General features: G+C 41.1%; 2 protein-coding genes and 1 pseudogene across 7 annotated transcripts; 2 read left to right on the forward strand and 1 right to left on the reverse strand.

The window, feature by feature from the left end:
- Positions 1-26,685: 26,685 nt before the first annotated feature.
- On the forward strand, positions 26,686-45,898 carry PRDX4 (peroxiredoxin 4). Of its 3 annotated transcripts, XM_036912820.2 has the most exons (8): positions 26,686-27,068; positions 30,163-30,305; positions 33,105-33,221; positions 35,190-35,312; positions 39,079-39,209; positions 40,233-40,267; positions 44,929-44,975; positions 45,787-45,898. In XM_036912820.2, exons 1-8 carry the CDS (start codon positions 26,799-26,801, stop codon positions 45,788-45,790), a joined length of 870 nt encoding a protein of 289 aa, XP_036768715.1. In that variant the 5' UTR covers positions 26,686-26,798; the 3' UTR covers positions 45,791-45,898. The 3 variants fall into 3 exon arrangements, with proteins under 3 accessions (XP_036768715.1, XP_036768714.1, XP_036768716.1); XM_036912819.2 differs by lacking the exon at positions 44,929-44,975 and having other exon boundaries at positions 26,687-27,068; XM_036912821.2 differs by lacking the exon at positions 44,929-44,975 and having other exon boundaries at positions 26,692-27,048; positions 30,188-30,305.
- On the forward strand, positions 41,911-44,091 carry LOC130681742 (Y-box-binding protein 1-like; annotated as a pseudogene).
- A 7,467-nt stretch (positions 45,899-53,365) lies between the features above and the next one.
- Positions 53,366-70,684, reverse strand: ACOT9 (acyl-CoA thioesterase 9). Of its 4 annotated transcripts, none has more exons than XM_036912817.2 (16): positions 70,521-70,684; positions 66,168-66,265; positions 65,146-65,172; positions 64,480-64,525; positions 62,385-62,555; positions 62,113-62,150; positions 60,358-60,441; positions 59,866-59,969; positions 56,901-56,974; positions 56,076-56,143; positions 55,454-55,565; positions 55,134-55,224; positions 54,867-54,952; positions 54,414-54,501; positions 54,111-54,261; positions 53,366-53,658 (listed from the first exon to the last, which is right to left on the reverse strand). In XM_036912817.2, exons 1-16 carry the CDS (start codon positions 70,538-70,540, stop codon positions 53,570-53,572), a joined length of 1,347 nt encoding a protein of 448 aa, XP_036768712.2. In that variant the 5' UTR covers positions 70,541-70,684; the 3' UTR covers positions 53,366-53,569. The 4 variants fall into 4 exon arrangements, with proteins under 4 accessions (XP_036768712.2, XP_036768711.2, XP_036768709.2 ...); XM_036912816.2 differs by having other exon boundaries at positions 65,137-65,172; XM_036912814.2 differs by lacking the exon at positions 70,521-70,684 and adding an exon at positions 66,378-66,486.
- Between the last annotated feature and the right edge of the window lie 1,405 nt (positions 70,685-72,089).

Consider the following 72,089-nt stretch of genomic DNA (forward strand, 5'->3'; position numbering starts at 1 on the left):
AACACAAAAGTGGGAAACTGGTATTTGCTAAACAGAATGACTGCATACACTGTTCAGCCCAGACTGACTAGACACCAGAAGCTGGTGTGAAATCAACAGCAAACAAATACCAAGTCTTTTTAGGGGGGCTTGGACAATACAAAAGAGGCTCCCAGAGAATACCCACTAGTCTAAATACCCCCACTTTACAGTTGGAGCATATATTTGGACTAGAGATTATCCAGTATTCCAAGAACAATCATAAAACTTCAAGCTAGGAGAGAACACAGAGCAGTCCATATGTGGGAGGGTCTGCGTGCACTCTTGACACCCCACACAGTGGTGGGATGAAGAGGTCCCGGCTTCCCCAACATTTAAAAGTGGGTAAGGAAAGGCACCCATAGTACCTACAATTAGGACACCGCAAGGGAAGGTGCTGTGGGGCAGACATGTCTGTGAAGCCTGCCTTGAACAGGATGTTGAAAGCAACATGTCCTCATATATAAGCATTTTGGCAGAGGTTCCAAAGGCCAAAACAATAAATCTCTAGAACTTTATATTCTAAAGTGAGGTAATGTACCGTCTTGCCAAAACCCTGAGAAAAACTGGGCCAGCTGGCATTAGTCCATTTCTTCTTTTTTTAAGAATTCAGGCTGTCCTTCAATGGCTTCTGTGGCCTGGAGATGACACGGGGAAGAAATGGTCTACAAATGTCATGTGAAGTAGTCCACTGCTGAGTAGATTTTACCATAAAAGTGGCCCCAATGTGTGATGACATGTGGTCAATGAATCCAAATAAAATCATAGGCCAACTACAAGTCCTCACATAAATTACGCCCATCTGCTGTGCATGTACACAAGGTTGTCAGTGACATAGTCAGAAAAGGGATTTACTGCAGTCTATGCCTAGTGGTAACCTTGAAAGGAGGGTACAAAGCCAGGTCTGGCCCTTCTGTGTATGGGACCCAGAGATGCCCACTCTATTTGACCGTGTAGCTGGCACTACGGCACATTTCCAGGCTTCCTTGGCCTCATGTGCTGGAATAGGGTCAGTTTTGGGGCCAAGCCCCAAACTGTAGATGGATTACCATGCCTAGAGCTTAGTCTATCCAGGCGGCCAGCATGCTAAACTAGACAGAACATATCTGATAGCTTGTTGACTGCAATGAATTTCATTCTCAAAGTGATTCACGTCCATGACCTAGGGCACAAACAGGAGGTGTGCATCTGTGCAATTGGCTGACAGTGTTTGCTACCACAGAGACTGAGACTTGATTCCACACTGTCATGCCATGAACTCCTGCCTGGGAGTCAGTCAGATGAACTAGGTGCATGTTGGAGGTTGTTTTCCAAGGTAACAGCCTGCAGATGATGCAGGCAAGCTCTACCATCTGAGCTATACTCAGGAGTAAGTAGTTTTCTTTGGGACTGTACAGCTTCCACGGCCCATCACAGTCCATCTGCCTTTAATTTAGTGGATATGTTCATGTAGCAGACTCGGGCATCCTCAGGCATCCAGGTGTACAAAAGCTGCCAGAAAACAGGGTGCTGGCACCAGCTGTGCATCTAAATCGCTCACATTTGGAGAGCGACTGGACACTTTTTCTGGAATCACTGAGACACTATTAATGCTTGGTTCGCTTCTTCTCTGGATGTACCACTTTCACTTAACAGTGGAGATTTCTTGGGCAAACTTTGTTGGGGTTCTCATTTGAGGCTCATTTTATGACAGGAATGTTTGGGCATATCAGCTTCTGCTGCTGCTTTGTCACTCTCTCAATGCCCATCAGCACCCGCTAACAAGCCAGTAAGAGTCTCAAATGTGGCATAACAGGTAGCCACGTCAGTCAAGCACTAGAAACAAATCCCAAAGGGTGCCACTGCCTAATGGCCACATCATTTTGCCACAGGTCCCAGTCCACATGAATGTCAGTCTCTGACACTCCTCTCAAAACTTACTGCGTAAGTGATCTGCCTGAGTAGAGAGGTGGTCTGTACAGCTTGAGCATTTCTACAGCACATTGGTCAAAACGGCCACCCTTTGAGTAATGTTTTACAACAGGCTGCACAAGATCCCTGTTTGGGGTATGAAGTTCACCCACTACTGATCAGCTGGTAGGGCGCTCTGCCAGATTTGGTTTTCTGGAGATGTTTAGGCCATCAGTTTTTCTTGAATGAGCTCAGGAAATGTTATATGGGCAGCAACCCACATGGTTCACCAGAACTGTATCAGGTGGCTGGCTGCTGATTCTTCTCAGAGTTAAACATCTAACACTGGTTACACAGACACTGAACTGTCTATGTAACAAAGACAATAGATTGCCCTTAGCCCTTGCATCAGAATAATGTCATCATTTAATGGTGGTAGGACTCTGCTGGTGAGAATTCAGTCTTTTGTAGGCCTCAGCCAATCAGCTGGTGAGAAATCATGGAATGCCTCAGGGCACCTTGCGGCAGACTGAAGAACATATATTACATTCTGAGTTCCATAAAGGCAAATAGCCTCTGATCATCCGGTTGCAATGTGATCTGAAAAAAAGCATTAAAATGGCCAGCTCTGCATACCATGCCAGTCACTCAGCACAACAGACTCTGTGGCCATCATCATAACTGGAATTACCGGGCGAGGAGGACTCCTGCCAAATTGAGCCTGTGGCAATCCACACTGTGGCAGGAGGTATCACTGGCTTTCCCCACTGGTCACACAGGGTTATTGTAGGGTGATGCAGTCTCTTTAAGCACTAGTTCTTCCTGATCAGTGTAGGGACTTCCTTTCACCACCTTCCCGCCACAGCTTTACTGATACCTCATGGCTGAGCTGGGAAGCCTAAGGGCTCCCAGTTGTCCACTCCCCCCACTACCACTATTCTAATCAAGGCATTTCCCCCATCAGGACCATCCCTTATAATCAAGAGAAGAATTACATCTATTTAACGGAAATCTTTCCATAATACATTCAGCAACAGCAGTTACAATATCTTGCATGTGCGTAGGTCCGTAAGGGCCTGCCCACAAACTCACATCAGTCCATAGCCTGATCTGAGAATTATTTCCTCAAGAAAATTTTGACAATGCCCATGGGAGCTTGAAGGCACTACAGTGACTTGTGCCCCTGGCTGCATAAGGACTGAAACAATTTAAAAGCATGAGTGCAGTCAAGTCCCAACACACTCTAGCCAGCAGATAAGGCCTCTAGTTCCAGTTAGAGAAGCACTAGGGTCTCAGTTCCTATCCTAGACCTGTTTCCTCTTAAGAGAGAAAAGGTCTAGGTAGAAAGTTGGTGCTGAATTTGTTAATCAGTCTGAACAAGGCAAATCTAGCAAGGTTTTCTATGTCCTCTTGGTCCTCTTCCTGTCAATACCCAGGTACTCATGGTCAGACTGACTTGGAACATGGGGTTGGTTGTTAGGTGACCAGGTGATCTCTGTTCCTTTCCCTCCAGCACAACTGGCATGGCTCCCTCATCTACTATTTGAGGAGGAAGCCTCTATAATCTCACTGAGTTTTTGCCCAAACAGTATGTCTCTGCAGAACTGACCGCCCCTCAACAAGAAGGGTGTCATTTTACTTGTAATCATAGCCATCAGTCATACAGAAGCTGTTTCAATTTCCCAGTGCCACAGATGAGAGGCCAATAATCAAGGGATGTTTTTCTCAGATTTATGGAGTCCTCCACCCTTTATGTCCAACTCAAACCACCTACACAATTCAGCAGGGGTCTCACAGACAAACATGAAGGATCACATGCCTCCAAGTCATGAAAGAATTTAGTCACATGATCTGCAACTGCATGCCAGTGTTTTGGACACTGCGATGTTGTCTAGTCTGAAGATCTATTTTGAGTGGTGAAGGGTATGCGTAAAGTCCCACATCTCAAAAGACCATGGAATAGATGAGAATTTGCCTCGTGACAACCATGGAAGGGAGACAGGAAGGTGAATGGGATGTGACAAGGTGATCTGCCACATTCAGACGCCCTGTGCTTCAGGTTCTTCCCCGTATGACCTATAGGGATATGTACAGACTCACAGGGCAGAAACGCAGAGCCAGTGCCCTACACACATGGATGACACCAGGGAGTTTCTCCATCTGAAACACCCACAAGTCATAAGATTACTACATTCTTGGAGGAAGCTTGGACTGTCCTTCACCCACCATGTTTCTCTGTAATACTCAGACTTGCTTGACTGGAGACCCCCAATGAATTATGACATGAAGGAATGTGTTATGGAATGAATGTTTGTGCCCCAAGCCAAGATTCATCTGTTGAAGCCCTAGCCCCCACTATGATGGTATATGGAAAGAAGGTCTTTAAAAGGTAATTAGGTTCACATGAAGTCATGAAGGCAGGGCTCTCATGATGCAATTTGTGCCCTTATAGAAGGAGTGACACTAGAGTTCACTCTCCATCGTATATGAACACATCAAGAAGGTGGCTGTCTGCAAGCCAGGAAGAGGGCCCTACCAGGAATCAAATCTACCAGGATCTTGATTCTGGACTTCCCAGCTTCTGGAACTGTGGGAAATAAATGTTTGCTGTTGAAGCCACCCAGTCTATGGCATTTTGTTACAGCAACCCGAGCTAAGACAGATGGGATGGAGGACGTTAGTGCAGCAGCTTCAGTCAGCTTCACTCGTGACTCTGGATTTAGAGGCACAAAGGTACATTTTGTACGTCTGACTTGCATAGGAAATAAATTGGAGCTGGAGCTGCCCCTACCAGAAGGTACAACCAGAGGGCTGACTTGTGAGCACCTGCACTTCCACCTCCTGCAGAAGAGAGGTTTTTTCCTCCATGGTTAACATGGGGGCCCTGAGAGAGGAAGTGTGGTAGGGTTTTTCTCCACCCTCATGAGAGGGGGATAGCATGTAGCAAAGAGCTTCTGATAGCTTTCCGTATGTCCTATTGAGTTTTTGAAACACGAGGTTTAGTGTCTGTGATACACAAATCAAGTCAAGAACCTGGGACTGGAGCAGCCACTGCCAAAGGTATCGTAAAAGGGTGGTTTAGGAGTGAGCTGCACTTCTACCACATGCAGAAGAAAGGACCGTGTTTTTTAATGGCCGTGTGTGATATCATGACTGTGAGTGGCATAAAACTGTACTAAGAGGAAAGCACCAGAGGAATATGTAGGAAGAAGAGAGGGAGCCAAATAGAAGGGCTGGTCACAAAAGGCCTAGAAGCTGAGGTTGAGTCAAATGGCCAGTTAAGGAAACGCACATTTCTGTAAGCCTGCATTGAATGGAACCTTAATACGCAGCCTCTCAGGTAAGACATTGGCAGAGGCTCCAAAGGCTAATAAATGCCAAATATTCCTATAATATAAAGGGAGGTGCTAGACCACCTGTTATGGACTGAATTGTGTCCCCAAAATTCATATGTTAAGCCCTAACTGCCACTGTAATTGTGTTTGGAGATAGGGACTTAAGGAGGTTAAGGGCCTTAAGATTAAATGAGGTCCTAAGATTAGGGCCCTAATCCAACAGAACTGGGGCCTTTATAAGAATAGGAAGAGACACCAAAGCGCTCTCTCTTTCTCTCTGCATAGATGCACACAGACGAAGCCACATGAGAAAGCAGCAGTCTGCAAGCCAGGAAGAGCACCCTTAGCAGAGAGCAATCCTGACAATGCCTTGATCTTGCACTTCCAGCTTCCAGAACTGTGAAAAATAAATTTCTGCTGTTTAAGCCACCCTGGTATTTTGTTACAGAGGCCTAATACCATCTTGCAATGAAATGGGCCTATATGGGTTCTGCTGACACTAGCCCATCACCCACCACAGAGTATAAAGAACTGAGACAGAGGAAAGGAAAAAAGAATCCTTAGAGCTATCAGTGTGGCAGGCATTTTCCCCACACACATGAGGTACGGAAAAGGACTGTTTTCCCCTTGCCACAAACTACTAGCAAAGGGCTTCAGAAAGGTTGACTGAGGCTCCTGAAGACTAAGGGACAGAGGAACTAGTGTCTGACTCGCCCAAGTAAAACCAGGAGGCTTGAGCTAGTGGTGCCCCTGGATAAGGGACAGTAACAGTACAGCCTGGAAGTACACAGTAATTCCACCATTTACAGAGCTATGATCTCCAGGAATTATATCTGGATTCTAGGGTGAACAGTAGCCTGAAAAATTACTTAAATACCAAGACAAACACATGAAGAGGCAAAATGACCCTAACAGATGGAGAAAACACAAAATCCCTATGGACTGAGGGGGAGTCTTGTACCAGTCAGAGAAAAGGAATTGCATTTAGCAGCAGCACGAAATCTGAAGTCCTTAAGGAAAAGGAAAATGACTCTAAAAGATTCACTTGGGATTTCCTCACTATCTCAGAGACCCAGACCCACATTACAACTTAGTCAACGAGGCAAGGGTAGGCTCTTCTCCCCAAGCCCTTCTCTCTCTGGGAACCACATCAGGAGGATGAGAATAAGCAATTGTTCACCTTGGGAAGAGTTGAAAACCTTTGGTACTTTACCCTTTTCCATGAGGTCTGCTCTTTTCCCCAGGTGTAGGCAGTCTGTCACAGCATGCTTTCCTGTTGCTCTTAGCTGTATTTGCTATATTTTCAGGATTAGTTGTATTTGCTATATTTTCATAATATATGTGGTTTGGGGAGGAGGTTTCTCTCTCACCTCTCACACCGCCATCTTTCAGAAATTGAAGTTTTGAATCTTGTCCTGGAACCAGCATCTTACAGGGTGGGAGGGGCAGAGGGCTGTTTGGCTATATAAGAGTAACCAGAAAAGCTATGGGACCATCCTGGGCTTTCCTCCCAGATGTGGGAAGAACAGGTCCCCAACAGTTTTCATAGGAAAAGGAAAAAGAATAAATTTACTTTCTTTTGACCTCAGTGACATCAGCTCAACAGGAACTCAAATGAAAAAACTGATCAAATCCCAATATGACTATGTTCCAAAGTTCCTTAAAAACCCAGAAGTTATACTGAGGACTATAGGGGAACCATCTGTGTGTCCACTATTTGATACAAGGTGGGAGATAATGACACATTCTGACTTGTCAGCTCTCCACAAATATAACAGATATAGTTTTCTAGTGTTTTTTTAAGGGCCTATTAAATAACAAAAGAAAAGACTTTAAATCCTGACATGTCACATTACAACAGCAAAACAGAATAAAAATGCAGAAACTGGCACTGGCCAAGAAGAAGGGCTTCCCTCACCAGCAGGCCCAAATTGACTAGCTCCCTGAAGCTGTGATGAAATCAACAGCCAACAGATACCAAGTCTTTACAAGTAAGAGATGTGTACGTCACATGAGTGGGGGGTCTACATGCACAGACAACTCATAGAATGATGGGATGAAAGGCTTACCCCAACATTTGAAATACACAAGTAGATAAAGAAAGATACCCATGGTGCCTACAATTAAGGATGTGGTGAGGGAAGATGTTACGTATCAGAAAGGTCCCTGAAAGTTTGTCTTGAACAGTATACTGAAAATACCTTGGTCTTGTATAAGTGTTTTGGCAGAGACTCCAAAAGTCAAAACAATAAATGCCTAAGACCCCATATTCTAAAGTGAGATACTGCATAATCTTGCTAAAAATTAAAGCAAAACTGGGTCAACAACATTAACCCATTGCGACTCTCAGAGAGATGAAAATTTGAGGTAGAAGTAGGAAAACATTGGAGGGAGTTAGTGTGGTAGCCATTTTCTTCCTCTTCCTGAGTTGGGCCAACCTCATAATTAAACATTCTATTTAAATGGGAAATATCTGTTGGGGAAATGGCACGTTAAGAGTCCAAACTGAGAAAAAAAAAAGTCCAAACTGACTGCCCTAGGTGTATATTCCACTGAGAATTGAGCATTGGTTTTCCATTGCTCTTTCTTTTTTTTTTTAAGAGTTTAAACAATCTTTCAATGGTATCTGCCTTCCTGGGAGAACAATGGGGAGTGAATAGCTTATTGAATGTCCCAAAACATACCCAGCAATGGGGAACTTCAAGGGACAGTCGACAGACCATTCACCAGTCAAAATGTAACAAGATGCATTGCAGGAGATGTCTTCCAGTGAAAGCACCACAGACTAAATCTTCATCCACTGAGCAGAATTCTCTTTTCCATGCAGAATCCACTTTCTCTGGGTCCGGACATCCTTTGGGTTTTTTGCATCCCACTACAAACCATCTACCCTTCCTTAGCAGATTTTTCCATCATGTCCAGTCATCCTTGAAAATTTGGCTCTATTCACAAAAGTAAACTTGAAATGGATTAAAGACCTAAATGTAAGATATGAAACCATAAAACCCTTAGAAGAAAACGTAGGTAAGAATCTCATGAACATCAACATGAGAAATTTCTTTACGGATACATCTCCAAGGGCAAGGGAAACAAAAGCAAAAATAAACAAGTGGGATTGCAACAAACTAAAAAGCATCTGCATAACAAAGGAAACCGTCAACAAAACAAAAAAGCAGTCTACCATACGGGAGACTATATTTGCAAATGATAATCCAATAAGGGGCTAATATCCAAACTAAAGAATTCATACAACTGTTTCTTGGGGAACAACCATGCTGTTGGCATTCTCATTTTTGACCCATCCCATGATGATAGGGAAGTCAAGGCTTAACAACCCCTGATCTTGCTTTATCACTTTCTCAATGTCCACCAGCATGTCCATTATCACCTACTAACAAGCCAGCAAGAGTCCCTCAAACGCGGAATATTGGGTAGTAGCTTTAGGCAAGAACCACGAACAAACCCCAAGGGGGCTATTGCCTAATGGCCAAGTATTTCTGCCAAAGATCCCACTCTGCATAAATGTCAGTCATTAATGCTTTCTTTCAAAACATGTTGAACAGGTGATTGTCCATAGTAGAACAGTGATCTGTACAGCTTTTGGATATTTTGTAAGGCAGGCTGTTGGTAAACTCAATGCCTTTCCAATAATTTTATGTAATGGTCTGGGTAGGATCCCTATTTGATGTAGGAAGCTCATCTAATACTGAACAAGCTTATCATATTCTCTGCCAAGTTTGGTTTTCTGAGGGTTAAGGATATCAGTTTTAGCGAACATATGGTTATCTGGGCATGAGCCCACATGGTTCACTAAAACTTATCTGGGTTTCTGAACACTGATTTTGTCACAGTTAATCTTCTGGCCTGGTTACTTAGATATTGGACAGTCTATCTAACATAGACAATACACTGTCCTTAGCCATTCCAATTACAATAATGTCATTACACAATAGTACCACAAATTCTCTGGTGAAAATTCTCTTTCATAGATCTCAGCCTATCAACTGGTGAAATATCACGGAAAGCTTTAGGTTGCCTTGTGGCAACATGGAGACATTACAATCTAAGCCCAACGAAGGCAAATTGGTTCTTACAACATGGATTCAGGCAACTGAAGAAAGCATTATCGTGTCCACCAGTGTGTAAGAAGCCACACATTAGATGCAATGACCTCCACAACCTGGAAGTAGAGGGAAGATAAGTAACATTGCTGCACTGAGCTAGCACTCCAGCAGTGAGGCATGAAGTACCACAGGGTTTTTTCATTGGCTACAGAGTTATTTTATAATATGGTATAGTTTCTTAAGCATCTCTATGTCCATTAATTCCTTGATCCATGTAGGGACCTCCTTTCACTCCCTTGCCCCATATTCCCATATTCTACATTGTTTACTGATAACTTGTGACTGTGCTGAGGAAGTCTGGTGGGCTCCCAGTTGCCCACTCACCCCACTACCACCATTCTATTATGGTATTTCCCCATTGTGAACATCCCTGACTGATAATCAAGCGAACTACACACTCTTAACACAACTCTTCCCACAATAGATTCAGCAGTAAAACTGACAACATTATACTTGTTTACTGGCTCAAAACTGCCCACACTGAAACACACATCAGTCCATAGTCCAATCTGAGAGTTATATCTATATTTAAGGTAATTTTTTTTACCATATACATGGGGGCTTCTAGGAACCACAGTGACTTTTGCCCCAGTGTCCATAATAGCTGAAAGGTTAGACAACTTTGAGTGCCATAAAGTCTCCACACACCTTGAGCAGTGGACAAATCCTCTTGTTCAATTAAAGAAAGATGGCTCTCAACCTCTACCATAGTCCTCTTTGCTCCTAAAAGAAGAAAGGTCTGGGTAGAAAAGAGGTATCAAGTACACTAAACAGTAGTTGAAATTGCACAAATCTCAGCAAAGGATCTAGGTCTCCTGGGTCCTCTTCCAGTCATCAGCAAGCTGGTTGTGGCCAGAATAGCTTGGAATATAGAGTCAGTCATTAGCCAGCTGGGTGATCTCTACTCCTTCCCCCCCATCACAACAAGCAGAGCTCCCTCTTCTACTGGCTAAGGAGTCAAACCTATAGTCTTATTTGGCATGTACCCAACTCTCTCCTTTAATATTCCTTCTTTCCTGGTCTGATAGGAGCAGACCTCACCTCACCTCTGCATAATTGGCCACCTCTAGTCAAGAGGGAGTATTTTATCTGAGGTCATGGCCACCAGTCAGAGGAAAGAAGATTCAATTTGCTGGTGACACAGATTATGTGGGCAACAACTAATAAATGCTTTCCTTAGATTTATGGGGTTCTCTCCTTCAAAGCATCTATGCAAATCAGCAGAGGTCTCAGGGACAAAGGTCAAGGATCACATGCCTCCTTGTCACCAAAGAGAAGCATGGTCTGTAACAGCAATCTGACATTGTAGACACTACAGAGGTTTCTATTCTACAGCTTTAACTAGGGAAGCAGGGCAGCAGAAATTAGCACATCTAAAAAAACTGTGGAGTGGAAGAGAAAATGCCCCATGACAACCTTTCAAGGGAGATAGGAAGGTGCGTGGGACATGCCTCAGAGGAATTCCTCTAAGGCCTCTCACTCTCTTGCATTCCAGGATTATCTCCAGACATTTTGCCATAATTAAATGAGCTGTGCTTGAAGCCTGCTCCAGCATGGCCCATAAGGATATGTGCAAGGCCACGAAGGCAAATGCAGAGCCAATGCCCTGCACATGGATAACACTGGGGGTAGGAACCCCTAAGTCATAAGATCACCCCATTCTTGAAGGAAACTGACTCCATCCATCACCCAAAATGTGTTTCTCTGGAGAACTCTGACTTTCATAAGTAGAGGCCCATGATGGATTAGGAGATGAGGGACAGAATGGCTTACACAAAAGCAACCACTTCAGTAATCTTTGCTCACTTATGAATGCCTCATAATAAGCCTTCACTCCTCAGTTTCACTGGAGTTAGAGGGACACGGGACTACTGCCTGACTCAGGTAGGAAGAGAAGCTTGAGCAGGAGTTGCGCTTGGCAGGAGGTAGAAAGGAGAACTGACAGGTGAGTGAACTAGAGTCCTACCTCCCGCAGATGAAAGGTGTGTGTGTTCTCCAGGGAGGGCATGTGAGCCCTGAGAAAAAGTGTGGTGAGTTTTTGCTCCATCTTAAGCAAATGACACCCACCTTCTTTCAAGGGCTCAACCTTCACATCCTCAGGAAAGCCTTCCCTGACCACTTCCTCATCTACCCCAACACCACACTAGGCAAAATCCTGTGTTCCATGCTAGAAGCCTTTAAGGCAGCCTGTATTTATTCTTTGGAAAATACAGATCATGTATACTTCACATTTACATAGTCACATAAGCATTCCCTAAATTCCTGATAGTGCAACTAAAATTTTAGTTCTTGGAAGGCAGATATATGTCTCTTTAGTTAATTTAGCCTCCAAACAACAGTGCCTAAGACATAACAGGCACTTGAAAGTATTCCTGAAATTAAGCAGTTAACATAACATGCATTTTCAATGTCTTAATTTCTATGATTAGGAATAAGACACAGCATGGAAACATAGAAATATATTACAAAAATAGAGTGTAATAATGACAAAATTTTGGACTCTGAGCAGGACATAAGGGAAACCACTGTAAACACTGGGGTTCATGGACTCACACCCCCTAAATGACTGTCTACATGTGGATGAACCAAACACCAATCCCCCCACCTGGAAGAAGGTTTCATACCACATGGAAGTAGAGCCCCCTTGAGCACCTGGGCAGGTAAACTTCCTTTCTGAGGGGATCTCTGATCTTCAGCAGTACACAGGCTCCACCACAAGGAAAGACCATCAAGCATTTGACTACAGACCAGGCAGAATGTTGCAAATATGTAAAGAACACAATGGATATTTTGCAAAAATGAAGGTTGTAGTGAGTGAAGGTACTGTGGTTGGACACATTCCTGAAAGCCTGTATTGAACAAGATGTCGAACACACACCCTCTCAGGTAAGACATTGGCAGAGGCTCCAAAGGCCAAGACAAAGGAAAAAAAATCCTCCCATGATCTAAAGTGAATGTTAGGCCACCTTGCAAAGAAATGCATCCAAATGAATTAGCCCATCATCCAATCCAAATATAAAAAATTGTTCACCTGGAAAGAGAAAAGAATTTTTGGAAGGAGTTGTCAGCATGCTGGGAATTTTCTCGTCCTGCATAAGGGAGGAACAAGGTCGTTTCCCACTTGCCACAAAGCCACTGACAAAGCACTTCAGAAAGACTGACCCATATCATCAAGGTGGAGAGACACAGGACGAGCTGGTAGGATCAAAGGCTCTGGGGCCAGAAGACCCTCACTCGGAGGCCAGCTCTGACACTTTCTAGCACAGTACCCCTCCCCAAGCTGAATTTCCTGATCTCTAAATGATGGTGGGTAAGTCATAGTACATATTTTCTGGGTCTCTCCCAGGTCCTGGGGTTCACATTACCCCTTCCAGTGTCAAGCCCTTTCATATTGTTGTTTTCTGGATATCTCAAATGCTCATTCCTAATCCTTCACTCTGCCCTGTACCCAGGGGATTTCTGTACCTAGTCACAACCACAGAGTCGTCAGGACCTCAAAATTACCCTCTTAGGAGACTGTTCTCTGACAACTCCCTCACCCACTCTGATCCCATTGTAGAATAAATCCTGTGTTCTTGCTATGGGCCCTCGCAACAGTCTGCATTTTTCTTTCAGAAAAAAAGTACTTTACAGTTTCATTATTATACAATACTCTTATAAGTTACTGATAATGCCCTAAAATTAACTCTTTAAAAGCACAAACAAACCCCTTTGGTTAGTGCTGCCTCCCAAATAATAGTGTCTGGTATATAATAAGCATTCAAAAGGATTCTGGAAATGACATAGTTAACATAAGGTCAAGTGTTGGTAGAGTGATTCGTATGAATGCGACCAGGACAGAGCATTAAAAGGTAAAGATGCAATATAGAGGACTAACGTGCCTATGACCAGATTTGCCCACCATGGAACAGGGAATGGAAAAAGACATTTGGCAGTGGGTTGACTTCCAGGCATTCACAGAATCACATGCCCTGTCTATCTCCATAAGGGTAAGGCCTGCCCCACTAGCTATATACCAACTCTCATGACCTTGTTCTTTTAAGAATATCATAGAAAAACACATATGCCTGGTCAATGAGGAACACTGAAGATTTCCATAAATGGGATCTCTCATTCTTGCTGTTTTCCTGCAAATATAAATGAAGATCATTTTTGGAACTGCCTGGTTCCATCCTTCCAACTCACCCAAACTTGACTACATGTACAACTGATGGGCCATCAAAACTTATCCATAATCAACTAGAGGCTAGCTTCAGGGTTCAAATGGCCCAACAACACACAGGTCTAGAACAAACATTTGTGAATCCCAGCTTAATGAGCCTTACCTCACATTCCTTGCTTTGAACGCCTACATTTTTTTTACTGAATCTAATATGTTATTCCTATGATTACTAAGATCTAAAATGCTGAGTCTCAGAAGCTATATTAAGATTTTATATTTTTTATTTATTTCAGCTTCAATACATAGAGAGGGTATTGAAGTACCTCCCATATAAAGGTGAAGCAACTGAGGCAGAGAGAGACTTAACACCTCTCCCAAGGACACCAGGACAATAAGCAGAACATAAGACATCCAACCCTAAAATACATGCTCTTAAGCAAATGAAGAGGTTTCCCACCAGATCGAAGTGTCATCCCATGCCCTGAGCAGATAAACCTTCTTTTCCAGGCTTACTCTAAGAATATAGCAGTACAGTGGCACTACCACTTTACTTAAAATAAGTACAAAAGGAAATATACTCATAGCGCCTACAATTAATGAGGTAGCAAGTGAAGGAAGGAGCTGTGATACAGACATGCTTCTAAAAGTCTGTATTGAACAGGATGTTGAAAGCAAGGTGTCCTTTATTGTAAGAGATATTGCACAGACTCCAAAGGACAAAACATTAAGTGCCCAGTGCAGCCATATTCTAAAGTGAGGTGCTAGGTCACCTTGCAAACAGATAATCAAAACTGGTTCTGCTGGCATTATTCCATGACCAAGCCCAAAGATATAAAATGGCTTAGTTGGAATACAGAATTTTCTATGAGAGTTGTCAATGGGTTTGGCAATACTATACTCAGAAAAGATATCTACTGAGCCCTTGACCAATGGTACACTTGAAAGGATAATAGAATACCAGCTCTGAATTTCCTGGCCATGGGACCAGAGATCCTGTCTACCTGACGGTGCACTTGGCACCCTGCACATTTCCAGGATTCCATGGCCTCATGCAATGGAATCTCTAGGTCTTATTTTGGGCCACATCCCAAATTGCAGACAAATTACTGTGCCTTGTTGCACAGACTCTCCAGCTGGCGCCGGTCCTAACCTGGGCAGGACATGTCTGATGAGCTTGTTGATTCCACTGCCTTTCCCTCAATGGGCCCTTATCCGTGGGTATTTATATAACACACAAACAGATGGTATGCATCTTTAGCATTCTGTTGATAATGTTCATTCCAACAAAGGCTAAAAATTGATCACACAGTCTTTTGGCTGCCAGCCACCAACCTACACTGCCAGGACATTAGCAGCTGCACATGAGTCAATAAAAATGTAGCAAGATGCATTTTGGGACTTATTCTCCAGAACAAGCACCACACTCCAAACTCCACTAACTGAGCAGAATTCCCATTGAAGGCACAACTGTAAAGGTTTTCTTTGCTGTTGTGCAGCTACACTGGTCAACATCCCCCACTGAGCTTTAATTTAGTTGATAACTCCACAAACTAGACCCAGGCATCCACAGAAACTTGGTGTACCAAAGCCACCAAGAAGCCCAAGTTGATGTCCCAGTTCCTGCATCTAAGATAGCCATACCTGGAAAGGACTATATATGTTTCCCTGTAGTTATGAGACACCATTAATTCCCAGTTAACTTCTTTCCTTGATATTCCATTCTCATATAAACATGGAGGCACATTGGGCAATAACCACTTCATGGAATGCTCATCTTACCAATCCCTTGATAGGGATGTAGAAAAACCTCTGCTCTTGCCTTGTTGCTCTCTCACTGTCCATCATTACCCACTAACAAGCCACCAATTATCTCTTAAATGGAGTATACCCAGTGGTGGTGTCAGGCAAACACCAAAAACAAAAAGTACAAATGGCAACATCACCTTGACATATTCAGAGAGATTGAGTGCCAATGTTGGATGTTACATTAAGGACTAATTTCAGGAATACTTTCAAGTGCTCTACTGGCACTGATAGACTAGAAGCCATTATTCCACAGATGTATGAATGTAAACAATCAAGTACTAGGAAGAGAAAACAAAATCCCGAAGTGTGTTGTTTGCTTATTCAGGTGGCTACTCCTTAATATATGACAGGTTAATCTTCTAGGAGCAATTACTAAGAAGTTGAACCAGCTCTTGAAGGCAGACCATCCATGGATCTTGTCCCTTCCAATCAAAATAATGTCTTCCACAAGTAGTGACTCTACAGCATCTTACTACGCTGATGGACAGTGACTGTAATGGGGATGGTAGGGGGGACTTGGTGAAGGGGGGAGCCTAGTAAACATAATGTTCTGCATGTAATTGTAGATTAATGATAGCAAATAAATAAATAGATAGATAGATAGATAGATAAATCATGAATAATAATGTCTTCCATGGGGCACCTCTGGTAAGATTACAGTCTTCTCTCAGTCTTGACCTGTCCATGGGTTAGAAATTGTAGCTTTCATCACATTGCCACATTAACATAGAATGTAACCTGACCCATGAAGGCAAATAACCTCTAATCACATGGATTTGATGGGGTTTGAAAAAAAGCATTAACATGTCCACCACTGCACATGGGACCCTTCAGTATGCACAATGGACTCCTAGAATGTTATGATATCTAGATGTACAGGGGCAAGGAGGGCTGCTGCCACACTGACCTTATGGCAACCTACAGTCAGGCATCACTCCCTGCATCTGACACAGCCATGGTTAGAAAGTGACTTTTGGTTGTACCTCCCCAACACCATTAGTGCCTAATTTACTTCTTTCCTAACTCCACCACTTTCACATAAAGTCGATACTTCTTAGGCAACATGCGCTTTGTTGGTATTCTCATTCGGGACCCGTCTCATGTTATGGGAAAAGTCAGGGGGTAGCAACACCTGCTCTCACTTTTTTACTCTCTCAATGTCTAGGAGCACCCACAATAGGCCAGCAATAGTCTTTCCAATGGGGTATATAGGGTGGCGGTTTCAGGCAAGGGCCATGAAGAAATCCCAAAGGGTGCCCTTGCCCAGTGGCCACATCTTTTTGCCACAGGTTCTACTTGGCATAAATACCAGGCACAGACACTTTTCCCTCCAAAGTGCTTCACAGGTACTTGCCTGAATGGAATCACACTCTGTTGGAGAGTTTCAAAGACAGGCTGTTGGTCAATTTAGATACACTTAAAGATGTGTTCTGTGACGGCCTGAGCAGAATCCCTGTGTGAGAATGAAGCATATCCAGAACTGAACAAGTTCATCAGGAGCCGTGCAAAATGTGGTTTGCTGGAGATTTTTAGGACATTTGTTTTTACTGAACAGACTCATGGATTGTTTTAGACATCAGCCCATATGCTTTCCAAGAACTACACTTGAGAGGCTGGCCACTGATTCTTCCAAAGTTAATCTTCAGGTTCTCATTACTCAGACATTGGACTGCCTACCTAAGACAGATGGTATGTTGTCCTTAGCCTTTCCAGTCACAATAATGTCACCCAAGTCATGCTATCAAGACAGCCTGGCTGAGGTTTCAATCTTGTCTGTGTCCTCACCTGGTAAAAAAAATCAAGGGAGATTTTAGGTCATCCTGGGGCAACACATTGAAAATAGGTTGTAATCTGAGCCCAGTGAAGGAAAATAGGCTCTGATCCCATGGATGGGCTGGGATCCGAAGAAAGCATTAGCATGTCCACCACCACACACCAGGCTCCTCGGTCTGCACACAGGGCTCTGTGGCTGTCATGATTCCTGGAGGTGTGGGTGCAAGGAGGGCCCCTCCTCACTGGGGTTACTGTATTGGCACACTGAGGCATCGAGTACTTTTTTTGGCTTTGTTCTACAGACAACACAGGGCTATTTTAGGGTGGTATGGTAGCTTTAAGCACGCCTGCCTCCACAATTCCACCTCACAAAGGAGCATCCTATCCTGCTTTACTGATACATCATGGCTGGGCTGGGGAAGCCTGGGGGGCTCCCAGTTGTCCACTCCTCCCATGACCACTGTTCTAATCACGCCATTTTCCCGCTGAGAACATTCCCATAATCGAGAGAATTACATACTTAATTCTTCCCACAATACACTCACCTGTACCAGTTACAACACCTTTCATGTGTATTGGCCAGAAAAGACCAACCTATAAATTCAGATAAGTCCATTCTTCAGCCTGTGGACTGAGAATTATTTCCAAATCCAGTTAGTGCAGACTTGACCATGACATCAAGGGCTTCTACACCGCACAGTGACTTGTTTCCCAGTGGCCAAAATTACTAGAAATTATTGGCATCCAAGTTACAGTCAATTCCCCAAACCCTTTAACCAGTGGATAAAGCAATTCTAGATGGAGGGCCTTTGGCCTCTACCCTAGACACCTTTTTTTGTGGAAAGAGATAAGGTCTGAGTGGAAAAGAGATGTTGAAAGCATTGGATCAACATTCCTCCAAATAGCACCAATCTCAGCAAGGTTTTCTAGCCGATCCTCCACCCATCATAAGCAAGGATATTGGAACATGGGGTCAGTAATTGGATGACCAGGTGATCTCTCTACTCCTTGTCATCCAACATAATTGGCAGGGTTCCCTCATCTACTAGCCAAGGAGGCAAGCACATATAGTCAGTCTCACTGATAACATATAAACATTCACAATTCAAACATGTAACACATGCACATACTAATGGCATACAGTTACACAGTTCATACAATTAATTGGCTCAAAGGTCTTTCAGTCACAAAATCACTTTTAACTTTTTATCTTTTCAGTACAAGCTCTCTTCACCACATTCAGAAATACAAATCATGGATATTTTACACAGACACCACAACACCACATTCCAAGAGACTATCTTGTCTCCTCAGTTGGAAGCCCAGGAAATAAGGGGTGAGGGGCACAGGGTGTGTATCTGGCACTAGTAAGCATGAGTTTGCACATATATTTGGCCATTCTGTGGGCCTCAACAAATGTACTGTTACCAATAACTAGGCACCAAACAGACGGATGATGCCAATCCTATCTTCCCACCTAAACTTGCAAACTTTTTTCAACAGGTAGTGCAATACTATCTGATCTATCTTACTCCTAAACTGCCCCATATACCATGAAAGAGACTGGACAGTCAGGGGACGCTTGGGCTCCTTCCTCGCCCACCATGCAGACAAGAGTGCACTACCAGAGTCCAGGGAGCCACACCTCTCATAACCTGGCGTGCACTGCTCTACTGATCCGGGGCCTCCTAGATCTCTCCTAACGTTCCGCTGCTGCGCTATTAGATCAGGAGACTGTTGTCTCTCCACTGATTGAACCAGGGTCAACTCTCAGTGTATTCCATGTATATTTCATGGCAGTATGTTTATTTGCATAAGTTCAATAAGAATCTGCTTTCCTTGTAAGAGGACCAATTAAAAACACAGGTTATATTACCAAGGCTTTGACTGGAATGTTATACCTGAGAGACACATGTGTAAACTCAGATATGAACAGACAGCTTTAAGGAACTAAGGTTGACTTTATAAAGCCAACAAAGCCCCTTGGAAGAACTGGCCTGGTACCTTGCTCACAGGGTTCCCAGCAGCCTTACCAGGTGAGTAAGGAAGGTCACTTCCTGGCAGGGGCAGGAACCTCAGGAATGTCTTGGGGACCTCAAGAAGAGAGGAATTTGCCCGAATCTACGGGTACTTCAGGCAAAACCTGATGGCAAGTCTGGCTTGGCTTTCTGGCCTTGAGAGGCCTTTAAAGGTCCAATCTGAAATTCCTTATAAAAAGTTCCAGCAAAGCACGTTCAGAAAAACCTATGTAATCAATTGCTCTTCTTGATGCACTTATGCAAATAATCAAGCCAAGTGTTAATTGTTTTCTTGATCTGGTTACTTCTAATAAAAATGAGGGTGATTTTAGAGAAAAGTATTGTTTCAATAATGCAGCCTTATCTATATTAAATCCTAATACTAGTCATTGGAACATAGACTGGATCCAGAATTCTAGTTTCCCCCAAATATCTGGCTGTGAATTCTCCAGATGTTTTAGTTTTTTCTTATCATTTCAATTAAAGTTTTATTATTTCTAGTCCTCATATTCAGCCATGCATTCTTAATCTTGCCAAGTTGATCCAAAATGAAAATCCAACTCCAGATGTTACTACTTAACCTAATAACAAATTTGTTCTATCTTGCCTAGAAGCAATAAAACAATAGAAATGGAACCCAAGATAAATGCGCCCATCTCCTGAGGCCTCTCAACTCAGCACTGATGAAGACCTAACTGCACCCGTCACTGCGTCCCTTCTCAGCATGAAGCAGCCAGAGCAGTAGTCACCCCCTGTTCGTAGCAGCAGCTAGGGTTTCCATCTGTAGAGGGGGTAATGAGACCGGGACCCTGGGTGTAGTCAGAGTAGGGTGAGGGCCTCTGGGGAAAAGCAGGGCAGAATATTTACAGCCAGAGCAATGTAACAATGGGCAAAGAAGTGCCCATTGAAACTCTGTTAAGCATTATGCAAAGTCAAGGTCACACTAATTCTCTAGGGAAAGATACCAGACTAGGAATATAGACATCTTCAGTGAGATCAGTTAAAGGTCAAAAGGCCAGGAGCAACTTGGCCTGGAATGTTTGAGTGTTCCACAAGGGTATCTCAGCATAACCCATGACTTCACTGTAAAAAGTAGACAGACGAAAGCACAGCCCACCTTGAGGGCAGGGCAGGTGGTACAAGTCCACACCCCTAAGCTTTTTTTTTTTTTATGTTCTCAAAAAATTCTCAATTGCCTATAAAACCCCCAGACAACACACCACCCCGGGCTCTCTTGTCCCCTCCTGGCATGAGCCAGGAGCTCTATTCTCTCACTTTATTTCTAAATAAAAGCCTGTACCTTGCTGTCCTGAAAAAAAAAAAGGAATGAATGATTGACTCATGCTACAACATGGATAAATCTTGAAAATATTGTGCTATGTGAAAGAAGTCATTCACAAAACACCACATATCATATGATTCCATTTATAGCAAATGTCCACAATAGGCAAATCCTTAGAGTCAGATAGTAGATCAGTGGTTTCCAGGTGATGGGGAGTAGGGGGAACTAAGAGTGACTGCTAAAAGGTATGGGGTATCATGTTGATGGAAATGTTCTAGAATAAGATAGTGGCAATGGTTATGTAATAAGGAATATACGAAAAAATCACTGAACTGTACTTCCTAAAATGGCTAAGTTTTGTATGTGAATTGCATTTGGGGGGAAAAAACTGTAACATCAAACAAAAGTGAAGATTTATCAAACTCACAGTTTGTGTAGGTCACAAATTCAGGAACTGCTGGGCAGGGTGGCTCGGGCCCAGGGCACTGCCTGGGGCTGCAGTCGGGAGGTCACGGGAGCTGCAATCATCAGAATTGACTGCAGCTGCAAAATCTGGTTCCAAGGAAGCACAGTCATTAAGCTCGCAAGGTGGTCCCGGCAGTTTTATGAGAGGCCTCCGTTTCTTTCCACCTGGACCCCTCCAGAGGTGGCCTGAGTGTCATCGTGCCTTGGCGGATGACTCTCCTAGAATGAGAGAGGGACAAATGTTGCTACCTCAACGAAATGCCAAAAAGTATAAGAAAGCTTATGTCTCCTGTAAGTTGACAATCACAAGAACTAGTGTCTCACTCCCACAAGTAAAGTCTACAGGGGCTGGAACTGTCCCTGGCAGAAGGGACAATAAAATGACAGCCTTAGATGTAAACTGAACTGTCAGCACACAGAAAAATATGTGTTTCCAGGGAACAAAAGGTGGACTCCACAAACGACAGTGGCTTGAGATCGACATAAAAGAAAAAGCAGCAAAGTGGGCCACCCAGGGGAGCAGAAGGACCCCAATAAAAGGGTGGGTCACGTAAGGCCTAGGGAGTCTAAGTGGCTAGTCAGAGGAAAGACACCGGATGTGGCAGCACTCTGTGCTCCCTCAAGGAAACTGCAGATGTTCCATGACAGTGTCAGACAGGGACGTCCCCCAGTATCACAGAGCACCAGGCCACACTGCAAATTTGCCAACCACACGAAGGTGTGTCCTTCTCCGACAATCCTTGCATTGACTGGGCCCCCACTTTAGATGAGAAACAGTGTGTGGTCAAATTTACATTTAGACATTTATGTGACGGTGACTAATGTCTGTGAGTGCCATTGGAATTTTAGCTCGATAAGAGCAGGGACATGTTTGTTTTGTTACTGCTGCCTTCCAAGGACAGTATTTGGCATACAGCAAGTGCTCACAAAGTATTCCTGATTCCTACCTCATACCATATACAAAAATTAACTCAAAAAGCATCAAATACAAAAATGTAAAAGCTGTAAACTACAAAACTCTTAGAAGGAAACAGGTGTATATCTTAATGATCTTGGATTAGGCAATGGCATCTTAAACATGACATCAAAAGCACAAGCAAACAAAAAATATACATAGGACTTCATCAAAATTAAAACCTTTTGTTTCAAAGGACACTAACAAGAAAGTGGAAAGACAACCCACAGAATGGGAGAAAATATTTGCAAATCATATACCTGATAAGGGCATAGTAGCCAGAATATACAAAGAACCATTATATCTCAACACAGAAAGAAAAACAACCCAATTATAAAATGGACAGGAGACTTGAATAGACATTTCTCCTAAGATGATATGCAAATAACCAATAAGCACATGAAAAGATGCTCAATATCACTATTCATTTGGTAAATGCCAATCAAAACCACATTAAGATGACTATAATGAAAAAAAGGGACACTAACAAGTGTTAAAGATGATGTGGAGAAACTGGACACCTCATACCTTGCTGGTGTGAATGTAAAATGGAATGTAAAAGCAGATTCACAGGTCCTCAAAAAGTTAAACAGAATTCCCATATAGCCCAGCAATTTCAGTCTTAGATATATACCCAAGAAAATTGAAATTATATGTTCACATAAAGACTTGTACATAAATATTCACAGCATCATCATTCATAATAGTTTAAAAGTAGAAACAACCTAAATATCCATCAATTTATGAATGGATAAATAAAATTGGTATACCCAATGATGGAATATTATGCATCCATTAAAAGGAATGGAGTAACAATACAAGCTATTACATGGATGACCCTTGAAACTATTAAGCTTAATTTTAAAAAGCTTAAAAAGACAAATATTGTAATGATTATACTTACTTGAGGTACCTAGATTAGTCAAATTCAGAAATGAAAAGTAGAATGGTGGTTTCCAAGGGCTGGGGAAGAGGAGAATGGGCATTATTGTCTAATGGGTAAAGTTTCAGTTTGGGAAGATGAAAAATTCTGGAGAAGGAAGGTGGTGATGGTTGCACAACAATGGGAAAGTATTTAATGCCAGCGAATTATACACTTAAGAATGGTTAAAACGGTAAATATGCATATTTTACCACAATAAAACACAGATGAACCTTGAAAACATTATGCTTAAGTGAAAGAAGCCAGACACAAAAGGACACATTGTAAGGTTCTATTCATATGAAATGTATAAAACAGGCAAATCGAGAGAAAGTAGATCAGTTATCTACCCCTGGGGCTTTGGAAAGGGAGCAATTAACCACTAACAGGCATGAGGTTTCTTTTTGGAGGTGATGGAAATATTCTGGAATTAGATAGCGGTGAGCACAAAGCCCAACACTGTGACTATACTAACAACCACTGAATTACACATTTTAAATGATAAATTATATTTGTGAATTTTATCTCAAAAAAATTTTTGAACAGAAAGTCTTCCCCCAGAATGAATAATGTAAGTGCAAGACAGACAGAAACTATCCTCTTTGTGATCTAGCCTCAGAAGTCACAAAGCGTTCCTCTTGTCACACGCATTGAGTCCCTAAATCTGACCCAACACTCCAAGTTAGGTTTTACACTTAAACCAGGAAACTCATATCATATCAGTTTCACAACATGGGCAAGGTATTAAGGAACCCCATGTGCAGATGAAACTCAAGCTCACAGGTTAAATAAATTTCCCAAGGCCACAAGGCCAAAGGTGTGGCAGATCTCAGATTGGAATCCAGAAATGGCTGACTCCACAACCTGTGCTCTTAACCTCCATCGGTGGTTCTTAACCAGACATAACATTTGTGAAATATAGACACTTGGGACCGCCCCCCACCCACCCAATATCATCATTTCTGGGGCTTGGCCCACACACTCGAATGTTTTTAAGTTCCGCAGGTGTTTCTGAGGTGCACCCTATATATAGAACCACCCCTCTGTGCCTGATGGTTTTGTATTATTAACATGGGCAGCTGACTCAAGCTGGATGGCAAGTGGCTTGGGGGCAGGGCCCCCACCCCAAGCTTCCTGGGGATTGCCACTGTGACATCATAATGTGTGCCTGCAAGAGGCAGCCACTTGGGCCATATCATTGGATAGCTGGATTCAAAGCAACTGACAACCAGAATGTCAGCTGCCAAGGGCTTCCAGTGGAACTGAGGGGTGCACAGTTTGTGCCTGGAAGCCAGCCTACCTGGCCACTCTCTCCAGGGGGCAGAAGGTTTACTGGGACCCACTTGGTGGACAACCCCTGCTACCAACTGGAGTACCTCAGCTCAGCCTAGAGCAGAACTGTCAGTAAGTAACGCTCCCTCCCCCAGTTCCCAAACTTAGGGGCCCAGCTTAGAACGTAAAATTCACTGACTTGGTGGCTGTTTGGCAGGGTCAACATGAATCACCAAAGCCGACTTCGTGGCGTAGGTGTGAGAAGAATCAGTGTGAGTCAGTACCGAATCCCCTGGGCCCCACTCCACTTCTATGTGGAACTACAGGCGGCCAGGGAAGGAGAAGAATGGGAGCGGGGAGAGCTACCTCGTCAGAGGAGTCCTATCTACGTGCCACCAGAAAGTGAAAAGCCCGAAGACAATGTTATGGGTAAGGACATGCTCTCCCTCCTCGCGAAAGGGAGGTGGCTTCATATTTTTCCTCCTTGGCCCATAGGAAACTAGTTAGGAAACAAAAAGCAGAGCATATGATGGGCAGGACGAGGGTGAGGGATGAATATGGAAAGAGCAGGTTTCCTATCTGCCTCAAAGGACTGTCTGTCACAAGGAGCAAGGGTGTAATATGTAAAAGCAACCCGAATCTAAGACAGGCTGCTGGGAACAGTAGGTGTTATTTACAAAATCGAATGCTTACAATAGGAAACACCGGGCGCCAGGTGCCATGGGAAACAATGATGAATTCAACATCAGTTTTGACCCCAGGGAGCTGATAGTCTGATAGAGGGAAGCCAAGCTGTTAGGATGACTTCTGCGGGATTCAGAAAGATGACAAGAGCTCATAGGAAGATAGAAAAGGATAGGGGACGGGGGCACAAAGGCTGCCGATGGCTCCTGTCGTTCTGGTGTGTGTCGTGTCTCTCCCCCCATTTCTCACCTGCCATCTTAGCAAACCGGTGAGCTATAGGGTAATTCTCAGAAGGTGTAACAACACTGCACTAGGAGAAATGGTTTTGAGAGAAGTTATCAAGTCTTGGTTTTAAAAAATAATACACACCTTGAGACAGTCTTAAGTCACCAAACTGACTTCCCTGCTGGAAGAGTCTTTCCCGCTGGAGGAGAATAAATGGTCTCGAGAGGGTGTTTTCAGGTTAGACCTTTCTCCTCCAAGTCTTCCCAGGACCTAAAGGGGCTACAACTGGGGAGGAGAGTCAGGGCACTGTTTACACAACTAGCTCACTGCAGGGAAAAGGAGAATAAATGTTAAAGGTATAAAACGCAATCCATTCAGAGGCAGAAGGCTTCGTTTCAGTTAGGGCACTGGGATGGTGTGCGGCAGTGAGGCCTTGTGGGAGAGATGGGTGAGGAAGGGTGAGAGGGTCCCAAACAGTACTACGTGGGGAAGACCAGTCACCGGCACTGGTGGGAGGCCATTCTCCAGCGCAGCTCTGTGTAAGAGATGGGCCTGGGAGGACGAGCAAGACCTAAAGCAGTGGTGAGGGCAGACGGAAGCGCAGGCTGGAGGGCAGGAAAGCAGTCACAGCGCAGGCCACAGTGCGGTCTTCCTTGCGAGGAGCCTGGCTTGGAGGGCTGGGACTGCCCCCAGAGCGCAGGCGCAGACACGAGCTCGGGGAAGGGGGCGGGACCACTTGTCAATTAGCGGGGGACGCCGGAGAGGGTGGTGGAGGCCGGGGCTGGGGGCCGTCTGCCTTGTTCTTATCAAACACTTCTGGGGCATATAATGAGCAAGACTGGGGTGAGGGATGAATATGGAAAGCGCAGGTTTCCTATCTGCCTCAAAAGATTGTCACAAGGAGCAAAGATATGATATGTGAAACCAACTCGAAACTGGAACAGGCTGTTGGGAACAATAGGTGTTATTTACAAAATAAAGTGCTTACAATAGCAAACACCTTGTGGCAGGTGCCTCGGGAAACAAAGATGAATTTGAAATCGATTTCAATCTCAGGGAGCCGATTGTCTAATAGAGGAAAGTCAAACTGTTGGATGACTTCTGTGTGATTCAGAAAGACAAGAGCTCATCGGAAAATAGAAGGGTTCCTGGCGAGGGGGAACCACAAATGCTGCCAAACCCTCCTGTAATGTGATGGGGTAATTGTCAAAAGAAGGAACAGCGCTGTACTGGGAAAGTGGATTTTGGGGAACTTTTCAAGTCTTAATTTTTAAAAAGACACTCTTGGTATAGGCTTAAGTCACCATACTGCCTGTCTACCCTTGCCTGCTAGAGGAAAGTAAATGCTAAGACTTTCTTCTCCAAGTTTTCCTAGCACTGTTCATACACATCAGTTCAAGGAAAAAACGAGTGACTGTTAGATGCATAAAATGCAAGCCATTCAAAGGCAGATGGATTAGTTTAGTTTCCCTGGGCGGGGAGGGTAGAGGATGGTGTGCGGCAGTGAGGCTTTGTGGAAGAGATGGGCGTGGGAGAATGTCTAACAGTGCAGAGGGCGGGGGCGCGCGAGGCCAGTCACAGGCGATGACACCCGGCGGCTTTCGCGGACCTGGCGAAGACTCCCAGCACGGGCCTGCCCCGGGACGCAGGCGCAAACGCCAGCTAGGGGCGCACAGGCGGGGCTCACGCCCGCGGGGCGGGAGGATGGGGAGCCGGGGGGCGGGGGAACGGGAGGATGGCGGGGTGGGGGTGTGGAGCAGGTCTCGCGAGGCCGCACACCGGCTCGCGCGGGCCCCGAGCGCGCGGCGTAGCTGCCTGGCAGCCGGGGAAGTGGTGCTCGCGCCAAAGGACGTGTGTCTGCACTCGTATGGTCATGGAGGCGCCACCACCGCTGCTAGCGGCGCTGACTCCGGCCTTTGGCCGGAGCCGAAGGCTGCTGCTGCTGCCGCTGCTGCTGTTCCTGCTGCCGGCCGCACCACTGCGGGCCTGGGAGGCCGAGGAGAGGCCCCGAACCCGCGAAGAGGAGTGCCACTTCTACGCGGGTGGACAAGTGTACCCGGGAGAGGCGTCCCGGGTTTCGGTCGCCGACCACTCCCTGCATCTCAGCAAAGCCAAGAGTAGGTGGTGCCACGCAAAGGTGGGGTTGACCGGTGGCAGAGAGAGGCAGGAGATGGGGCGGGCCGGGAGACACGTGTACGGTGGCTACCCGGGAACCTGGCTTGGGCGGTACCCCCTGGGCTTCCTCGAGTCCCTCCCTGTGCGGGCCGGCTCTCTCCTAAGAAGCAGGAGAATGGAGGGGAGTTCCACTCATCAGATTTTGGAAGTAGTGGTTACCCCAAAGCCGCAGATGAGGGAGAGAGTGGCCCCAGTCCTGGGCTTGCAGACATCGAGGATGTTGTGCAAACTGAAACACTTCCTCAAACACTGCAAAGCGCCCACAGCACATCACGTCTGTTTTCAAGTACTATTTCAGGGAAGAATACATTGATGAGTTGAATAATGATTCACAGAAAGCTTAAACAGAAAAGTAGCCAAAACAAAATGCTCAGGAGAGCAAACGTTTCGTTTTTCTTTTTGTTGTTGTTGAGTCTTATAAAGACGATTAAAAGCCACCTTCCCCAAAATCTGTACAGTTGATGGGTATTCTTGTGTTTCTCAAAAATGAAGAACTTAATACTTCTGGAGGCTTTTGGTAGGCAAAAAGGGGAAAAAGAGGTTGGAATTAATGCATGTGGGTTGATGATAAACCTCGTGGCAAATTTGTGTCCTGCCAAGTTACCTTTTGATTATTTGCATTTCTGTCTAGTGTACACAGCTAATGGCCACTTTCAGGAAGGACACGTCAGATTAGATACTGAGAAAGTTGCAGCCTCCTGCTCTGCCTGTTAGGATGAGCCAAAAAGAAGTTGTCAGGGACTAAGGGATAAAGACTATCTCTCGCTTGCTTTTAAGCAACCTGCACCTCTTACGGATCATTTGACATTCTGTAGGTGTGTATTTGGCTTTGGTGGTTCAGTTACAGCGTTTTCCATGCCCATATTCAGTGGGGAAAAAAAGTAACGCTTCACAGTTCTGAATGCCCAGTGGGGATGTCGTTATGACTTAGTATAGAGTGGGAGTGATAAATGAGAAAAAACTGTTGTGCCTCCTTAAACATTTGCAGTTCTTTCCTACTGAAAGTTAACTCCGTTTGGGTTTTTGTTTTTAAAAAGCCAGTCTTGCACTTTTAAAACCATACTATTTCCAACTCTCGTTGGTTTTACTTGGCCTGGGAAGATGTTTTAAAATATGTCAGCCAGTTGTTTACTGGCATCACACATATTTCCCACAAGAAATGAATCCCATCCAAGTGTGCTCATGGAAGCAAAAAATAGTAGCAATAATAGCTTTCCTTTTACCAGAAAACTTCAAATTTTAGGTATATGCCACATTTCTGTGTCACGTGTAGGCTTATCTAGAATCAAAGATACAAGAACTTTTATTCATAAAATGGAGCCGTGAAGGCCATGATTTCAAATAAAATTTTTAACATGAAAGCCTGTTCATGATTTACTGTTACCTTTATAGAAAGTGGTTTGACATGATCCAAATTTGTATGCTTAAAAAAGACTGGAAGGAAAGACATCAAAATGTTAACAACAGTTAAAATGATGGGGGTTGTGGGAAGAGGGAATCTAAATATTCTTTATACTGCCCTGCATTTGCCAGAATCTGTTAATTATATGATTTATATTTGGTACAATTTTTGTTTGTTTTTTAACAGGTGCGAGAGGTTGCTTTGGAAATTTCGTTTATAGATTTTAGCAAAGTAATTGTATTCTTTGTGTTCTGTAAATTGTTGACAGCTTTTTCTTTGAACTAACACTGCAGTTCTTAAATCAAGACCCAAAATTTCCCAAATCAGAATTTTCAGAACAAAATTTATTTCAGATTTTTTTCAGACTTGATTTTCCCAATATGCTGAAATCATTTAAGTAGGGTCATTGTAACAGATCATTACAATTATAACTTCACATTTGAGTAGCATTTTCAGTAATGTATATAAAGTACATACCGTTCTGCTATCCACTTCTCCCTCCTGGGCTTTACCTAGGTAATTGGATAAGGATATTTATGAAGTAGGCTGCTTGCTCAAGATAAGTAGCCACATGTTTATATATATTAACTTCACAGAGAAATTCATATTATATTTCTCTATTTTCAGAGTGACCAAAAATATTGGCTATTATACAAAATATAAGCCTTAATTTTTAGGAACCTTAGTCAAACCTGGAAGCAAGTATTGAATTCAATACAGGTAATGGTTCTGAAAGTTTAAGTGCTGTCTGAATGTGTTAACAACAGACCAAAGTACATTATCACAGTGGGCTGGCTAGAATTACAGAATGACTGGACAAGAGAGCAGCACAAACTCTTCAATTTCTATCAGGTCACTTGAAACCTGTTCAAGGGGTTCTCTTTCAAAGCTGTCTAGGAAAATAATCCCATGGTTTGGGATTTTGCACTTCTGACCTGATGCATTTGCAAATTTCCTGCTGCAGGTCCTCCATGTGTAAGTGAGAGACTGGACAAATGTTTAAGTTAATACATCTACAGGACTGCCACTAGAGAAAGGAAAATCTAATTATTTGAAATGTAGGAAATTAACGCGGAGGGGCTGCAGTGAAGAATCCAGTAGGAAATTAACGTGGAGGGGCTGCAGTGAAGAAGCAGGGGTTCTGTGATCGTGAATAGAAAGGTCATAGTGCTTGAATAGAAAAAAGTCATTTCACTAACCTCCAACTGAAATTTAGCATTTCCTTGCACTGTGAACGTCAGCAACAAACCACATTAGCTTCAGCAGTCCCTGTTTGCACCTGTCACCAATAGACTCACAGATATCTTCATGTCACGTTATAGTTGTTACAGGTATCCTGAAACATCATTACACTTGTCACTATCTTGGGTAGTTATTAGATCACTGCCAGATCTTGCAGTTTTAAAATGTTAATAAAAGGGCACATGTATTACTATATCACCAATTTATTTTTTAACATTTCGATAATTGCATTTCAATGTAATTGGTTTCCTTTGTAATTCTGTTTTGTTTTACGCATTCAATAGCACTATTTTGAGAAAAAGCCCGTAAGGTTCACCAGACTGCTAATGAGGTCCAAAGGTTCAGAAGCTTTGATTTTTAAGGATTTCCTAAAGCTGTCTTTCTGTCTTTCCTCCAACTTCCTGTGTTACAGAACATCATATACTTTTCTTCCTTAGTTTCCAAGCCAGCACCTTATTGGGAAGGAACAGCTGTGATAAATGGAGAATTTAAGGAGCTCAAGTTAACTGACTATCATGGAAAATACTTGGTTTTTTTCTTCTACCCACTTGATTTGTAAGTAATACATGTACACAGCTGCTAGTAAAACCTCAGTCATTATTCAAGAACATTAAATAGTTATTAGCTCTTGGTTCTTAAAAGACAAGCTGCGGTGCAGAATTTTTTCAAAAAAGTGACATCCATCTTATATTTCAGAAGCACAACCATTGACCCCATATACTTTACACTCAACATGTAATCCTTAGAAAAAAAGCTACAATTACATTCATGAAGCTATTCCCACTAAGGCAAGAAAATGAATCAACATTTAAAAAAACATTTAATAGCAAGACTTATGCCATAAATCTTTTTAATATATTTCCGTTAACTAGAAAATCAGCCCTTTTCTCTGGTTGGTGATACCATTTAACTATAGTCTTACTATTTTTATTCTTTGCTTCATCTTTTGCTTTTGTATAATTTGAACATATTCCTGAAAATATTGCATATGTTGAAGGAATAATGCCTATTAATATAAATTATGGTTATTGGGGGGATTGTCTCTTTAACTCTGACATCACATTTTAAGTAGTCAGAAAGTGACTCAAACTAAATACTGCTTTAGTCACATTAAGGATTTAATTTTATCCTGAGAATTTTTCAAATTCCTTGAAAATAAGAAACCAAAGAGAGGTATCCTTTTATCTTTTCTCTATTTGAATATATTTTTTGGTTACAAAAAGTAAGTAGAACATTTTTTCTTTGCCACTGTATATTAAGGTCCTTTCTCTTTTAGGACTAATCTAGAACTATGTAACTAAAACTCACAAGGAGAATATACTTAAGCTCATCTCTATAGGTTGTCTCTAGGCCAGAGGTCTGCAAATTTTTTCTGTACAGGGCCAGGTAGTAAACATTTTAGGCTTGTAGTGATCTCTATTGCAACTACTCAACTGTGCCAGTGTAGCACAAAACCAGCCACAGACGACACATAAGTGAGATAGGCTGGATTTGGCTTGTGAATTGAAGTTTGCTGGCCCCTACTTCTAATCCAAATAGGAATAATTCTCATAAAAATTAGTATATTGAGACTAAAACAAGTCATGAATCTGCATAATACATAATCTCTTAGATTAGTAAGAACTTGGGAGCATCTCTTTACTTGCTAAATGGGATGCTGCCCAATTCATGAATTGATTAATAAAACCAATTAGATCTTCAAATTAAAAAAAATAAATTAGAACTTCTTTCTTTCTAGTCAACTTGTGCTGTGGCTTGACTAGCTAAAATGTATAACATAATTTCAAATAGAAACCAGAAGTAGAAATTTTAATATATAAAAATTATAAGCCTTCTAAATTCATGTTAATTGTAAAACCAAAAAGTTAATAACATGTATGTTAAAAATATATGCTAAATCTGAATTTTGAAATTAGTCTAACATAACAGATAAATACCCTGTTTCACCAGTATTATTTGAAACTCCATAAGGAGTAAGACATATCTAATTAGAACATGATGTTAGCAATGGTCTTCTGCGGCAAGGAGCTAAGATAGCTTCTTTCTGTTGTTTCCATGTTATGCCAGACTGGACCTAGTTAGAGAAGGAAACATTCTTTAGTTTTCTGCCAGAACTTTTTCTCTGTCTTTACTAAGAAGTTGGGCAAATGTGTCTCTAGGTATCATTTCTTGGGGTAATAAGAAGGCAGGGACTGACCATTCCTACATTTTGGAAAATATTAAAAACACATATAGCCCAGGCTTCCAGGGATGTAATCTAGGTTAGAACTGTCTGCTCTGCATACAGCAGTCCTCCACTTGAACAACTGAAACATTTGAAAAGCCTCTGTTGGGCTGTCTTATATTAGGAACTGGTCCTCTAAGTCTACGTTTTTCTAACTTTCTTGACCATGACACACAGGAAATACATTTTTCATTGCCGCCCAGTTCACTTACATATATGCTAGGGTAACATTCAGTCTGTATGCCCCAGTACAGCCATGCTCATTAAAATACTGAAAAAAAACTTCCATACCAGATGGTAAACAACCACTTTCCAAACCTCTCCCCAAGTTGTCCTTCCCACCTGGTCCCTTTTCAGAAATCTCTACAGCTAAAGCCAACTTTGAGTTAAGGTTGTTAAATATTTTTAATATCACTGCTGAACACACACATATATACACTTGTACATATATATGTTTCATAACTTACCCTTACTATGTATGATGTATTCTCATATTTTCTATTTTACTTTTTTTAAATGTTGGTTGGAACTCAGTAAAGTTGGCTTAAAGAGTCCCTACCACAGAGTGAAAAATACAACACTAAGGTAATAACCTCTAAACATGCTCTTCTGACAGCAGGACTGGGAAACAAGCTAGAAGGGGACCTTATCAAGAAGGGGAGGGGCATTGGGGGACATTTCCTCCTCTCCAAAATAAAGATGCATCTGTCTCATAGGTTTGGTATAGGAATGTAAAAAAAATAGTGAAATGATGTAAAAATTTATATAGATCCTTTGAAAGCTGTAAAGCACTATATAAAGTATTATTAAATAAAAGGTAATAAAATGGAGGAGACACTGCCGTAAGGGATAAGAAAACGTTGGTTAACAACTGATCCACTAGATTATAAAAATAAAATTTATTGAGATGTAATGGAGAACTCTGTAATATACATTTTTAAATGATACTTGATGAAATGACAGTCTTTTAGACTATTCTATCTTAAGATTCATCAATAAAATTGTTCTTTATTGTTTCTTTATTGTTTTTTTATATACTTAAAGGTAGTTTGTAAAAACAGTCATTTGAAACTTCAGGTATATGCATATTTTGAGAATACTAAATTTATCTTTTTTTTTTTTACTTTCAGCACTTTTGTGTGTCCAACTGAAATTATCGCCTTTGGTGATAGAATTGAAGAATTCAGAGCTATAAACACTGAAGTGGTAGCATGCTCTGTTGATTCACAGTTTACTCATTTGGCCTGGTCAGTATCTTACACTTATATTTTGTAGGGAAAAGAATGAATTTACTGTTAAATTATGGGCAGACAACTCAACATGATATAAATACAGTTATTTATCAGACAATTTGGGAATAGGTTTATCTGAGAGCTGCTAGTTCAATGAAGTTATGGTAAAAATGCATAAGGATTTTATAGGACATTTCAAAGTTGGGGAAAAAAGTTCAATGCAAAAGAAGTAATAGCCATTTAAAAAATCACTGATGTGTATAATTTATTATCATAAATGTAATCTTAATCTAGAGGAAAAATCTTTAAAATACCATTTTTCTGTTAAAGAGTTCTCAAGTATTAAGTCAAAATCCAAATACCTTTCATAACTGCTTTTCAAGGAGCAGTAATTTTTAAATTAATTTTTAAAATTTCATTAAACATGAAAAGATATTCTACCTAATTCATTGCAAAGACTTGCAGATTAAAGTGACAAAATATTTTTTGCCTGTCTGGCTACGATTTCAAATATTGAGAAATTTCATGCAGTGATGACAAAGGTGTGAAGGAATGGCAATCACATGCACAGTTGGTTCAGCATTTCTGGAGAGCAGTTAGGCTCTCATTTCAAAATTTGAAATGTGCACGTTGATGTGAGTTTTTAATTGTGTCCACAGTTTTGTGCACAAAATTTTACACAATAAAGATGGCTCAGAATTATTTTGCTTTTAAAACTTAATATTTAACTCATTAAAGTAACAAATTCAAAACAACTTTTTCTCCATTTAAAATTACATACATACATACACATATATGTATACAACTAAAATTTTAATTGGTTCAGAAGCTACATTTTAAGTTTACATTCCCTTAAGTAATTAATTCTCAAGTATTTTAAAAATGCAGTTATATATGTAATATATTTGATTTCCTTTAAGTATCTCAATTTTTAGACAGACCTTCCTGAGTACTTAATTCTTGCAAATGTATTAAAGATGGTGTGTCTTAAACCTTTTGAAAATGTTTCTTTACATTTATAAACTGAATAAAATTTCAAATTACATATTTTAAATTGGAATCATAAAGTGAATTGTTATGACAAATTAAACACTATACATAACTCAATATGCAAACAGGTACTGATGATTTCTTAATATAAAAATCTTAAACTATGGGTTCAATTTGCATCATCACTTTTATAGTAATTTTAAATCTTCATAGGCTTGAAACACAAATCCACTGAGAAGAAATTGCATCATCCCAAATTATTCGGGATTGCCTTCCCAGGAATTTTGGGAAATACATTCTGAGTTGGATAGATGTCATATCACCCAGAGATTTCTACTTGGATGTCAGAACTGGGGCTGCATCTGGAGTAGCATTTCCCTGTTTTTTAGCTGCTGTGTCCTGCCATTCCAGTCCACATCCCCTGGCTTCAAGCTACAGAATACTTAAATCTGAAGACTAGTACATCTGAGATTATAACTTCTTTCACTGCTTCAAGGGGACTTTGCATTTGTCTCTCCAAATATTAAAATACCATCCAGTTGTGTTCTTCATTTTACTCAAGGCCTTGTCTTGTGATCACAATTCTAAGATTATGCTTACGACAGTGCATCTTTTGATCCATCAATTCCACTTCTAGGAATTAATCAGATGAATGTACAAAGTTGAGAATACAAGGATGTTTCCAGCAGTATTTATAAAAGCAAAAAAAAAAGCATGGAAATGGTTAAAATGTCTATCAGTAGAGATTAGTAAAATACAGTATTTCTGTACATTAACAATGTTTATCTCCATATTTAGTGTTTAAAGGATATTAATATATTGTTAAGTGGGGGAAAAGGACAAGAAAATAGAATGTATATTTGCCTGTTTTTGTTAGATAATGTGTGTGTTGTGTGTTTGTTCCTATGTGTGCACATGCAGGGGAGAAGTGCTATTTTGATATATGCCATTTACTTAATTCTGAGGTAAATTTTCTGGGTTTTTTTTTTGCAGGATTAATACCCCTCGAAGACAGGGAGGACTTGGACCCATAAAGTTTCCACTTCTTTCAGACTTGACCCATCAGATCGCAAAGGACTATGGCGTATATCTGGAGGATTCAGGCCACACTCTTAGGTAGTTTTTGGTGGTTTTATGTTATGATAAATCCAAATATATTTGTAATCCTTCTTGAAGGCATTAGAAGATACAAGGTTTGATGAAGAAATATTATTTTCTCTATAAGCAAAAATGTTGTAAATACTGTTTCAAATAACTGGTGAGTGCCCTACTTAAACTATGTGCCATAGACTGTCAGAGCTGGAAGATTATTTAGAAGTGCTTTGGCCAACCCTGTCATTCTGCAGATAAATCAATTCACAGAATTCCATGAATTACCCAAAGTTATATAGTTAGTTACTGGCAGAGCCCACACCTGAACCCAAGTCCCTGAACGCCTTGTCCATTTCTTTCTCCTTTTTTCCAAACGGACTCCAGAAATGGTTTTTCTAAATACAAGTATCATAGTATTTAGCAAACCTGTGTCTTTGGAGTGGGAAAGATTAAGGAAATATCTTACCCAACAGCTTTCACTGTTACTTGAGCTAATAAATGCCAATAGAATTCTTTAAATAAAGGGAAATTTTAGCTTAAAACAGTTGTAATTTTGTTAGTTATATTGTTGATTTACTTTGCAGTGCTAATAGTTTCTTCTTTTAATGTTTTATGTGAAGGTATCAGTATTTTATAATCCTGTATTTTTAAATAACAGCTTTATTGATATATAATTCACATACCATACAACTCACCCATTTAAAGCCTACAATTCAGTAGCTATTAGTATATTCAGGGAGTTGTACAACCATCACCACAATTTTAAAACATTTTCATTACTCCCGTACTGACGGTGCCTGCCGTCGAAGTCGAACAGTCTGAAGGGGAGGCGTGGAGCTGAATATATGTACAACTCACTCTGAGAGGACACCCCACATTCGGGCGCCTGATGAGAGAACAAAAAACACAGACAACACAGATAGACAGACAATGGCTGCAGCCCCGATGTGGCGCAGCACCTTTATTTTTATACTGCCTTTCTCGGACCTCAGCCAAGTGCTATACTCATCTTTCCCTAATCAGGGGGGGCAGGCCAGAAGCAGGGGAGGTGTTTTCACACATCCTCAAGGTCTCCCTATTTTCAGAGTGAGGAGTCTTGGCTCGTCTTCGAGGACAAGATATGTTTTTGCGGGCAGATAACTTCCAAGGACGGCACCGGTTGCTCTCAAGCTGGTGCTTTCCCGTGCTGGGTTCAGACATGGGGGAAGGTGCTTTCCCATTCTGCCTGCAAACACGTGAGGAGACAAAGGCCGTCCCCAACACCATACCCATTGGCAGTTACTACCTCTTTCCTCCAATCCTCCTCCCCTGGCCTGAGGCAACCAGTAATCTGCTTTATGTCTTTATAGTTGCCTATTCTGGACATTTCATATAAATGGAATCCTACAATATGTGCTCTTTTATGACTAGCGTCATATGACTAGCACAGTGTTTTCAAGGTTCATTCATGTTGTATCACGTATCACTACCAACAGGATTTTTTTGTACATGCCACGTCTTTAATGTTTTCTGCCTTCACAAAGTTTATTACAAAGTTAATTGCCGAAGAGTAAATATGCCACTAAAAAGATTGAGGCCATTTTAAAATTTGGAATTATTTGAATATTAACCAAGTAAAATTATCTACCATTAGCTATTTTACATGATTTGAACCAATGGTTTCTTTTTTAAATAATTTTTTTCATCAAAGTAATGCCTACACATAGTTTTTAGAGGTGAGATTGTCTTAAGCCACAGACCCCTGCCTACTCCTAGCCCTCCCTCTTGGAGGGAGCTATTTTCAACTCTTTAGCTACTGCTTTCACTATTTGTCTCCCTATTTCTAAATATTATCTTATACCCTTTCTGGATTTATCAATTTTGATATGATTTATCATGGTAAAGAAGACTTTATCTTTCTTACACGATCCCCAAACTTACCTGCCCAGTATATGTCACAATTTTGGATGAGGTCAATTATATAAATATTGTTCACTGCTAAATTCTTAAGTATGGTGTGCTAGGGATTACATTTTCCTTCTGGTAAACTTCGATTTTCGTATAGTTAAGAAAGTACTCCATTTTTTAAATTCCCTTTTCTGTATACATATCACTGATTCTTCCTAAACTCCCTAGCTGAACTGTAACGCCTCTAAGTACTGCATTTTTCCTCTGTCATTTGTTTTTTTCTGGAAACCTCCATCCTCCTATTTCAGACTGACCACCCTCTGGGCCTGCCACATAGCTGTTGTCCTAGCACTTGACACACCAACATCCTGGGACTTTCTTTCGCCTCTTCTCTGTTAGATGCCCAGTGCTCTGGCTCTCATGCCTCCTGCCATTTTTAGTTAGTTCCTTGCTTTGGTGAAACACATCCTCATAGCTTCCTAATAAAAGGTCAATGGAAGGTAAAATACCTGAGGCCTTCCAAGTCTGAAAATGTTTTTATTCTGCTCTCTTGCTTGATGAATAATTTGGGTAAGTATAGAATTCTAGATTGAAAGATATTTTCCTGCAGACATTTGATAGCATTGTCCTGCTATCTTTAGCTTCTGAGATTGTTATTGAGATGTCTGTTGCCATTTTAATTCCTGATTTTTTAATAAGAATGAACTGTCTCTTCTCTGTGGAAAAGACCACATACATATTACACCAAGTACGGCAAATGTCTGTCTCAAAGTCTACCAAAGACACAGTTCACAATTAATTAAAACAAAACAGGAGCTAGAATTTGCTACCAAAGAAAAGCAGATTTTGTTTTTGTGTGGTAGGTGTTGGTATAATGTATGTTATAGAGGCAAGCTCAAAATTTTAGATCAGGCTCACTTACTTCAGAAAAGACTTGATCACCATTGACAGCAGTTTTCAACTTTAAAAGTAGCTACATGAAAGAACACCCATATGAATAATAATTAACAGTTTTGCCTGAATTTTGCCAAGTTGACTGAGTCCAAGAAGAGTAAACCCTAGTTAGTTCAGACATCAAGTTGTTCATTCAAAATACATATTTTAAGATAAGCAGGAACACTTTAATAATGTTTAATATGATTATGAAACAGTATTTCATTTAATAGATATGTAATTCTGTAAATTTCTATTAAAATGTATCTCATTATTATTTATACTACTTGTATACAGTTAGCCCTAGTATCTGAGATCTTTTTCTAATCCAAAGTAAACATTAGACTTAAATCCATATTGACTTAAATAGACAATAAAGTCTTTTGAAAATTTTTATCTCTAATCTACTTTAACTCTTGCCATGCCACCCCATCTCAATAGGTCATTTAAGTTCAACTATTCATTATTACCCAGGCTGTAAAAGTGAATCACACATACAGTGATTTACAGGGAAAGGTTTCCTTGCTTATATTGGTAAACTAGTCTTTTTCCACCATTGAAAAAGGAAACACAAAGGCATTTTAAACAGCCAATGATAAGAAAGATCACTCCTTCACCCAGAGAAAGGTTTTGTTATGTACTTTCATCATTTCATTGACATTACAGTAAAATCCCAAATACTAGTACACGTGAAGATACAACTGTAAATACTATAGTACATTTCATAGACAAAAACAAAATTTTAAAGCTACCATTTAACAGTGATAATCCCAAGTTATAGAGTAGATAAGTGTGAGTATGGGGTGGGGGTAGCTACGCACATGCGCATGTGTGTACCAGTCAAGTAAGTAGGTAGGGTGTTGTTGGTTCTATGTAACATCTTTCTTTGTGGATGGTACAGGGATTCACATTAACTAATGCTTGTCTTAAGATGAAATGGCCTCACCTCTACCACTCTTGTGTTTTACAGAGGCCTCTTCATTATTGATGACAAAGGAATCCTAAGACAGATTACTCTGAATGACCTTCCTGTGGGGAGATCGGTGGATGAGACCCTGCGTTTGGTGCAAGCATTCCAGTACACCGACAAACATGGAGAAGGTACCCTTTCTTTCTAAACATCATATAGATTTTGGAGTCCTCAGTTTGAGAGATAGCAGCATAATTAGTCTGGTTCCTTACCCTAAAAGTAATGTGGATTGTTCCAAAGTCTTCTGCATGTTTTCAAATTATTAGCCGATCTTTTTGCAGACTAAATTATTATTTAAAGTGCTTTTAACAAAATAGCACTAATATATTCTACTTACTGAGTAAGACGAAAAAGTTATTATTTGCCTACTCCTTTTGGATAAGCTCAAAAAGTTTCTGCTACTGCAATTTTTCAAATTATGTTTCTATAAACTTAAAATATGCCAATCTGGCACTATTTAGTAACATAGGTTTTACTTGAATGTTTATGTTATTTGATTCAGCTTTTTTCCTCAAAGTAAATTAGTTATCCTCAAGGTTATGCAGTGTCACACTAGTCATCTATCAGTTCATCCTTTCACTCCTTTGCAGTACTTAAACAGAAAAGGTCAGATTTTGCTAAAATAGAACATATATGTTTCTTTCAAATGGGTAACTCAATGCCTGGGTCAGAGTGCATTCTAAACTAAGGGGAAATCCTACTACCTGAATAACTGTAAAGTCTCTTTTCACAAACAGCAAACCATGGCATTAGTATAAAATACTGCAGGAAACGAGATAAGCTTTCCAGAAGTGTATGTAAATTCAGGGAAATTTTGCCATGCCCAGACCTCTGAGTTCACCAAGATTCCCAAACTTTCCATCTTTACTAGAGGAACACTTGATTTGGTTTCTTATATTGTAACTAAACATAACTGGCAAAAATGAAAATAGATGAGCTGCCTGCTGATAAGCTCCATGACTAAAATTCTATGCAACAGGCACACTAACAGAAGTCGTGTTCGGTAACCTAGAAATGGTCTCATTAATACAGGCTCTATTTTCATTTTCATTTGGGAAAAGAAAAGCCAAGAGTTGTTTAAGGGAACTGAACTCTGTTTTTAAACTGTCTTTTACTAATTTTTGTTCCCTTTTACTAATTTTTGTTCCCTTCAGTCTGCCCAGCTGGTTGGAAACCTGGTAGTGAAACAGTAAGTCACATTGATTTTTCTGTTGAGGGGATGGCTGGGGCCAATTTAAAATGCCAACCATAGGATAATCTTCCCTTATATCAGAACTGTCTTGATTTTGTAAATGAAGTAAATATTGCTAGGCAGAAATCATAAGAGTACTAGCATTCTTTGGACGAGGGGAAAAGCTGAAATGAGAAAGCAGAATGTGGGACTTAAGGCCATGACTTTTAAAGTCAAGTGTCCACATAAATATTATTTGTTTTAAAAAAACAGAGAGAACCAGTAGAGAATTGGCAGAATAAATGTAGAGGTCTTAGAGATCATATATAGAATTTCCTCCTACATTGTGGGCAAAGAAAACAGTCAAGCAAAACCTTTCTATGTGTAGTAAAAAACTGGAGAAATTCTGGCTTAATTAACATTGGAGCTAATGATTATCCTCCCTTCATTTGAAGGAAGCAAAGATTGAAACAAGGAGGCTGTATAACACTTGATGTAGTGTCTGGCCAGAATATAATATGGAAATTTGCTTGAACCTTTTTAAAATAACATGTTTATCTTCTAACAGTCAGGAGTTTTACACAAACTGTAGTTAGGAAACTGAAAAATACTATGGCTTTGGAAGAATAAATCATTACCTTAGGATCAAAGAAAAATGCAGACTCCTAATAAGACTTTCTTCCTTAGCAAACCAGAAAAAAGTATTATTAGCTATACATATAAATGATAAGAGGTAGAGTTCACTCTGTAACCTCACTCAGACTAGGTAAAGTAACATTGCACTGATTTCTGAACCAGTTTTTGATGGGTTTGCAAAATAGCTTTGCCTTTGTGGGTCAAAGTTAATGTTACAATACAAACTTACCTCTATACAAATCTGATGGATCTCAAAGGGGATTTGAACTTAGGCATTAAAGGTACTTTGAGCACTAGGTGCTTCAATTTACAAATTAGTCATTAGGTTAGTTTACAATTATTGTGACTGTAATTGTAGGACTTGCAGATAGAAATATTAATCAGAAGCTGCAGGAATCACCTGAGAAGCCTTAAAAAGCATTTCTGAATAGGTCTTTGATGTAGGGGGCACTTCCCCCGCTGCACTTATAGCAAAACCAACAGTGACTGATGAACAACATCACCATCAGTCATGGGCGTGTGCTAAGAGATCAGTAAGAGCTTCCAGGAAGTACAAATTAACTACAAAACTACAAAAGATATTATAGGATGAGTATTGTACATTTCAGAAACATGACTATCCACTTCAGTAACTTCCATAGGGCCATAAACCCCTTTGAGAATCTGATGAAAACCACTGGATTCTCCCTCAAGAAAAATGCACATGTGTTACCACATACTGTGTTTGGGCACTCTTTTTTTATTCCCAGTTTTATTGGGGTATACTTAACAAACAATTATATACACTTAAAGTATATAACATGATGATTTCACATATGTATACATTGTGAAATGATTACCACAATCAGACTAACAAATCCATCACCTCACATTTTTTTTGTTTGGTGAGAAGGTTGAAGATCTGCCCTTTTAGCCAATTTCAAGTATACAGAACAGTTATTATTAACCATAGTCTCCATGCTGCACATTAGATCCCCAGAGCTTAACTCCCCTTAATGAAAGCCTGAGTTCAACTGGTAGCGTGAGTGGAGAGCAGACCCCAGAGAGCCCTGAGCAGCCCCACCGCTGCGGTCACCGGCCTAGTTACTGTCACACCCCCGGGAGGAGCCACAGCTGCTGCAGCTGCCCCAGTCACCATCAACACAGCCACTAGCAGCGGGGCTGAGACCCAGCAGCCACCTGCCGAGCGCTGCCCGCACCAAGCCCGGCACCATGGGCAGTGGCACAGGGAGCAGCGGCCTGGAGGCCTCGCATCTAGGGCGCCTGCCAGTGGGGACAGGAAAATCATCCCACGAAGGTCCTAGGAACAGTGAAATGGCTCTAAAGAAACAGATATGGTTTCATCAACAGGAATGGCACAAAAGAGGTTGTACTTGTACAGAAGACTCTCATGAGGAATAACCCCGGGAAGTACCTTCACAGGGTCGCAGATGGAGAGATTGTGGAGTCTGATGTTGTTCAAGGAGAAAAGGGTGTGGAGGCAGCAAGCAAACTTACCTTGTTCCTGGTCCTGGTGGAGTTCCAGTGCAAGGTGGTAAATAGGCAGCAGGCCGTAACCGTTATGGATGCTACCCATGTCACAGGGGGCCTCCTCGCAATCACCAGCAGCAGGACCAGAATGGTGGGAGAGTAGTGGAAAGATGGAGGGATGGGAGAGTGCTCCCAAAGGCCAGGCCCAACAGTGCCAGCCCTACCGCAGCCGACTGCCCACCTTACTACACACGGAGACCCTATGGGTGTCAACCACAATGTCCCAACCCCCCTGTGCAGGGAGAGATGGAGGGTGCTGACAACCAGGGTGCAGGAGAACAGGGTAGGCCAGTGAGACAATATATATCGGGGTTACAGACCATGATTCCATAGATGTCCTCCTTGCCAAAGACAGCCTAGAGAGGACAGCAATGAAGAGGATCAGGAAAATCAAGGAGGAGACCTGAGGTCAGCAGCCACCTGTGTTGGTACGCTGCGACTTCAATTAACCGACGCAGATGCCCAGAAAACACTAAACCACAATATGGCAAAAGGACGCAGCCGATCCACCAGCTGAGAATTCTTCCGCTCCCAAGGCTGAGCAGGGCAGGGCTGAGTCAGTGCTGGCTTACCGTCTCTACCATCATCCACTTTAGTCATCCAACAAGAAAAATGAATATGAAGTTCCAGCAATAAGAAATGAACAAAAGATTGGAGCTGAAGGCCTTAAGTGCTTGCTTTTTGCCCATTGACTAGATAGATACCTAGAACTAATCTACGTTAACTATGCAGCATGAGGTTTTTATTATTTTTACCTAAAGATGTCTCTTTTTTGTAAGGACAAACATTTTTTTTTCTTTAAAGCCTGGTTTTTCTCAATACATCTTTAAAGGTTTTTAAATTTTTCATATCTGGTCAAGTTGAAATTTTTAAGAACCTCATTTTTAATTTATAATAAAAGTTTATCACTTTTTTCAAAAAAAGTCGACAAACTGCAAGCACCTATTAATAAAGGTCTTAAATAATTGCCTTTGTGTATTAAAAAAAAACCATAAAGCTCATACCCTTTGAGCAGCATCTCCCCATTTGCCCCACCCCGAGGCGCCGACAACCACCAATTGACTCCGTTTCCATGGGCCTTCTTAGACATTTCTTGAGTACCTGCTGTATGGCAACCGTTCAAACTGTTCTCATAGCCAGATGGTATTTAGTGAACATCACAGCCAAGGTCTCTGCCCTCAGAGCTACATTCTCATTTTAGATTGTGGCAAATGCTTTTAGGAACAGGTTGATGAGAGATGACAGGATAGTGCCTGGGGTGGGGATGAAGCCGTCAGAAAAGACTTAATGACATTTGCGTTGAAAGGTGAGTGAAGAGAGGGTGCCAGTCATTCCTCCAGCAGTGTAGAGAGCAGCGAGGGCAGCGGCCCTGAGGCAGGAACCAGTTTAGCATGTTCAAGGAAGAGGAAGGGGGCCGGAGCAGCAGGAACAGCATTAGCTCCTGAGCAGTGGGATAGGAAGCCCCCATCACGGGGCATGGAGAGCTCGAGTACAGCAACCTGACTGAGCAATGTGGTGTCACCGGAGACCACAGTGGGGCAGCAGCTAATGTGGAGTGGTTTCAGGATAGGGGCCAGGGCAGGATGAGGGAAAGTAGATGAAGTATAAGCAACTAGTTGAAGAAATAGAGCTGTGATGGGAAGAAGGAAAGTAGCTGGAGAGGTAAGGTGTAGACTCAAAATGGTTTTGTGTTGTTTCTTTGACATGAATGTTTCATTTCCACCTCCCTTTGAGTGTTTGTTCACTCACTGAATAGTTAGTGAAGGTAATACTTTATGTTGTATTTGAGTATTTTTTTACTTTGCAGTTTGAGATTAAAAGGTTGCATTCTGGGCCTTCAAAAAATTCATGTGACAGATAAAGAAGATAGCGTACATATATAATGGAATATTACTGAGCCATAAAAAGAATGAAATATTGCATTTACAACAGCATGGATGGATCTAGAGGTTATTATGCTCAGAGGAAGACAAATGACATCCGCTTTCCCTTGTATGTGGAATTTCTTTTGGTATCATTAATCTATAATTACATGAGGAACATTATGTTTACTAGACTCCCCCCTTCACCAAGTCCCCCCTGTATGTGGAATTTTAAAAAAACAAAATAAACAGGCTCATAGATACTGAAAACAAAATGGTGGTTGCCAGAGGAGGGGGTGAGGGGTTAGATGAAATAGGTGAAAGGGATTAAGAAGTCTTTCAGCTGTAAGTCATAGGGATGCAATGTATAGCATAGGGAATATAGTCAATATTGTAATAACCTTGTATGGTGACAGATAACTACATTATGGTAATCATTTTATAATGTATATAAATATTCAATCACTATGTTGTACACCTGAAACTAATAATATTTTGTCAATTATTCTTCAAATAAATTAAATTAGAAATCCATTTGAACACTGCCCCCATTTCAGATTATTGTGCTATGCCAACATTTAATCAGCAGATGATTTCAAAAATACATTAACATCTGTAGCCTTGCTCTCTTAATGTCTTTGATTTAATTAGATCATACCTGAAGATGCCATGAAAGCCTGGTGGCCTAGAGAAGAGCTGTAAGTACATTTTGGGGTGCTTGAGTACAGATGTTAATTTATTAACAAATTATTTGCCTTGTGGAATAGGTGAGGTTAGTAGGTGAGAGAGAGATGCCTCTCTGTATAAAATTTGAGACACAAAATTTATCTTTAGTCAAGAGATGGACAACTAATGTCAGGCTTTTAAAATGAAGTTTTCAAATACCAATCTTAAGAGATATGTGCAAAGCTACATTCACTGCAGCATTACTTAACAATTGCCAAGATCTGGAAGCAAACCTAAGTGACCATCAAAAGATGAGTAGATAAAGAAAATGTGTGTGCATACATGCACACACACTATGGAATATTACTCAGCCATAAAAAAGAACGAAATCCTGCCAGTTGTGACAACATGGATGGACCTACAGGGCATTATGCTAACTGAAATAAGCCAGGCAGAGAAAGACAAATACCGTATGATTTCACTTATATGTAGAATCTGAAAAACAAATGAACAAACAAAACAGAACAGAGTAGGATACAGAAAACGATGGTTGCAGAGGAGAGGGAGGCTAAAATAAGTGATAAAATAGGTGAAGGGAATTCAAGGGTACAATCTTCCAGTTGTAAAATAAGTCATGGGGATGTAATGAACAGCATAGGGAATACAGTCAATAATATCACAATAACCTTACATGGTAACTAGACTTATTGTGGGGATCATTTCAGAAGGTATAAAAATGTGGAATCATATGATGTACACCTGAAACGAATAGGATATTGTGTCAATTATACTTCAATTGAAAAATAAAATTTTTAATGAATAATTTGCTTTTTTTTTAAACAGATAATCCCAGATCCAGCTGGAAAACTGAAGTATTTCGATAAACTGAACTGATAAGACTTCTTCAGGTTATGATGCTTGAAAGGTCTCCATAAAGTTCACCATGTTAATGCCACATTGTGTTACAGTAGTAATTTCTTGAAGAATATAAAAGTCCATGGCAGGGTCCAAAGACACTAATGTCAAAAGATAGGCAATTATTCTCTGTGTTTCCAAGAAATATCAGATTGAATCAAACACGTACTCACGATAACAACTAACATTTACAGAGTACATGCCATGTGCCTGCCATGTTAGGCAGGCTAGGTACATACTTCATTTAATCCTCACAACAATGCTTTGAGTTCTTCATTTTACAATAATGCTTTGAGTTCTTTATTTAAGAAGACTGAATCTCAAATAAATTGTTTACCCAAAGTCATACAGCTAGCTAGCAAAGTAGAATCAGACTTTGAACCCACATAGCCTATTACTAGTTTCTGGGCTCTTAAACACTCCACTGTGGCTCACCTTTCTGTACCTTTGGAGGTGGCAGGAAAGAATAGGTTGTAAGCAATCACCTTGCATGGATCTGTTAGGGACAACTGACCCCTTTTCTCTAAATTCACATTTTGCAGCTTGTACCAAATTTATAAGTAACAACTTATATTTAACAAATAAACGTGGAATACTTAAATACATGTAGCTAGCTCCTCACTATTGACCACATATAAACTGAGCTCCGGTGCTACTTCATCACCCCATTTACCACCTCAGTGTGGCAGTGACTTTATTGTAATTATCTACAGACATGCCATGCAGTTATAGGACCTGGTATCCAAGAGAATTTGCCTCATCCCATCTTCCATGCTAATCCCCTCAACACTCACAAAAAGCCTCTCAACCCTGGAGGAGACTGTCACTAGATTTGGGGGTATTGGTCTCCTGGCTGACACTTGTGTTCTGTCATACTTGTTAGGTGATAAGTGACAGGCATGTGTACATGGACTCCAACTGCCAGTTATAACCCTTTGCTACAGCAAGTATGTTCTAAATGCTTGCTTACGGTTGAAATTTTAGAAGCCAACCTATTAGTAAAGTTGGAAGACTGCTAGTACTTTAGTGTTCAAACAGGTCTGTGACAATCTTGTCAATCAATATTTCCAATACAATTGAAATCCTATTCTCAGATTTCCTCTTTCCTATCTGAAAAGTACTAATTTTTTATTCATGGAATAAGCCTATATCCTCTTAATAGTTTCAGTTCTTTGGAGCTTTTCTAGCCTCATGTGTGTTTTAGGTTTGTTTACAAGGAAGACAGTTATTTTTAGATCCATTTGAAAAAGCCAGTAATTAATGTTTCATTCAACATTCAGCAAATATTGATCACCTACTCTATAAACACTTAGCATATATCAAGTAATCAAAGACAAATATCTGCCCTCAAAGAGCTCAGTATTTGATTACTGAGGCAGATTTCATAGTGTAGTAATTTCTGGGCACCTACAAGTAAGTGAAGGTACATCCTAATGCACCACCTTCATATTACCTGGGTAAATAGGACCATAAGCCTATGAATGAAATAGCATTAAGTGCATTCCTTCTCAGTGCCTTTGATAAACTATCCCTTCAAACAGCTGACTTCTGAAAGTCTATAGGTCCAAAATTAAATCCTAAAGACGATTTCAAGTGGCCATTTACAGAAGACTCATAAAAGAGAGTTCAGAAAGGAGTCCGTTGCCTTAGAGGGGAAGATGGACCCTGGATCTGATGGGGATGCAGCTAGAGGAGACCTGTTCCGGGAACATCCTGACCTACCTAGAGCCTGTCTCAACTGGAGGCACTTTGCCCCAGGGGACATGGTAATGTCCAGAGATGTTTTTGTTGTCGCAAGTGTAGGACTGGTACTGGCATCGAAATCATGCATTGGTTCATATGGAAAATATTACCTACACATGTGCAAGCTACTTTTCTAGGCAATACAGATAAAAAGATATGACATAATCCCTTCCCTCAAGAAGCCCAGTCCCCCAAATGTAAGCATGTAAAGAGTAACACATGCTAAATGCACAGACACCTGTGATGGCTCCAAGGCAAAGAAGAGCAACTAGAAGATAAGGATAAAAGAAACTGTCCCAAGGGAGGGGAGTGCAAACCCATTTCCTATTCCTCCACTAAAGGCCACATCACCTACAAGTGTACTGTCTTTACATAAAAAGACAGTACTTGTGGCCCAACCTCAAGAGACAAAGCACTGACTGGTTTTCCTCTCTCCTGATAATCTACTGGGGGATGGCATGTACTTTAGAGTTGACTGGATAGGCTAGGGCTCCAGTGTGTGGGTAAGGTGAGACGGGAAGTAAGAACTGAATCTGCAGGCCTGGTTTTCTTCACCTCAAGCTCTGGCCGTTTGTACCATTCAGTCAGGACATCAGAAACAGGATCTGCACTTTTTATTAAAGGGAATACACTGCACTGTAACCCAAAGGCCATGAGATGGCACCCAGCACACCGAAATCCCACAGCAACTTGCCAGGTCCTGAGGCACGCCCCTCAGGCTAAACTAAAGGACTACCAACACTCAAATGTTGTTTTTTTTTAAACAAATCTAATTTGGGGGGAAGAATGAAGGAAGAAAAAAACAATCCAGACAAATTCAAAACTAAGTACAACTCAAGAAGGCATGTTAATTTGTACTGGGTATATGCCTTTCTTCAATGACCGTGACCCAGTTAGAAGTACATTTCTGCTGTGACCTAGTATACCTATGAATGTGTGCATGCAGCATGCACATTCACAACAAGCTTCACACATTTACATTACTATGCATGATGCGTTCTGATCTTTTTGTAATGTTGGTCACAGTCCACTAAATTTCATGACCACTGTCTGTTAAAGGTGCACAGTTTCTGTGACACAAACCAAAATATCCCCACCCTTTCTTCGGTTACTATCATCCTTTCTCTGGGGTATTAATTTCTCAATGCCTCTGGATTGCTGAATGGTTTTTCAGAAGGGTGTTTTATTCTCAGGCTTCTTTTTTAGCATATACATCTTAATTTTTTAAGTGAAGTTCAGCAAAAAATCTTGCTTTTTAATCTTGGTATGTAATATATGCATTAAAATATTTCACTACCTGAACAGCTGAATCAAGTGAAAGAATGTAGCCTAAATCAGGAGTCTGTAGAGTGAGAAGTGCCCCTTTTTTATGGTGGAGGAAAGAGCACTAGAGATGAATTCGCTAGCCCACTCCCGGCCCTGGCTGGCTACAGACCTCACGGGTGTGGACATTGAGGGCAATGCCATTCTCACCTTACACTGCCTGCCAGAAACCCAATAGCTGGACCGAAGACCCCCAGATCCACCTCACACTGATCCCCTCAGATCAAAATAATCTTATGACATAACAATTTCCTCTGAAGTAATGTGATTTTAGTCAAGGATCTTTAAATCCATTTTTGAAACTTGCCAAAATCCCTATTTTTAATTCCTCTTTCCCATTTACCATATTACAGTAATTCATTATTTTTGCCAATGGAGGCAGAAAAAATATTCACAAGTCAACTTGGAGAGTTGATCACAAATATAACAAGTTTTATTCTAACAAAATTAAAATAAATGCCAAAAATATTTCAAGCCATCCTAGTCTTTATGGTTGAGACCCGACTGTATTCTCTCTCTCTCTCTATATATATATATATATGTCTGTATATCAAACATATATACAAAATCATTTACCATAACAGCTGAGGAAATACGTATGAAATGTGGCAAAGGGCAACACTGCAGACCTAGTCTAGGTCCACCCCACTGACCCAGTGACAGGTTTGTAACTACTAATAAAATACCGGGTGGACTTTGGGAAGTTACTCCCCCTCTCTAAGTCTCACTCTCCTCATCTGCCAGATATGAGTAATAACAGTATTGACCTCAAAGAGTGACCTCAAAGACTGAAGGACTAAATGAGAAAATACATTTTAATGGTATTCATACAGTGCCTGAAACACAGAATCCAACATGTATTAGCCATATATAAAAACTCTTATTTACAATGATTACATCTTGTAACTGATATTTTGCCGCACTTCAACATACAAGTTACCGTGGAGTCCTAGCGTCAAAGAATCCCTAATTACTCCCAAATGTTTTCATGTTAAAGCATGAAACATTGAATTTGAGCTTGAGACTCATAAACAAAACTAACCTCACCATCATCCTAATGCACTTCCTTTCACCTCCCTCTTCTCATCTGTAAAGGGGCATAATGCTACAAGATGATTATTCAGAATTTGTTGTCAAAGGAACATTTTATAAAACATTAGTGGTGACAGCAAGCAATTAGATCTGGTTCTGTATCCCAAGTAATTGAACTCCACTGAAAAAGCAGGACTGCCAACCTTTGAAAGCTGGAAAGGTCAGATCTAAAATGTTATCCTAAATTGGGTTTTAAGAAACACACTAATATTTGATTCTTTATAGCAACAGAGGGTGTACTGATTTACTCCTTGGACAATATACTACTTTTTCATGAACAAAATATATAGAGTATGATTCCAGCTTTGTAAAAATTATAAAAACTAGTATGTTCAATTTGTTCATAGGTATATTAACCAAAAAAAGGTCCATAGTCAAGTAAAGTACACAAAAGCAGATTCTACATTAAACAGATGTTCCTGCGGCCCTACTTTTCAGTCTTTTGTAAGATTATATGCATTACAAAACACCAGAGGAGGGCCATCTTCGGCAGTGCTTCCCGATGTTACTTTGTTGATTAAAGAGCATCTCCCCAGCACCAGTGTCCAAGGAACTCGCCCAGGAAGACAGCCGGACACTTGCAGTGCCTCAGCCCCTTGCCATCCAGCCGTAGACACCATCACTTTTTGAAACTGTTCTTACCAGCAATCTCTCAATCATCCGACCTCTGGCCTTTTCCCAGGGCTCATCTCTGTCAGCTTCCATGACACCACTGATCATTCCCTCCATGAAAATGGCAGGCAGTGGCAGGAGGATGGCACAATTAGGCCCTGGGAATCTGCCTGAGTGCTCCTTGTGCCCTGGGGCCACCACTTAAGAAACCCCACCAGCCTTTTCAGTGGCCTGGCAGCTGCTGCAGCCCAGGTACCAGAGGTCCCAGCCCCAGAGCTGCCTGAGGGACCCGAGCCAATGCCACATGGAGCAGAAGACCCCCCAGGCAGGCCCTGCCATTCCACAGAATCAAATACATCTTTAGAAAGATGAAAGACCTTTCTCTCTACCCAAACTCATCAAAAAAGAAAGAGTGAGAGACAGAACTTCAGTCCTTCAGGAATCCAGCTCCCGGCTCTATGCAAAGAGATGAGAGAAAGCAGATCATGTCACAGAGATGGCAGGCAGCAAAAGGAGCGTGTAGAGAGAGTATCCAGGTTCCACAAGAAATGGATCCCCAGTGTCACACGGGCACACACAATACAGTGCAAAGCATACTGATAATGAAGTGAACTCTTGAACTCTTAAGAAGCTGATGATAAAGACACCATCCTCAAAGACTGGCCTTTGAAGAAATAACCTAAGCAAAAACTAAGAACTTGGTAATAAATACCTGAAGTAAAATCGGTGTATCTCAGCATGGACTAGTCAATACAAAACCACGTCCAACCTACATTAGGAAGTTCCATGCTAGACACACAGCAATGCCAGTACTACTTAAAAGCTCGCTGTCTTTAAAGAGGGGCAGAAGAACCTGCAGTATATTCTTCATGTAGCTTGCTTCCTCTCATCTTCTTAAAGTCCTGAATTAAAAATAAAACCTTTGTTTCTTATAAAAACCTTTATTGCTAGATAACAGATTTTGAGTTAAGATCCTGATATCCAAAATTACTCAAGTAATTGAACTAAAAAAGATAATAAGCAATTTTTTAAGTACAATCTCAGCAGAATTTGAAGAAAGGCAATTAATATCATTTTTCACCTAGCAAAATGGCAAAGGCAGTTTTAAAAGAAAAGGACAGAGTTTGGCCAAGTTCAGGGAAATTGCTGATAATAAGTATGTGTAACTGTTCTGGAGGGTGATGTGAGGTATATATTCAAAGCCCCCAACATGTGCATACTATTTTGACCTAGATATCACTTTCTACAATTATCCTAAGGAAATAATTTAAGGGTTAAATGTTTTAGCTATTTAGGATATTTACTGCAACATGGCTTATTAGAATACCAAGAAAGTTCTAGAAAGAACTTCAGCAAATTGCAATAAATGGCTAAATATATAAGGTATAATCTATACAAAAGCATGCAGCAGGTCTCTTAAATGAACGCTAACACATTCACACAATTCCCCAGGACCCACCCCTTCCTGTTATCCACCTCAGGGTCCCCACAGGGTTATAGGTAAATATACAAAATGCTGTACTGAAGGGCCAGGTGAAGCTCAGCATGGCAGCAAGTACACTGGGGGAGGTGAAGACTGATGCTAGCAAGTTACCAGAGTACAGCACAGGCCAGATTCCACCAAACTGTGCACCCCCAGAGTAGTAGTGTTTGGTCCCATGACTATGCCAGAAGTGCCTGTTATACTAACTGTGATTTCAGTAAATATTTAATAGGATTTTTTTTTAAGCAGCTAATGCTGAGACAGAGCCAAACTTGTGACCGCTGATCTAGAACCTACTCTAAAGACTGCTTCATTTCCAGAAGCACCTTTTCAGGGATGACTTTTTTCTTCTATGTGGCCTCATTTTGGCCTCTTCTGAGTGTGATCAACTTCCTGCCCCATGAAGAAGAAATTGTGTCTTCGCTGCAGGCTCATGGAAATACCTCCCTTTGGTTCCTAGGTGACACTGTGATATTGGGTACAGCCTCCCTTGCTGTATTTCCAGAAAGCAGTATGGTGTACTGGTCAAGAGTACCCTGGCCCCACACTGCCTGGTTCTGTATCCCAGCACCAACACTTACTAGCTATGGGACCTGGGGCAAGTTAACCTCTCCGTGCTTCAGTTTCTGGAGTGACCTAGCCTCATGATATTCTATGATACAGAATATCATAATGTTGGTGGAAGAGATAAATGAACTAATAGATGTCAAGTGCTTTAACAGTGCCCACCTCACCATGCCACGTGCTCTGTAAGCATGAGTAGCTGTTAATCATTACTACTCTTGTTTTCCGATCAGCTATATTCTGCCCAGACCCTAGCGGAGTGTGCTCCATAGCTATGTGGTGAATGAAAGAATGAACACATGGTCCTGCGTTTCCTCATCTAGATCATCTCTGATCTAGTGTGTGTGGCTTCAGACCTAAAGGTTCCCATGACGCCTTCCACATGCCGTACCTTCTGTTGAATCCCTGCACCCCAATTTTTCAGCTGCTCTCTGCTAACAACAAAAGCTGGCAAGGAAAGGGAAGCAAAACACAAAGGAATCATGTAGGGTTAATGGGACCTAGACGACACAGGGGAATTGCAGCAAAGGTCAGATTTAAAGAATGCCCCCCAGATGCCTTGGCAGGAAACCACATACACTGACAGTTTGCAATACGTGTGAGAAAAGAACATTTCCAATTGCATACAAAAGCATTCTGCCCTCATTTCTCTAGCAAACAGGAGACTATATAGTAGGTTCACAATTTAAATTGTCTTAAAAGGATTTATTGTTTAATAACTTTCTCCCTCTGCCTCAACCAGCCACTCTTGTTCTGCTTTTCTGATCATCCTATAAGCTGAATACATTCTTCTCTATGAAGGAAGAGAATAAATACTAAAACCAAAACACTTGGCAGGCCTTTATCAGGTGCTACATCACTGTGCAGTGCTGGTCTACAATAAGCGCTCTCTTCCTAGGGCTCCACAGTGTAGTCCTTTCTCAAGTTCACCGACATGCTCATGGAGTTGAAATGCCGCTGCCCATCTAAATACAACATGGACTCTGAAACACAAGAGAGAGGACATGGAGAAACTTGCAGCCCCTTAGAAAATCATCAAGCAAACATGAGACTACTTGGGAACAGGGGGAAAGCAATGAACATGCAAAACCAGGAGGAGGCATGTACTACTGGGCCAGGGATGTGCAAGGCTCCCAAGGGAGCAGGCCTCAGCTCCCACCCCTTTCCTTTGGCTAGACCAGTCTTCGACCACCAGTGGCTGCCTGCGCTGGCACTGGCCCTTCAGACAACAGCCAGGTAGGCAAAGCAGCAACAGCCCCCTGCAGGCCACGAGGCATCCTGGTGTTCAGGGCTGCAGAACCTCAAAAGCACAATCTCCTAAAGATACGCTCTCAAGTTAACAGACATCGGCGTACTTCTGACAACAATTTAAAAGGAGAGAAATTTCTTTCAAAGTTCTTCCCTTCATCAGGGACAAGCAGACTTGGCTGCTTACCTCCGTATGTTCTGGGGAAAACCAAGGGCACTTCTTTTTCCGACATGAACGTGAAATGAAAGACATTGGTGGTCATATGCTCCTTATTCTGAAGAGAAGCCACTTCACTGTGTACTCTGACTTGAATGTAATTGTCCTGGGTAAAGCAAACCTAGGAGATCACAGACACAACAGTCAGTCAGCTGCATTAGGAAGGGGGGAAGAGACAGTCCTAAGAGAAACAGTGCTTTTAGAATATAAAAACTTCTCTTCTAGGCCCAAAAGATTTAAAAAAATGTATTTCATCTCTCATCGCATACCTACCTGCGAAGAAAGAAACAGCAATGATCCAACCTCAACAGGTTTCTGAAACATGATATCATCCACTGCTACTACAAATGCTCGGGAACCACTATTGGGGAGAGGCAGAATTGGGGGTCAACTGCAAAACTCAGATGATCTCCATTTTTTCCCTAACAATCAGTTGAAGCAAAATTTAAATGATCAGAGAATAAACCTAGAGAAGGGGAAAGGATCTGACCAGCGAGGAATGGTGAGATGCCATCATATCAACTCCTTTTCTCAGTAGGTTTTTAATGTACTAACTTTTAAAGTCAGAGTAACAGCCTTCTAGCATGAAGATCAAACCCAGCTGTGGTATTTATTTAAAAACACAACATACTCCCCAACACATCCAGACTGGTCCAAAATGTTTCATTACAATGGGGTAGTATAAATTGCTTCTCAGAAGTTAAAACTACCTTAAATGTAACTCACCCAAAGTTACAAGCAGTAGCCCATCCAAGTTCATAGGCTTTCCTCATAAGGAAACCACCAAAGATCCGATTAAAAATGTTCCGCTCCTATAGGACATAAAATAAATATTCACAAATACAATCTCATGGCCACCTTCACGCACCAAACAAAGGAATTAACAATGCCATAGAACAGAGGTCAGTTGAAAGATGTGCCAAATCTTAGGGGCATATCATATCACAAATGCAAGTTATCCTACTGAGAAGCTTTTTCACTAAATTACAGTACCTGAGGGTGGCAAACTACCAAGCTCTTCAGTTTTGAAGTCTCCATCCACACTGCATTAGGGGGCAAAACTCGACTGCGAAAACTTATAGTCCTGGACAAATGGAGATTTAGCAAACCCTGTTAATGCTGTGGTTTCACTGATGAAAAGTAAAATATTTGCAGGATTGGCTGCATTGAAATTCCTCCTTGAGGATAATTTTTTTTTAAAAGGCAAGTAAAATATTTGCAAACACCACCCAATATGTTCAGGCAAGCATGGCTCTGGAGAAGGCCAAGGTTTAAATGCTTTCCCAACCTGGACTCTCACCATCCTTACTTACTTTGGATCCAGTGTGTTAAGAAACATCTCATGTATGGTTGTCCTCTCCTCAGCACTGGGAGCCATTTTCAGCAACGACGTGGAGCTGAAAGCAACCCTTCTCCCCTTGTTCACTGGAACATGGGACAAAAAGGAGCAACAATCAGCAGTGCCACACTAGAGCACTGGGGTCCCTGACCTGAGCCACCTTGGACCCTACAAAGGCAGTATTTCCGGGTTTCAAAAAGCCCAATGGAAACTGAACATATATCCCAGAGAAGGCTGCCCGAGGCCACACAAAATGTCCAGTCTTTGCTTTTAGATGGAAATTATATGGCTCAGTGTGAAGCCACTTACAATCATCCTAGCCTAGAGCCCTGATGGGTAGTTACTTAAGATACATTTCTCATTTCATTAAAAATGAGAAAACAAATTACTTCACTTAATAAATGCTGTCTGATCAATGAAATTGTTCAAAGCATGAACTCTGTGGAACAAAAAATAAAGTATTTTTAATATCAATAAATCCTTGGCATGAGTAAGACACTTGACTGGTATGAGGAGTCTATACATACACTTAAATAATCTCTGTAGTACAGCTAGTGTGTTTTTAATTATATCTTATTATAAACAAATTAATATACATTCTCCTTGTCTAAAGAGCTCTTCTTCCTCTGGGGTTTCAAGGATGAGTGGATTTACAAATGCCGGCCTAAAGAGAAGAAAATAATAGAAAAGAATACAGTTAAGATGTACCCATTAACTAATAAAAATGGAAAATGAATGATTACTTACTAGTTTTCAAGTCTTTGCTGTTTCTTTTGGGTAATGCTTACTATTTCATACAAAAACTCTGGAACAATCAATTAGGGGAGCCTTCTAGTTACAGACTTACCTGTACATGAGAAAGTTCACATTATAAAAAGGAAACTTCCTCTTGCCAAAATGTTTCACCTGATTCTAATAATGAACAAACAGTCAAAAACAGGCTGCAAAACATTCCACATGACAACTGGCCTGGACTCTTCAAAAATGTCCATGTCTTAGAAAATGGCAAAGGGACTATTTTAAAAAAATAGTAACTACATGCAATTTTTTTGAAAAGGCTAACTACATGCAGTACATGATCCTTGACCAGATCCTAACTCAGGGGAAAAGGCTATAAAGGAAATTTCAGGGTCAACTGGCAAAGTTTGAATATGGATCATATATTAGATAATGGAACATCCTCATTTTTAAAGAAATGCCTAAAGTATTTAGAAGTGAAATGTCATTATGTCTGGGATTTGCTTTAAAATATTATAAAGATAATATATTTTTTAAAAAGCAGATGGAGCAAATACAGCAAAAATGTTATAACTCTTAAATCCAGGTAATGGGTATATGCGGTTTCATTATAGTCTTCTCTCTAGTGTTATGTACCTTTGAAATTTTTCAAAATCAAGAATTAGGAAAAAAACAGCAATTACCCTTTATTTTCAGAATCACGAGCCACCATGACAAATGTTGCATCCAAAACAGGACAAAATTCATTGTCATATAACTAGACAAAGGAAATAAAATGCAGGTGTAAGAAATGCATTTACTTGGAAGACCTACTACAATTTCAACAGATATCAAGCATGCTTTGAGAAAGGCTGAAATCTTTAAAAAAACAGAGGTGCATTCATGAACCACCATCTTTTGAGTTGCCTACCCTGAGTTGCCAGGCACAGAACTAGGCTCTGGGTGGGAAAAGCAGCATGACTGAGGAGCCTGTGGTTGAGCAGAGCAGAAAGACACCCAAAAACACAGGCAGGGCACTATGCAAGAGGGTCTGGGATATCCATGACTTACGGGCTTCGGAGCAGTGCATGACTGGGACCCAAGGGCAAGGGTCACAGAGGGACCTTCTGCATTATCCTCATTTAACTGTCCCACATCCTACAGAATCCTGGCTTCCTGCAGGCCTGCCTGTCTTCACAATGGCACATGCTGGCCAGTACTCAACATTAGTATTCTCAGCGACGTTTAGTGTGCCAACTACCAGCACATGTACACATGCAGCTTTGTGAAGCAGAAATTAGCAGGTGCCAGGCCAGCGGGTTAGAGAAAGGGTACTGAGGAATAGGTACTGTGAGCTGGGAGGACTGGGCAAGGATCCAGGCATGAAGTGACCTGGAAGCCCAGGTGGAATATGAATATGCAGAGTGAAAGCACAAGGACTGTAGGTAAAGGAAGGAGTACAAGCAATGATACTCATCAGCTCCCTTACTACTTAAAGTACAGATTCTTCTGAGGAGTGCCTACTAGTGCCACGCATCAAAAATGCAAAGATAAACAACTCTCTACTCTTAGCTCAGTGTCCAGCAGGGAGCTTTATGAAGGTATATAAAAGACAAGTCAGAAGGAATACTGTTGGAAAGGTAGGTTGGAGCTAGTTTACAGAACACCATGGACCCTAACTGGCCAGAGGTGTTTATACTGTAATCCAGATAATGGTCACAGAAGGTTTCTGAGTAGGGGAGCAATATGATTTAAGATCGGCTTTGCAAGAAGATACAACTGGTGAAAATGTGTAAAATTAACAGAGGACGGGCTAAAGGCAGGCAAACTAATTATAAGTCGGTTAATGTACTCACACAAAAGGTAGTGAGGGCATGAATGAAACACAGGGGCCAAGTGGAAGGGGAAGAAAGGACTCTGATGAGTTGCTGTGGGTGATGAATTAGCAAGACTTGGCAAAAGGCTGCATAGGAAAGGGAAAAGTTAAAGCCATCACAAAGATTTGGAGCTGGGGGAAATAGGAGGGTGGCCAATGGAAGGGGAGGAGGATCAGGACTGGAAAGGAAGCTGACACATCCAGTGTGGAACACACGGACTTGAGGCAAGCAAGAGCACATGTAGGGGAGAGACAAAAGAGGCCGTGGGGTCTGAAGCATCAAGCCCAGAATGGAGATTTGGGACCCTGCCCAGAGTAATGATAATAAATTAACATTATTGCCAACATTTGATTACTGTGTGACAGGCAATGTGCCAAGTACTTTATAGGGTTGGGTTGTTGGGCAATTTCACCCTTACCGCACCATAAAAAGTAGCACTATTACTGTTCCCATGTCACACTTGAGAAAACAGAGGCTCAGAAATGGGAAATTATCCACAGTCACATGGCTAATAAGCAGCAAAGAACAGAAAGGATCCCTCAGGTCATGAGGTCCTAGTCAACATGACCAGTGAGAAATGTGCACTTAAAACAAGTTTGTACTCGCCTGACATTGATTTTCATTGGTCCTCTCCTCCTAATAATTCCTGTATCTTTTTCAACCTATTCGCCCAAGATTCAGATTGTCAAGATTCCCTAGAAAGCAGGTCCTATGCCAGGAATCTGCTGTGTGTGGCACTGAGCAGGCTAGGAACCAACCATGAAAATTAAAAAAGAACATGGACAAATCATAGCATCCCCAACAAATTTATTGCATTTTGTCTTAAAAACAGTATTACTGTCAGTTACAGCAACATGGGCATTAAAGAATTCAAGTGCTTACATATGGCATCAAATAAAAACTACTTAACTATTCTGACAAGTAACTTTAATGCCTGCAGAGCAAGCTGCAGACTTCTTCCAAAAGGTGAAATGCTTCAAAATTTCATAACAGAAAAAAATTATCTGTATAACAGGCCTACTGAATACCCTAAGTCATTCTTCAATAAAGTGCACAATGAAATCTTGGACATGCCCTGAATTATTTGATCTCAGTGCTAGAGTACCTTCTTTGAGGTACCTGTGGGTTGCTGCAGATATAATCAGTTAAGATGAGGTCATACTGGAGTACGATAGGCCCTTAATTCAATGTTATCGATGTCCTTATAAGAACAGAAGAGTCACAGAAACACACTCAAGGGGAAAATGCCATGTGACAATGGAGACAAGGAATGTAGTGCTACAGCTGCAAGCCAAGGACTGCCAAGGACTGCCAGCAAACCACCAGAAGGTAATAAGAAGCAAGTAGGGATCCTCCCCTACAGGTTTAGAGGAAGCACGATCCTACTGAGACTTGATTCTGGACATCTGCCTCCAAACTGTGAGAACTAATTTCAGTTGTTTTCAGCCACCTGGTTGGTAGTACTTTGTTACAGCAGCCCTAGGAAACTAAGACAGTGATGGCTCCCATTCATGCCTAACACTACTCAGACTTTTGTGATATTCTCTAGGACAAAAACAGAAACAAGCATCTTAACATGGAGCCGTATATGATTTCAAAGTAATAAACTCTAAACACCAAATGTGTCAGTCTTTTCCCACCATCTGCATGACATGAATTTTCAATTGTTTTTTTAACCACAGACAAGTGAGCTGTACACCTGCCTATGGATAGATGGTAAATAAGGTTTTCCTTCATTAAGACTAGCCAGTTGTATTGGAACAAGGGGGTGATCTCTGGGCACAGAACACACCTGGAACATATGCATCTTCACTTCCATGGATGTCTTCCCAACCCAGCTAACGTGGCCACTGAACTTGATGTCCTGTTCTGGGCTTAAGCTCTTCTTACACATATCTGTAAAACAGAAAATCAATCTGAGTGCAAACCATATCCAAAATTTTCTATACTATAAATGGACAATTTCATTTGAAATTTGGCAAATTCCACCTTTCTTTTTTGTCTTCAAAACTAAAAATGCCTTTTTTTGACATTCAAAAGAAATACGCATGTCTTTTTGAAAAGTGTAGACAATGCAAAAGATATAAAGATAAAACTGGAATCACGCAAACACTTTCACCTTAAGATAATTATAATAAATACCTTGGTATACAGCATTCTAGATATTTTCACATGTAAATAGGCATAAGAATCCCCCCTTAGAACTAATATATTTCCTCTAATCTCAATAATATCTTGTAATTACTAAGAAATTTAAGTATACATAGAGAATTATATCACTTACCAATTTTGTCCACTAGGGCTGTAACTATTGATAAAGGAGACATCTTAGCTGAATGAACTTTGGTGTGCATGTAGCAAATAAGAACTGTAGGAAAACAGAAGAAAACCAGATAAAGGAAAAGCAAAATTCTCTCTCAACATTTACAATTTACACCCCAAAATACATTAAAAGTCTTATGTTTTGATGACCCATTCCCCCATATTCCGCTAATAGTCTAATTCTAAGACCCAAGACTTATACACTGAAGAGATTTGGGGATCCTCTAATCTAACCATACGCTCAATTTTATATTTGGTGAGGAAACCGAAGCCCAAAGCCCAGGCCACCAAGTGGCTTGTCACCACCCCACAGAGACGGTGCCTAAGTGAGACAAAGACCCCAGCACAGAAGTCTGACAGCATCAAATGTCTTCAGAGAAGAGAATCAAAGTCCTCGGGACTCAGCTGCACTTTTTCCTCCTGACTCTTCCCTAATCATGAAGCAATTACTTTGATCAGTTATCCCTCCTTCCCTGTAATACCCTCAGCTCCTGCACCAACCTGTGGTTATCTGTATCCTTACCATATTTTAACAAATATTTATACATGCCAAGCATGGTTCTATGCACCTTACAAAAATCAACTCATTTATAAAATTGGACTATACTTCCATGCCTAGTGGCCTCCCTGCTTCCCCCACAATTTATTTAAACTTTATCATCAACTCACAGGACAGGGTCTGTGCTCAATCAATATTTGCTGAGTGACAATAAATCCTTCCATCCATGCACCTGCTAAACGATGTATTAGGGGAATGAGAGGCTAAAGACAAGAAACTCCATTTAAAAGGCCCTGTGGGTACCCAGAAATCAAATGTGCCTGACCTATGGAAATACTGGTGGAAATAAAAAGATCCAAGAGCTAAGAGGGTGGACTTGACAAGATTTGAATGAACCCAGGTTTCTAGCTTGCATGAGTGAAGATGGTGTACATTCGCTGAAAAAAAGAATACGGCAAAAGCAGAATGGGTTTTTTCCACATGTTGAATTCTAGGCATCCATGACACATCCAAAGTTGTCCAAAAGGCAGGAGGACAAACTGGTCTGGAACTCAGAAAAGCAGGCCAGGAATATAGTCGCCTCCTAAGTATTCTGCATACTGCTAGCAACTGAAACACTGGAGGTAAATGAGATTATTGATAGAGCATGTGCAGATAACCAGAAGAAGGGCAGAAGACAAAATCTTGGGGATAACAGATATTTAAGGGATCAATAAAGAAAGAGGAACCTACAAAGGAGACTGGGAAGGAGCAGCCAGAGAGGCAGGAAGAAATGTCACTGAAGCCCAAGGATGAATTCAGCAATATTAGGAGCCACAAAGGGGTAAGGGAATGTATACAGGAGGCTGTCCTTGTTTGTAGGAAATACACATGAAAACCTACGGGGGTGATATGCTTCATGTCAGCAACACACTCTCACATGATTCAGGGAAGAACAATTCTTTGTTCTATATTTGTAACTTATCTGTAAATCTAAGACTTCTAAAAGGTTATTAGGAAGAAGGATTAATCAAATTATAACTCTGTTAAATGGGAATCTACATCTTTAGGGAAAAAATTTACGACAGTTCAGTGGCAGGAGATGCCCTTCTTTTTCCACTCTCTTAGAATATCTTCATCTGTGCAAGTTAAAGAATGAATAAAAAGGCCCTTTCCAGCCACAGGATTCAATGTATAGCTGTAAGTATCTAGGTAGAAATACTAAAATAATACCAGTACCTCCTAAGCTGTCAAGGTCCTCAAGAACCCTGCCAAATCTGTAAAATAAGAAAAACTGTGATGAAAATCATGACTGTCACCCTTTAAAAATAAGTAACACACTTTGGAGAGATGAAAATGTTCAGAAATTGATGGCTGCACAACTCAGAATATACTGAAGACCACAGAATTGTACACTTTCAATAAAAAGGTGACTGGAGTGGTATGTGAATTATATCTCAAAGTTGTAATAAAGAAAGGAAATAACACAAATATAAACAGTGCTGTGTTACCTTACGGTGTTCTGAACAGTCAAGTATTTCTCTCGTAATTCAGGCTGACCGCCCAAAGGCAAAAGAACTTCGATATAACTGTCTTTCATTCTCCTGGGTGGCAGGCCTTTCTGTGACTTAGCCAAAAAGCTATGAAGTAATTTTCTTTCTTCCATCGCTTTCACGTGGTCTCTGAGAAGAAAGGATGCAAGCTTCATGAAACACAGGGGCAGTGCTATTCCGCAATGACATACAGGCCAGTCAGACACCATCAAAGGAGGAAAGAGAAGGTCAGGACCTACATCATCTCCTCTTCCTTACCTCCTTTCCCACCTGCCACTTGGGGAAATTAAAAACTTGTTAAAATCTCTTAGGTTTGTAGATAAGAAAAACATACTTATAATTGATAAAGAAAAACCCAAATGAACCATATTCATACTCATCAAATAGTCAAATATACAATACTTCAAATCAAATTTAAAATAGTGACAGACACACTACCATGTATGTATATATATACATATGAGCCAAAGAACAACATGGCCACTGAACTCCACATTCCCATTTCTCACCTTGACAATTCTTGTATTCTCTGTGCCCCAGCTCTCTCTCTCTCTACCTTCAATTTCAGGAAAGAGAAACAGAGAAGGAAAGACGGAGTACATCCAAAAGAGGTATGGAAGGCAGAGCAAAAGGTAAAGTTGTAGAGACATGAAAAGGGAGACAAGAAAGAAAAAGAAGAGACGATTAAGGTGCAAGAGAAGAGAGAGAGACAAGGGGATAGAACTAAAAAGTTGACAGTATCATTAATTAAGATGTCTTTCTATGCTTCATTAATGAAGTATTGCCAGAAAGGTTTAGCCTACAAAAAATATAGGGGATAGAGGAACAAGTTAAATGGTACCAGGTAAATCCAGAATGTGGAACATTCTACAGGACAAACGGCTTGGCCTCTTTTTTTAGTCAAGCTCATGGAGAAAAAAAGAGGGGTGAGATAACTGTCTATTATACTTATTCTTGTAGCTTAGGGGAGACTAAAGAGTCATAACTACTAGAATGTAATATACAATCCTTTTTTGGATCTTGATCTTTCTTAAAAAGCTATAAAAGACATTTGGGTAACAGTTAAGGAAATCTGAATATGGACGAGTACTATACTATTAGAGAATTACTGTCAACTTCATTATGTAAGAGGATGTCTTGTTTGCTAGAGATACATGACTGCTGACTTTGTTATACAGACTGGAGATGCATACTGAAGTGTCATGATAACTGCATGTCATACAGGAGAATATATTTATTTACTGGAGATGTATGCTGAAGTGTCATTGAACTATTTAAGTTCAACCAATATATGTATATTGGAAAATCTGGGAAAATGTTAATAAGTTTCCAGCTGGTGGGGACATAAGTATTCACTTTTTCTACTTTTCAGTAAACTGAAATTTTTTATATAAAAAGTTAAAAAGAAGTCATTATTAATGATAAAATTTTAAAAAATTTAAAAAAGTCATTACATAATTTCCATATCAACAATAACTTATTGTGTATCTAGAGATCACTGGTGCTTTTACTTTTTACCTCATTTTAGCCTCAAAATTCTGTGCACCAAGACGAATATTATCCTATTTTACAGCAGGGAAATACTGAGAGAAAGAGAAAGATTGGATGGAAGACCTGGTAAATTGTGAACTGACAAGAAGCAATAAAGGAGTCAGGCTACATGAAACAGAAACACCAGTAAACTTGGGTTCAAAACCCAAACCCTGATACTGAATTGTTCAATCCCTTTGAGTTTCAGTTTCATCACATGTAAAAAGGGATGGAAACATATGCCATAAGCATGTCACAAGTTTCACTGAGAATCTGGGAGGTAATACAACTGAAGACACTTTGAAAAATGTACATGTAAATCATATTATCTTATACCAAAATGCTTCAACTCATGAGTATGTTGGAGTGTTGATCTTCTGCCCCAAGTAAAAAACCTCTCAACCCATTTCCGAACAGAGGACCCCACCACCACTGCCATCCCTACAATAGGACCATCAATTGAACCTAAATACGACTTAGCACACCACTTTAGTCATGAAAGAATGAAGACACCAGTACGTACCTCCAGTTTGTGGATGCTCCTACTATCTCCCGCAACTTGTCTCGAACTAAAACAAAAATAAAGAGGTCATTCCACAAAACAAAGAAATAAGTAGAACTGAATTATGGCAACGAGTTCAAGAACTATGAACAGTGATTCATGCGCTCAAAAGCTGATTCATGAATTTCCATTTAATGCCACAGCAAACAGCTCAGCGAAGGGATCATGCTCTGGCTTCCTGAAAACTTGAGCCAACTATTGTCTCCTTGGTACAGAAAAGAATACCCTTGTGCTGATCACTGGGGTTTATATAAACAAAAAAAATGGGTAACTCCAATGATTCAACAGACGGCCCTGTATCAGTGTCAGTAGGAGTCCCTTTATGATGGAGATACTATGAACAGAATCCCCACCTATCTTCTTATAAGCAGTAGATCAAATTACTTAATTCAGACACTAACACTATCTAACTCTAAGTCTTATTCTAACTGATTTCTCATATATTTATACTACCCTAATTGCTAGAAAAGCTTAAGCCAGAAAAATAAAGCAAAGATGTAAATTAAGGAAAGGCAAAGAATGCAATTTAATTTTACCTAATGCTCACTGCCCAAAAGTGCAAGAATGAATTAGTGCAAAGAAAAATACAAGAACTTAAAAAAAGTTGATACTAATTACCACACACACCATGATTCACATGTATAGGTGAACATGCTATATGGATAAAGGGAAAATAAATTAGATAAGCAGTAGTAATTCAAAAGTAAAAAATAAATAAATCTATAGGACTTCAAGTCATGTGTTGAGTTCATGTGTTTTTCTAGTACTTTGAAATATATATTCCAGTTACAGGAAATGAACTATACCAATTCTTGATCCTTCAATAACCAACTGACCAAACATGGTTATATTAACATGCACTTTAACTACCATGAAAAAATGGCCGATTTTACCATCAAGCAATTGTTATATACCATAAATTTGGTGCAAACTCTAATTACAATTAAATCATATAAAACTGCAAAAAATAACCGTAAGTAAATTAGTCTTTTTCTTACTGTGTTCCTTGAATAAAAGAATGAACAGAAATTACACAGACTAATGGTGCTTACTGACATAAACAGATTATTACTGTTTTAGTCAGTATAAGAGGAAAGGCAGGTGCTAAGGGCCAAAAAGTAAAGCAGAATTTTAAATTATATATAGACATGTATATTTATGTGGACTCTTTAAAGAAGCCATGATCTTAATTGTAATGAATACTCCTACTAAACTGATACAAACATCCAATAGTCTGCATATCAGATTAATAATTGAAGTTAACTTCAGTCAAGCACAGATTAACAGGATCCCTCTAACGAAACAACAGACTAGGAGCAGGAGCCTTTAACTGGTACAACTGAAGGGCCCATCTCTTATTCATGCATTAGGTCTTTCTCCATGCCTGCCTTTCCCTTTAGTACCCCCACACACAGGAGGTGGAAATCACTTAACCGAAAGAGCTCAGTCCTCAGGGATCCCAGGAACTGAAGCTCAGTTTCCAAAGGTGATTTCTATCCAAAGCTATCCTGGTCATTTTATAAATGAGAAGTGTATGAAAGAGCTACCTGTAGTATGCCTCACTTGCCCTAAACAATCTATCTATAAGTCCTCCAAATAAAACAGGGTTTTTCACCACATGGGCCTAGAAGGTAAACAGCCATGCTTGCCTTCATTAACGTGGAAGACTCCTTGTTTCTCGGGATTCTGAGATCCTTGAGTCAGTCCTCTGCCAGGAGTGAGCAGTCCCTTGCGCAAGGGACAAAGCCTACAAAACAAGATAAAACACACAAGATAAAACATGGCTTCTTCCTTGGCAACCCCAAAGACCCATGCCTTCCCCAAAGAGCACTTGGCTATCCCATGTCTTTAATACATACAGTCTTGTAGGGGGTCTGTACTTTTTTCTCAAGTGTAGTTTATTTGCATAAATCATCTCTCCAACTAGAATGAACATTTTCTGGGAGACCAATTAACTGTTTATAAAATGCACAAAAGACATAATAAAAATATCAGAGCAGAATAAAATGGATTTATTCTTGCTCTATTTTATTAGCTTCAGTAGCCCAAAACTGATTGGCTAAACAGCCAAGTAAATTAATTACGAACATTTACTTTGTTCTTTATTATCACACCATATTTCTGCAATAAATAAGCTAAACCCAATTATAAATTAATCAACTTTGAAAACAGAATTAACACTTCCCAGACTCAGAGAGTATTAATTGGCTGAAGCAGAAATTTCCTAATCTTCAATGGAATAAAACAAGCTATTTAGCCAAATATACCTAACTTAATCTCCCAAAATAAGATGCTTAAGTTGGTTTTGGTTCACTACTGCTTAAGTATAGACTCCTAACCACACACTATCATATCAGGGACTGACAAACTGATCTGTTGACAGCACAACTGAAGAAGGCAAAGCACTGAAGAGGTCAAGAACCCAAATACTGTTACTCATTCTGGGTCAGGTTAATACCAAATTCTTACTACCTATTGCAGGGACAAGTGATGACTAACCCCGCCTCTCCAAAAAAGTGTATTTTTAATTTTCTTTAGAGCCCAAGTTTAATACAGACTTCTCTTCTGAATTACAGCATATTTGGGAAAAGTCTCTCAGTAAAGATACTTGGTAAATCTACATGTGATCTTGACACCTGTGCTGCTATAACAAATCCTTGTCCTTTCACAAAGTCAACTCATCTAACTGCAAAGAACACATAAATATGAGAGCACATGTTCACTGGCCAATTTAAGTCCTTAGCCAGCCAGTCATCACACGGCTGAGACAATCCCTGCTGGTCCACTAAGACCAGAATGCTTGTGGGAGTACTGGGGGCTTTAGTTTTATGTTTATTCTTTGATCACATAGCTAACAAGCCTCTATCTTACATACTTTGGGTTTATTTTTTCACAGTAAATGTTCCATTTCTGTATTTTTGTATGTAGATTTCAGTCTTATTGTTCTTGACTTTGATTTGCATTTTCTCAGAATGTGAACTGAATTTTCTTTTTCCATTTCATGTATTTTCTGTAAGTTCAAATCCCTTACTGAAGGAAACAGAGTATGCAGTCCCTCATTCTACCACCTCAGAAACTAGCATTCTGCAACTGAATATATCAGGTTTTAAGAAGCACACTGGAAAAAAGCTATTTTTCATTGCTACTGTTAGCCGAAAGAGCAAATAAATCATGCCCTTAACATATTAATTAGCAATTATAATGATGAAGATGTTCCTAATATAAGAAATGAGATCTGAGTGGCTGAATACTTTGAATACTCATCACAAACTAAATAACCAAGCTCAAATATTTGAGTAAATACACATATATGCAAGCATTTTTGTTTTGTTACCCTAAGAAGCAGCACTTTCTGAAGAGTGATGAAAACCATCGCATTCTGCCTGTCTGAGAGGCATGATAGTAAGAAGTAAAGAAGCTGACCGTGCTGCTTGTTAGCTGAGTGACTTTGGGAAAGTTACCTAATATCCTGAGCTTCGTTTTCCTCATCTGTAAATAGTATTTATACCATAGGATTATCATAAGGATAAGGAAGTTAACACATGTTAAGCCCTCAGGAGCATGCCGAGTATGGACTAAGTCCTCAAAAAACATTAGCTATTACATGCTTCTCCCAAGTCTCCCCTACAAGTCAAAAAGTAAGGACCAGAAATTTAGAAAGCATAAGCTAAGCACATGACAGACCACCTCCTGATGGAGATTCAAATGGAGATAGTAAAGGGAGCTGATGAATATAGAGAAACAGTTGGGCCAAATTACTTGGAAAACTGGTCCTGCAGCCCTGTTCTTTGCATATTGCCCTAAGAAACGTGGAGCCATATCCCTGTAGCACAACAAAGGTGAGAATGGAACACTTTAAAAAAAACTGTTGACCAACTCTAATCATATATTGGCATAATAAATTTCTATTACCCCGTGAACATTCAGCTTATGGTAACTTTCTACTACAATTTGGTATCGTATCTACTAATAATCTGATAAAAGCTGTGGACCCTCATGCAGGGCCATTGTAGGGGGAGACATTTATACAGACACACAAAATTGTATATTCTATTTCAGAAGATTCACAGACCAACCTAACAGGTCCATATATTTAAAAAATATTGATTCAGACCAACTTCCTAAAAAAACTGAGACCCAAAGAAATTAGATGACTTTGCCCCAGTGCCAGTCAACTAGATAAGAGCCCAGTTCTTCGGATTCCCCGCCCCCCCCCCACACATGCACACACGCTGGCACATGCAGGCAAGCTGCCCTTCTCACCAACTCAAGCTACTCCCCTTTATCTATGCAGCACTGAGGGGCAAGGAGTGGGAGAATGTGTTCATCACCACCCAGCATCTCAGTAGTCAGGGTTACTGGCTTACTCCCTGATAAGCCTTCAGGAATTTTGCAGCAAAACCCCAACACCTTTAGAAAAAAACAGTGAAGAGGCCTTTGGGACACTCAGGCCCTAGGACTCCATGACTGAACATTTCCAGTGGAAGGAGACCAAAGAGCCCAACCTCTCCAGCTCGCATAGGGAGTCACAGAAGTCACCTGAAGATACGAACAGAAGTGTCTTGGCTCTGTTCTGGGTCTCAAGCTTAAGGTGGGAGTCTCAAAGTTTTCTGTACAGTAATAGGTAATACCACTTATATGCTCTCCACTCTGGGAAAATGCCTCAATTTAGAGACTAAACAAATTCAGGTGACTCTTTTGAGTCTGGAAAAACAAGAGGCCACGCTAAATAACCTAATCATCTTAGTCTGTATTCACTTATGAACTCTTTCTCTCACTATACACTAACATTAGTACCTGCTTAAGGTTCAAGAGGACTCATAAGAAAGGAAGGCAGGTTTATGGGAGTTCAATGCAAAGACAGAGGACTTCCAAATGGGGGAAAATGAGTCCAAAAAAGGTTTACTAGGAGATGGCATATGGGCAAGACCGTGGAGCTTGTAGACTGCCTTTCACATCATGTCCAAAGCAAGGCAAAGTCAACTATGGCCCTTCTTGTAATAAGTCTCAAGCTGTCTTCAAACAGTGTTAACAAAGCTTTCTGTTTTTGAAGTGTTATGAAGAAGAGACAGAGAGACATACACAGAGAACCTTTCTGAACTAATAGCAAGGTCCACAAGGACAGTGAGAGAGATACAGGACCCGCAAGAGAACAGATATGGATCAGTGTCAGAACCACTGTAGCCACACCGCAGGCATGGCGCACCTGTACTGGGATTGACTCTAGAAACTGAAACAGCAGTGTGGGACCCAGCCAGGCAGAAAAAACTTGGGACAGCTGGGAGTACTGGGGTGAAGGAGGTTGCGGGAGAGTCGGATATGCCCTGGAGTCTAAGCCCTAGGCCTCAACTGGGCAAGCTGGGATGATGACATGTATAAAAAGGCATCCTCCTTCTCCAAGCAGCCCAATCAAAGCCCTATCACCACCCCACTTCACCTTACAGGACCTTGCTGCTCATTAAAGGTAAAGTTCTAATCACCAAGGGCCTTAGGCACACAGTCCTGAAACCCAGAAGGTACCCTGCAATCTGTGCCCACGTTACAACACACTTAAAGTCAGTCTAAGTGGGTCCAGCACTTAACCCTAAAAATGCTTTCCAAAAGAGGGCAAAGGCCTGGGCACGTGGGACTCTAAATGCTAGCTCTCAGGCAAGGAGCTACCCCCAAACCACACCCTTGATGAGCAAAGAGAAAGGAATTTCAGGGAACACCCAACTTCCTTAAAGTGCTGCTTAGCTTTTAACATCAAACCGGGTGCCATTAGACGCTAAGGCACGCGGGGGTGAGAGGTGCGGTGCCCCACTCAAGGCCGGTGGACCGTGTCCCTCCGGGGTCGCGGTAAGCGGAAACCCTTGCTCACACGGCCCCGCTTTCCACCCAAACATCCACGGCATGAGTCCTGCCCGCCGGCGGCCCGCTCCTTCGGCCCGGGCCCGCTAACCGCGCGGCGAGCGTTAGTGGGCGCCCCCGGTCCGCGCCACGCTAGGCCTCTGGCCACCTACCGCAGTGCTGCCCGCCTCATTGCGCTCTGCGGCCGTGCACGCGACCAAAGGCCCCGGTCGCACACGCCAGGCGGCGGGCGGAGAGGAGAGTGCTAGAACGAGCGCGGCTGCCAGCGCCAGCGCAGGGCCAGGCTTCGCCCCCCCACGACCGCACCCTCGCGGAGAAGCCGCCTGGGGGTGGGACCCGCACTGCCTGGGGGTGGGGGGCTGTCCCCGTTTCGCGGCCCGTGGGCGGGGCCACGCTGCGCCTGCCGCCCAGTTCATTGGCGGGAGGCGGGTCTCTGCGGAGCTTACCACTCAATCAGCAGCGCGGGGAGTGTTGCTAACTGGAGGGCAGGTTTATCCCCGCGACAGTTGAGTACGTGCACCATGCACCACGCAGCCCGGCCAGGGTGTGGCATGCAAGCGCCGTGCCGCCGGGTTCTCGGAGCTTGTCTCCGTTAACCCGCTTGGAAAGCTGTGCCAACGCCTCCCGGACTGTGGTTCTCGCCCTTAGCTGCACGTTGGCAGCTTTTCTAAAATACTGATGCCTGGGTCCCACCCTCTGGAGAATCTGATTTTTGTCAGTCAGCGGTGCCGCCTGGTGTTCAGGATATCTGAAGGCGCCCCAGGTGATGCTAACATAAACAAAGGTTGAGAACACGACCTAAAAGAGAAGAATTTTTCCTTTTCTAATCTTGGCTGGCCCCTAATGTTTAACAGTTGCAGATTTTGGCCGGCCCAGAGATACTCCAGGCCGGAGAGTTAACATAAATTTTCCCTACGACCTGATTTTCCATCTCATTCAATGTATTCTTAGCTTTTTGCGCCACACGCTGTTATAGATGCTGGGGATGCAACAAAATAAGACAAAAAACCCTGCCCTTTAGGGAACTTACCTTATAGGGAAGAAAAACCAAATCAGTAAGTTAGCAAATAACAATTTCAAACATGGTAACTGGTCTAAACACGAAATTGCAAGATAATAAATTGAGAGGCTCTTTCCGAAATACACACACGTCTTGCTTTGCTCCTGAAGATGGTAATTTCCCAGGTGGCAGGGTTGATCTTGTATGCTTTTTCTGATCCCCATACTTAATAAAAATTGGTTAAGTTTAATTAAGATGGCTTTTTAGAAAACCACTTCAGAAATTACAAATGGAACATGGTCTTTGGCTATCTCGTTCCTCTTTTCTTTCCCTTTTATCAGCCCCACATGCAGATGACTCTCCTTTTGGTCTGCAGGGATCTCTCCATCTTTGTTCATATTGTCTCTACATTTCCAGTGATGGTTTTGTTTTGCTTTGTGTCAGCACAGTTCTTTATATTCTACCACACCTAACAGTACAATAAATATTTTATTGAATTGTACTTTTTTTCTTGTTTTTATTTGGACTTTTGGTTGAGGCAATGATAGACTCAGGGAGAAAAATGAAGTTCAAGAGAACTTTCCAGGTTATATAGATGGGCATAATGGGTAGGGACAGCTTATAATTTTTGTGCACTCAAGTCACCTTCCGGCCACATTCTCATCAGTACATAAACAGTGTTGATTTGGACCAAAACAGATGAAAGAGGAACTCAATGCCA

The sequence above is a fragment of the Manis pentadactyla genome, chromosome X, assembly GCF_030020395.1.
Source record: "Manis pentadactyla isolate mManPen7 chromosome X, mManPen7.hap1, whole genome shotgun sequence".
NCBI lineage: Eukaryota > Metazoa > Chordata > Mammalia > Pholidota > Manidae > Manis > Manis pentadactyla.

What these genes read in the sequence shown, in the direction of transcription:
- PRDX4 (XM_036912820.2), top strand. Translation starts at nt 26,799, where the DNA reads ATGGTCATGGAGGCGCCACCACCGCTGCTAGCGGCGCTGACTCCGGCC. An exon ending in TTCTTCTACCCACTTGATTT is followed by an intron (nt 30,306 to 33,104) that starts GTAAGTAATACA and finishes TTTTACTTTCAG; the next exon opens with CACTTTTGTGTGTCCAACTG. An exon ending in CAGTTTACTCATTTGGCCTG is followed by an intron (nt 33,222 to 35,189) that starts GTCAGTATCTTA and finishes TTTTTTTTGCAG; the next exon opens with GATTAATACCCCTCGAAGAC.
- ACOT9 (XM_036912814.2), bottom strand. Translation starts at nt 66,454, where the DNA reads ATGTTCATTCTAGTTGGAGAGATGATTTATGCAAATAAACTACACTTG. An exon ending in AGTCTTCCACGTTAATGAAG is followed by an intron (nt 65,173 to 66,167) that starts GCAAGCATGGCT and finishes TTATCCATATAG; the next exon opens with CATGTTCACCTATACATGTG. An exon ending in TGAAGATGCATATGTTCCAG is followed by an intron (nt 56,975 to 59,865) that starts GTGTGTTCTGTG and finishes TCCTTTGTCTAG; the next exon opens with TTATATGACAATGAATTTTG.